This window comes from Oncorhynchus gorbuscha, unplaced genomic scaffold (assembly GCF_021184085.1).
Source record: "Oncorhynchus gorbuscha isolate QuinsamMale2020 ecotype Even-year unplaced genomic scaffold, OgorEven_v1.0 Un_scaffold_591, whole genome shotgun sequence".
Classification (NCBI taxonomy): domain Eukaryota; kingdom Metazoa; phylum Chordata; class Actinopteri; order Salmoniformes; family Salmonidae; genus Oncorhynchus; species Oncorhynchus gorbuscha.
In genome coordinates, this window is record NW_025745427.1 from 202,131 (window position 1) to 274,219 (window position 72,089).

Genomic DNA, 72,089 nt, shown 5'->3' on the forward strand with positions numbered 1-72,089 from the left:
GACGACTGTCTTCGAATGTCGAGGGCTCCCCAGAGCGACGTAAAACGACTTTGTTATTGTACACCATGAAATCTCCACACGGCTTCAATTTCATTTAACCAGCAGTGCAGCTTAAAAGTCATCTTTATCTTCGACCTGCGACAAGCCACTGATGTATCGTGGTGAGGATTAGCACGTCAGTCAGGCAGTTCTAGTTCTTGTTGTGTTACTGTGTGTGCGTCCCTATTGGCACGCTATTGCCTGGTCAAAAGTATTACACTATATAGGGAATAGGGTGCCTTTTGGGATGCCGCCTGTGAGTTACATCAAAACTAAACAGAACGTGTGATTGAATTCGGCCTGCAGCGCTTTGGTGGAAAAGGCGTGTTATTTCTGACACATTAATGGTGTGCAGCATTTAAAGGCAGGAGATACACACAACGGCAGCAGAGGAAACAAAGTCACTCTTATTCCGCGGGTGGATGTGAAACTGGAAAATACATCAGCAAGGCCTTCACTCCCATCTACATTTCAACCTGCCGTTTTGGTACAAGAAAGTCCCATGGAACATTCCAGCTATCGGCCCAGGCCTCGGACCTTTTCAAGCATTTGTGCTTTGCAATTGGACACTTCAAATGCTTAGCAGCAGCATGAAAAGGGCCCTCTTCAGCTTTGTGGGTTCTGAGAAACAATCTGTGTGGAGTTGACATCCTGTGCTGTGTGAGGATAGGATGAAGAGGTGGGTGGAGCCTCACATCCAGCCTGTGCTGTGTGAGGATAGGGTGAAGAGGTGGGTGGAGCCTCACATCAAGCCTGTGCTGTGTGAGGATAGGGTGAAGAGGTGGGTGGAGCCTCACATCAAGCCTGTGCTGTGTGAGGATAGGGTGAAGAGGTGGGTGGAGCCTCACATCCAGCCTGTGCTGTGTGAGGATAGGGTGAAGAGGTGGGTGGAGCCTCACATCAAGCCTGTGCTGTGTGAGGATAGGGTGAAGAGGTGGGTGGAGCCTCACATCCAGCCTGTGCTGTGTGAGGATAGGGTGAAGAGTTGGGTGGAGCCTCACATCAAGCATGTGCTGTGTGAGGGTAGGGTGAAGAGGTGGGTGGAGCCTCACATCAAGCCTGTGCTGTGTGAGGATAGGGTGATGAGGTGGGTGGAGCCTCACATCAAGCCTGTGTAGCGTTTCAGGATGGTCAGCTGAGCGGGACGGGGAGTCAGAAAGCCTCGTTATGAGTCACCCCACCCCTGTGCTCATCTATGGCAGTGTTTCCCAACCCTCTCCTGTCCTAAAGTACCCCCAGCCAGGTCCACTTATTTGATCCATTGCCAGTACAAGCACACCTTCCAGAACATTCTATCTTGGTGTCTGTCTGTACTGCCTCTGGCACGCTTGGCTTCTGGTGGACCTCCACGACTGGAGACTTGACCTCCTCCAGTCACTTGTGGTCCCAAAACCATCCAATACAGGACCTTAAAGTCTGTGGTCTGCCCCAGAAAAGGACAAGACCTTAAAGTCTGTGGTCTGCCCCGGAAAAAGACCTTAAAGTCTGTGGTCTGCCCTGGAAAAGGACCTTAAAGTCTGTGGTCTGCCCTGGAAAAGGACCTTAAAGTCTGTGGTCTGCCCCGGAAAAGGACAGGACCTTAAAGTCTGTGGTCTGCCCCGGAAAAGGACAGGACCTTAAAGTCTGTGGTCTGCCCCGGAAAAGGACAGGACCTTAAAGTCTGTGGTCTGCCCCGGAAAAGGACCTTAAAGTCTGTGGTCTGCCTCGGAAAAGGACAGGACCTTAAAGTCTGTGGTCTGCCCCGGAAAAGGACCTTAAAGTCTGTGGTCTGCCCCGGAAAATACAGGACCTTAAAGTCTGTGGTCTGCCCCGGAAAAGGACCTTAAAGTCTGTGGTCTGCCCCGGAAAAGGACAAGACCTTAAAGTCTGTGGTCTGCCCCGGAAAAGGACAACACCTTAAAGTCTGTGGTCTGCCCCGGAAAAGGACAAGACCTTAAAGTCTGTGGTCTGCCCCGGAAAAGGACAAGACCTTAAAGTCTGTGGTCTGCCCCGGAAAAGGACAGGACCTTAAAGTCTGTGGTCTGCCCCGGAAAAGGACAGGACCTTTACTCTGTGGTTTGCCCCGGAAAAGGACAGGACCTTAAATTCTGTGGTCTGCCCCGGAAAAGGACAGGACCTTTAAGCCTGTGGTCTGCCCCGGAAAAGGACAGGACCTTTAGTCTGTGGTCTGCCCCGGAAAAGGACAGGACCTTTACTCTGTGGTTTGCCCCGGAAAAGGACAGCACCTTAAAGTCTGTGGTCTGCCCCGGAAAAGGACAGGACCTTTAAGCCTGTGGTCTGCCCCGGAAAAGGACAGGACCTTTAGTCTGTGGTCTGCCCCGGAAAAGGACAGGACCTTTAAGCCTGTGGTCTGCCCCGGAAAAGGACAGGACCTTTAGTCTGTGGTCTGCCCCGGAAAAGGACAGGACCTTTAAGCCTGTGGTCTGCCCCGGAAAAGGACCTTAAAGTCTGTGGTCTGCCCTGGAAAAGGACAAGACCTTAAAGTCTGTGGTCTGCCCCGGAAAAGGACAATACCTTAAAGTATGTGGTCTGCCCCGGAAAAGGACAGGACCTTTAAGCCTGTGGTCTGCCCCAGAAAAGGACAGGACCTTTAGTCTGTGGTCTGCCCCGGAAAAGGACAGGACCTTAAAGGTCCTGTCCTGTGAAGGTGGGGGTGAAGGTGAAGGTGGAGGACTCTACTTCTGCAGGGTTCTCACTAGGCGGACTCTGGGGCTCCTCAAGACTCCTGGGCTCCTTTCCCCGACTCTGTGGCATCCTTTTGGGACCTATGGTCAATCCACAGTGCACTTGTATTGTTGTCCTCCTGTATTCCTTCCCACTGTGGCACAGTGCTGAGTAGAAGTGGGCATGTGACCTCATGTTGCCATAGCCCAGACATGCATGTCTTATCAGTAATAGCAGACACTCAAAGCTTTGGTTGTGGCAGATCAGGGGTTATATTCAGTGATGTGAAATATGAAGATAGACATTTAATGAATAGAGCTAACGCGATTCCTAATTCCACATGGCAGACAATCATACTGTATCTGTTCTACACGGTACTTTGCAGATTGTTTTGTAACGTTACACCTTACTGAACAGACCCAGACACAGGACAAAGGTCTACGGACATAGTTATTTCTCCTCCTCCAATGTGGCCAATTGTAACGGCGTTCGTCTGTTGAAAGAAGAGAGTCGGACCGAAATGCAGCGTGTTTGTTACTCATGATCTTTAATGAAGAAAACGAAACGATACATGAAATAACTAAATACAAAAACAACAAACGGAACGTGAAACCAATTACAGCCTATCTGGTGAAACTACACAAAGACAGGAACAATCACCCACCAAATACAAAGCGAAACCATGGCTCCCTAAATACGGTTCCCAATCAGAGACAACGATAAGCACCTGACTCTGATTGAGAATCGCCTCAGGCAGCCAAGCCTAACAACACCCCTAATCAGCCGCGATCCCAACTAATACAAACCCCAATACGAAAACAACATATAAACCCATGTCACACCCTGGCCTACCCAAACATATAACAAAAACACAAAATACAATGACCAAGGCGTGACACCAATGCGACAGTCTGGTTAAGTTTGAACACTTTGTCTAGAGGGAACCTGAGTAACAGGAACTTGGACAACTCTTTACTCAATATAAATCCCTTACTCATAGAATTACAAGACACCAAGGGAGAATACATTGTTGTGGTACCTTTAGTTGTGGTCTGCTCTCTCTCTCTCTCTCTCTCTCTCTCTCTCTCTCTCTCTCTCTCTCTCTCCCTCTCTCTCTCTCTCTCTCTCTCTCTCTCTCTCTCTCTCTCTCTCTCTCATCTCTCTCTCTCTCTCCTCTCTCTCTCTCTCTCTCTCACATATCTCTCTCTCTCTCTCTCCTCTCTCTCTCTCTCTCTCTCTCTCTCTCTCTCTCTCTCTCCCCTCTCCTCCTCTCTCTCTCTCTCTCTCTCCTCTCTTTCTCTCTCCCTCTCTTTCTCTCTCTCTCTCTCCCTCTGATCTCTCTCTCTCTCTCTCTCTCACTCTCTCTCTCTCTCTCTCTCTCTCTCTCTCTCTCTCTACACACACACACACACACACACACACACACACACACACACACACACACACACACACACACACACACACACACACACACACACACACACACACACACACACACACACACACACACACACACACACACACACACAGACATCTCTCTCTCTCTCTCTCTCCCTCTCTCTCTCTCTCTCTCTCTCTCTCTCTCTCTCTCTCTCTCTCTCTCTCTCTCCCTCTCTCTCTCTCTCTCTCTCTCTCTCCCTCTGTCTCTCATAGAATTACAGGACACCAAGGGAGAATACATTGTTGTGGTACCTTTAGTAGTGGTCTGCTCTCTCTCTCTCTCTCTCTCTCTCTCTCTCTCTCTCTCTCTCTCTCTCTCTCTCTGTCTCTCATAGAATTACAGGACACCAAGGGAGAATACATTGTTGTGGTACCTTTAGTAGTGGTCTGCTCTCTCTCTCTCTCTCTCTCTCTCTCTCTCTCTCTCTCTCTCTCTCTCTCTCTCTCTCTCTCTCTCTCTCTCTCTCTCTCTCTCTCTCTCTCTCTCTCTCTCTCTCTCTCTCTCTCACTCACACACTCTCACACTCACACACACACACACACACACACACACACACACACACACACACACACACACACACACACACACACACACACACACACACACACACACACACACATAAACACACTCCCACACAGACACACACACACACAATGCTACAGAGTTATACCAAAGAGTCTATTTGAACAGCAATGAAACCTGTCCACTTTGTGCCTATACCCAGTGAAAACACTCATTTGAGAGCGAGTGGGTTTGACCTAGCTCTTCTCTTGTAGAACAACACAAAGCAGAGTGTATTCTGACAGCTGTGGCCCAGGCACCCCGCGGAGAACAGAAGGAGAGCTTTGAAGAACTTGACCTTCTGGAACAATAAAACGCCATCATCAAACGTTCCCCTGAGACGGGCCCTGACCCGCAGATCAGAGTGTCCGCTGGAGATGATTCTTATTAAACTGTAGGGAAGCCAAGTGTGTTTCTCTCTCTCTCTGTGTTTGTATGTTAGACTCCTCTGAATGGAAAGGGGAGTGTGGAATTTACTCTGTAGATGAATCTGGATCCAATCAAACCAAGAACACAGATTCACAACACCAACCTACAGAGGCTGAATGTTTTAAAATGCTGAACATGTTTGGCCAACACAGACTTTCGATGTGAAGAATTTGACATTGTGGAGTACCAGTTCAGGATGCTGCCACTGGCTGGCATTATTTCAACGTTCCTCAACCCTGAATCCAACACACTACTCATCTCTGATTCAACCCATAAATGTTTTCATTCTTCATCACACAAATTCAGAGCTGACAGCAACATTCCAGAACACAGGGTCACACAGACATATCGATACAGTTATCCTGGGTCGCTAGACCAATGGCCTCAAGATGGAACACACGCACGCACGCACGAACGCACACACACACACACACACACACACACACACACACACACACACACACACACACACACACACACACACACACACACACACACACACACACACACACACACACACACACACACACACACACACACACACATCATATCCAGTTATCCTGGGTCGCTAGGGCCTCAAGATGGAACACACACACACACACACACACACACACACACACACACACACACACACACACACACACACACACACACACACACACACACACACACACACACACACACACAGACATATCCAGTTATCCTGGGTCGTTAGACCAATGGCCTCTAGATGGAACACACACAAACTGTTCTACACATACAATCATACAAAAATGAACCAAGGGAGAAAGATTAAGCCTCAGAACTGTTTTTGGAGGGGGTATTTGTAGGTTGGGTGTCTGTGGTGGTAAAACTGTGTTGATCTAATGGATCACAAATCTCCTGATTGACAGTATATTACAATAATATATTCTAATATAGTAATCATACAATCATACAAAAATGAACAATTATTCAAGGGAGAAAGGATTAAGCCTCAGAACTGTTTTGAGGGGGGGGGGGGTATTTGTAGGTTGGGTGTCTGTGGTGGTAACTGTGGTGTTAACTGTGTTGATCTAATGGATCACAGGGGGTGATGTAGTGATGTAGATAAGGGACATTTTGAGATTTACTTCACCTTTGGTTATAATGAATCAGTGGGATAGACCACGGTGCTATTGTCAACACCAGGGTTATGGGTTCGATTCCCACATACTAAATACAAGTGTTACTGTCAATGTCGACTGCTGAAGTCCTTATAAAAGTTAGTGGGGTTGGGGCCTCAGGGGCAATTCAGGTGGATGTTAGAGGGCCTTTTTACAGAACAATGTGTTTGTTTCACACCATTGTGTTTTGCTTTTCATGTATTGTGTTATTGATGTATATATAGATATGTATAGTGTTATTGATGTATATATAGATATGTATAGTGTTATTGATGTATATATAGATATGTATAGTGTTATTGATGTGTATATAGATATGTATAGTGTTATTGATGTATATATAGATATGTATAGTGTTATTGATGTGTATATAGATATGTATAGTGTTATTGATGTGTATATAGATATGTATAGTGTTATTGATGTGTATATAGATATGTATAGTGTTATTGATGTATATATAGATATGTATAGTGTTATTGATGTGTATATAATAATATATGCCATTTAGCAGACGCTTTTATCCAAAGCGACTTACAGTCATGTGTGCATACATTCTACGTATGGGTGGTCCCAGGAATCGAACCCACTACCCTGGTGTTACAAGCGCCATGCTCTACCAACTGAGCTACAGAAGGACCATTCTATATAGATATGTATAGTGTTATTGATGTATATATAGATATGTATAGTGTTATTGATGTGTATATAGATATGTATAGTGTTATTGATGTATATATAGATATGTATAGTGTTATTGATGTGTATATAGATATGTATAGTGTTATTGATGTGTATATAGATATGTATAGTGTTATTGATGTGTATATGCAGGGCTCCATATCACCTTACGCATCCTCTCCATCTCCCATCAGACAGACCAGAGGGGGACGAAGGGGGCTTGACGGTGCCAGATGGACTGTTTTCCTAAATGGAGGTACATACACACCCGTCTGCAATATTGAGCTCTCTCTCTCTCTCTCTCTCTCTCTCTCTCTCTCTCTCTCTCTCTCTCTCTCTCTCTCTCTCTCTCTCTCTCTCTCTCTCTCTCTCTCTCTCTCTCTCTCTCTCTCTCTCTCTCTCTCTCTCTCTCTGTGGCTCCAAGGTCAAGGCCAGACTGCAACCCCTCTCCCTTTGATTGCAGCTTTTCCCCACCTCCAGAAATGCACCAGGTGGAGGTTTTTAGTAAGGAGTAAAACATCACCCAGTGTCCGTCTGTAATGTCCACTTCACTCAGTTAAGTCAACGTCTACTGACCAAATTCTACATGCATTACAAATATACTGTGCAGTCATGACAAAATATCAAAACTGTTATTTTGACACAGGCTACTTATGTGAGGTACACAGACAGTAGTGGAGGTGATGAGATGTTTTCAAAAGCAGCCATGCCAGCTGGGTTTCCTCACTCATCCTAAGGGGGTCCGGCAGCCCCTTGTCTCCGTCTGTCCACATGTTCATCTTTACAGGGCACTCCAGGAAGTGGCGTTGACAAGGTCGGGAGGGGTGTGGAGGAAAGGTCAAGCCCTTCCTGCTGACATCAAAAGCACATCCAAGCACACCTTGCTCTTCGTATCTGTCGTCCACCCCTCGTCCGCCCCTCATTCACCCCTTGTCTGCCCCCCCCCCTCTCTGACCATCTGTACCTGCACAATCTGGGCCTCATCGGCCGGGGCCCCAACAGAAGCCAGGTGTTAATTACCTCTGAAGGTATAATGACTTCAGGGCCACGGCCAGACGATCTTCATCTGGGTTTCAAAGCCAGGAGGGCCAGGAACAGGTTACGCTTCAGACATGTTACAGTTGTCGCCTCTCTCTCTCTCTCTCTCTCTCTCTCTCTCTCTCTCTCTCTCTCTCTCTCTCTCTCTGTCTCTCTGTTTCTCTATCTCTGTCTCTCTGTGTCTCTCTCTCTCTGTCTCTGTCTATCTGTCTCTCTGTCTCTGTCTCTGTCTCTGTCTCTGTCTCTGTCTCTGTCTCTCTCTCTCTCTCTCTCTCTGTCTCTCTGTCTCTCTCTGTCTCTCTCTCTCTGTCTCTCTGTGTCTCTCTCCGTGTCAGTCTCTCTGTCTCAGTCTCTCTGTCTCTGTCTCTCTGTCTCTGTCTCTGTGTCTCTGTCTCTGTCTCTCTGTCTCTGTCTCTCTGACTCTCTCTCTCTGTTTCTCTCTGTTTCTCTCTGTCTCTCTGTCTCTCTGTCTCTCTCTCTCTCTCTCTCTCTCTCTCTCTCTCTCTCTCTCTCTCTCTCTCTCTCTCTCTCTCTCTCTCTCTCTCTCTCTCTCTCTCTCTCTCTCTCTCTGTCTCTCTGTCTCTCTGTCTCTCTGTCTCTCTGTCTCTCTGTCTCTCTGTCTCTCTGTCTCTGTCTCTCTGTCTCTGTCTGACTCTCTCTCTCTCTCTCTCTCTCTCTCTCTCTCTCTCTCTCTCTCTCTCTCTCTCTCTCTCTCTCTCTCTCTCTCTCTCTCTCTCTCTCTTTCCTTTATGCTGGCCTGGTCTGTTGGTTTGCTTTCATTTTAGAGGAATAACATTGCAGGACTTCCCTTTAAACTCAGACACTACCTCTATCAATCACAGAAGGACACAACTAATCAGATAAACTCTGTGTGCATAATTTACAAAGAGATATGAAAATACACCTGTATAACAGATACATATGGACTCTAGTCATAATAAACAACACAGAATTGGTCTCCAATGGAACCGAGCAGAATCGGGGTCAATTAGAATTAGAATTAAAAGGCAGTCAACTCAGGAACTAAACTGAAATTCCAATTCAACAACTGAAAATTGGGAATCTATTTTACATTACTTTTCAATAAACTGAAAAGTAGTATCAAACCGGTAATAAACTGAAAACAGACTCAAACCGGTAATAAACTGAAAACAGAATCAAACCGGTAATAAACTGAAAACAGACTCAAACCGGTAATAAACTGAAAACAGACTCAAACCGGTAATAAACTGAAAACAGACTCAAACCGGTAATAAACTGAAAACAGACTCAAACCGGTAATAAACTGAAAACAGACTCAAACCGGTAATAAACTGAAAACAGACTCAAACCGGTAATAAACTGAAAACAGACTCAAACCGGTAATAAACTGAAAACAGACTCAAACCGGTAATAAACTGAAAACAGACTCAAACCGGTAATAAACTGAAAACAGACTCAAACCGGTAATAAACTAGAATCAAACCGAATAAACTGAAAACAGACTCAAACCGGTAATAAACTGAAAACAGACTCAAACCGGTAATAAACTGAAAACAGACTCAAACCGGTAATAAACTGAAAACAGACTCAAACCGGTAATAAACTGAAAACAGACTCAAACCGGTAATAAACTGAAAACAGACTCAAACCGGTATTAAACTGAAAACAGACTCAAACTCGTATTGAATCTACAGTGGGGCAAAAAAGTATTTAGTCAGCCACCAATTGTGCAAGTTCTCCCACTTAAAAAGATGAGAGAGGCCTGTAATTTTCATCAAAGGTACACTTCAACTATGACAGACAAAATGAGAAAAAAAATCCAGAAAATCACATTGTAGGATAGATTTTTAATTTATTTATTTGCAAATGATGGTGGAAAATAAGTATTTGGTCAATAACAAAAGTTTATCTCAATACTTTGTTATATACCCTTTGTTTGGCAATGACAGAGGTCAAAAGTTTTCTGTAAGTCTTCACAAGGTTTTCACACACTGTTGCTGGTATTTTGGCCCATTCCTCCATGCAGATCTCCTCTAAAGCAGTGATGTTTTGGGGCTGTTGCTGGGCAACACGGACTTTCAACTCCCTCCAAAGATTTTCTATGGGGTTGATATCTGGAGACTGGCTAGGCCACTCCAGGACCTTGAAATGCTTCTTATGAAGCCACTCCTTCGTTTGCCCGGGCGGTGTATTTGGGATCATTGTCATGCTGAAAGACCCAGCCACGTTTCATCTTCAATGCCCTTGCTGATGGAAGGAGGTTTCACTCAAAATCTCACGATACATGGCCCCATTCATTCTTTCCTTTACACGGATCAGTCGTCATTGGTCCCTTTGCAGAAAAACAGCCCCAAAGCATGATGTTTCCACTCCCTATGCTTCACAGTAGGTATGGTGTTCTTTGGATGCAACTCAGCATTCTTTGTCCTCCAAACACGATTTGCAGTATTTGAGTCCCTGGCGGCGTAGTGTGTTACTGATGGTAGGCTTTGTTACTTTGGTCCCAGCTCTCTGCAGGTCATTCACTAGGTCCCCCCGTGTGGTTCTGGGATTTTTGCTCATCCTTCTTGTGATCATTTTGACCCCGTGGGGTGAGATCTTGCGTGGAGGCCCAGATTGAGGGAGATTATCAGTGGTCTTGTATGTCTTCCATTTCCTAATAATTGCTCCCACAGTTGATTTCTTCAAACCAAGCTGCTTACCTATTGCAGATTCAGTCTTCCCAGCCTGGTACAGGTCTACAATTTTGTTTCTGGTGTCCTTTGACAGCTCTTTGGTCTTGGCCATAGTGGAGTTTGGAGAATGAAGGTTTGAGGTTGTGGATAGGTGTCTTTTATACTGATAACAAGTTCAAACAGGTGCCACTAATACAGGTAATGGGTGGAGGACAGAGGAGCCTCTTAAAGAAGAAGTAACAGGTCTATGAAAGCCAGAAATCTTGTTTGTTTGTAGGTGACCAAATACTTACTTTCCACCATAATTTGCAAATAAATTAATTAAAAATCCTACAATGTGGTTTTCTGGATTTTGTTGGCTCATTTTGTCCGTCATAGTTGAAGTGTACCTATGAGGAACATTTACAGGCCTCTCTCATCTTTTTAAGTGGGAGAACTTGCACAATTGGTGGCTGACTAAATGACTAAATTACTTTTTTGCCCCACTGTATGTGATCATGGTGTTAATTTCTATATTTTACAGTAAATATCATCCTCACTTTAACCCTACTGTAAGTGGGACCTGTTTGTCTGGATAAGTTCCAAAGAGAACCCCTATTTCCTTTTCCAGGTGCTCTCACTGATCTCCGATCAGATTAAAGCCAGATATTGAAGATGTGAAGAGATTCCTTCCGCAATCTGTCTATTAGTCACCTCAAAGCAAATGGATGTGGTCTGACATTGGCTACTCTTATGAGTAAAGCCTGAGTAACACTCTTCTTCCCGCAAATAACCCTCCTCTTCCTGCCACAGGGGAAAAGGGAAGTGGGTGCTGTTGTATATACAAAAATATATATGATCTTGTTTTGAATAAATGTTTCCTTTAGGTAACCACAGGTGGCCTTAAGAGCAGAGGTAAGATGTTTTCAGGAAGGCACAAAACCCACAAGAATTTAGGAGACTTTACTCATGCAGAAAGCAGTGCAGAAGCATGTAGTTCTGCCTTTTTGTGACAGTGTAAGATGTCGTATGCCTCCTGTAGCATGCCAGAGTTATTCTATTCTGTTCTATTGTATTGTAAACTAGAGTCTGTGCGTTCCAGAGGTGGTTCAGTAACCATTTTCCTGACCAGTATCCTTACCCCTCCTAATCTCATGCTTATTTAAAAAAATAAAATCCCATGAGGCTGAGAGAAAATGTTGCTGTTTTAATACAAATGTCCTGCAATTCTACACCTATTATCATGGGGCAGAGAGAAAAATTAGTAGTTGTATAGCTAATCTCATGCTCTTCTACACATTTTGTCATGTGGCAGAGAAAAACATTGGCAGTTTTATAGCTAATCTCATGCTCTTCTACACATTTTGTCATGGGGCAGAGAAAAACATTGGCAGTTTTATAGCTAATCTCATGCTTTTCTACTCATTTTGCAATGAGGCAGAGATAAACATTGGCAGTTTTATAGCTAATCTCATGCTCTTCTACTCATTTTGCAATGAGGCAGAGATAAACATTGGCAGTTTTATAGCTAATCTCATGCTCTTCTACTCATTTTGCAATGAGGCTGAGACAAACATTGGCAGTTTTATAGCTAATCTCATGCTCTTCTACTCATTTTGCAATGAGGCTGAGATAAACATTGGCAGTTTTATAGCTAATCTCATGCTCTTCTACACATTTTGCAATGAGGCTGAGATAAAACATTGGCAGTTTTATAGCTAATCTCATGCTCTTCTACTCATTTTGCAATGAGGCTGAGATAAACATTCTTCACATTTTTGCCATGGCTTATATACACCAGTACAGTCCACACTACAATACTACTACTTCACATAGGTGAAGACAGACAGGCCAGTCAGGCCTGTGAGGAAGCTGGACACTGAGGGAACATGGCATGCCTGGCCTGGCCTGGCCTGATTTGACCTGGCCTGGCCTGGCCTGGCCTGACTTGACCTGGCCTGGCCTGGCCTGGCCTGGCCTGACTTGACCTGGCCTGACCTGACCTGACTTGACCTGACCTGACCTGGCCTGACCTGACCTGACTTGACTTGACCTGACTTGACCTGGCCTGACCTGATTTGACCTGACCTGGCGTGGCCTGACCTGACTTGACCTGACCTGACCTGGCGTTGCCTGACCTGACCAAGAACACCAACTGAGGATATAAATATCCACCACATGCAGCAATTTCCTCTGAAAGAAAACATTTCAGGTTCTTACCTTGTAATTTATCACAGCCGGCTCCGTGGTGCACAAGAGGAAATTTAGTAGAAATTTGACTGACTTAAATCTGATTGAAGTTTCTAATGTTCCCTTTGTGCCCGCTCCCATACCCAATAATTCTGTATTTTCTTTGTGACTGTAACTTGTATACAGGTAGACCTGAGAAGCCACATCCCTGAATAGAAGCACCTGCTGCTCATGGTTTGCTGACCTGTGTTCCAAACAAATGCTGTTTTGAAAACAAACGATTTGTACCTACATACTTAAGGCTGCAAAGCCAAAACGCTATCTCTGATGCAGTGGAAAGAATACAAGTCATTGAAAGATGAAGTAAGCTTTATGCAACATCTTTTTGACTGTCAGACCCATCACACCATTTTCTTTATCTGAATTCACGGGTTTTACGCACCGACCAAACTTCTGGGAGAGCGGCGATGGACCCTTTTTCATTTCTAGACACACTGAAACTTCTGGGAGAGAGGCGATGGTCCCTTTTTGATTTCTAGACACACTGAAACTTCTGGGAGAGAGGCGATGGTCCCTTTTTCATTTCTAGACACACTGAAACTTCTGGGAGAGGCGATGGTCCCTTTTTTAATTTCTAGACACACTGAAACTTCTGGGAGAGAGGCGATGGTCCCTTTTTGATTTCTAGACACACTGAAACTTCTGGGAGAGCGGCGATGGTCCCTTTTTCATTTCTAGACACACTGAAACTTCTGGGAGAAAGGCGATGGTCCCTTTTTCATTTCTAGACACACTGAAACTTCTGGGAGAGAGGCGATGGTCCCTTTTTGATTTCTAGACACACTGAAACTTCTGGGAGAGAGGCGATGGTCCCTTTTTGATTTCTAGACACACAGAACCTTCTGGGAGAGAGGCGATGGTCCCTTTTTGATTTATAGACGCACTGAAACTTCTGGGTGTAACGTCGTTTGTCTGTTGTAAAGAGAGAGTCAGACCGAAATGCAGTGTGTAGGTTACTCATGACTTTAATGAAAGTATCGCGGTACATGAAATAACTGATATAAGAAAACAACAAACGAAACGTGAAACTAATTACAGCCTATCTGGTGACTACTACACAGAGACAGGTACAAACACCCACAAAATACAACGCGAACTCAGGCTACCTAAATACGGTTCCCAATCCGAGACAACGAGAATCACCTGACTCCAATTGAGAATCGCCTCAGGCAGCCAAGCCTAACTAGACACACCCCTAATCATACACAATCCCAATTAATACAAACCCCAATACGAAAAACAACATATAAACCCATGTCACACCCTGGCCTACCCAAACATATACCAAAAACACAAAATACAATGACAAAGGCGTGACACTGGGAGAGAGGCGATGGTCCCTTTTTCCTTTTTCATTTCTAGACACACTGAAACTTCTGGGAGAGAGGCGATGGCCCTTTTTCATTTCTAGACACACTGAAACTTCTGGGAGAGCTGGTCCCTTTTTTTCACTAGAGACAGGAACTGAAACTTCTGGGAGAGACGATGGTCCCTTTTTCATTTCTAGACACAAACTGAAACTTTTTCAGGGAAATTCTGGGAGAGGCGATGGTCCCTTTTTCCTTTCTAGACACACTGAAACTGAGTCTGGTGGTCCCTTTTTCATTTCTAGACACACTGAAACTCTGGGAGAGAGGCGATGGTCCCTTTTTCATTTCTAGACACACTGAAACTTCTGGGAGATGAGACACACTGCGATGGTCCCTTTTTCATTTCTAGACACACTGAAACTTCTGGGAGAGCGGCGATGGTCCCTTTTTCATTTCTAGACACACTGAAACTTCTGGGAGGAGGCGATGGTCCCTTTTTCATTTCTAGACACACTTTCTAGACACACTGAAACTGAATCTTCTGGGAGAGAGGCATGGTCCCTTTTTCATTTCTAGACACACTGAAACTTCTGGGAGAGAGGCGATGGTCCCTTTTTCATTTCTAGACACACTGAAACTTCTGGGAGAGAGGCATGGTCCCTTTTTCATTTCTAGACACACTGAAACTTCTGGGAGAGAGGCGATGGTCCCTTTTTCATTTCTAGACACACTGAAACTTCTGGGAGAGAGGCGATGGTCCCTTTTTTTCTATGAAACTTCTGGGAGACATGGTCCCTTTTTCATTTCTAGAAAAACTTCTGGGAGAGAGGCGATGGTCCCTTTTTCATTTCTAGACACACTGAAACTTCTGGGAGAGAGGCGATGGTCCCTTTTTCATTTCTAGACACACTGAAACTTCTGGGAGAGAGGCGATGGTCCCTTTTTCATTTCTAGACACACTGAAACTTCTGGGAGAGAGGCGATGGTCCCTTTTTCATTTCTAGACACACTGAAACTTCTGGGAGAGAGGCGATGGTCCCTTTTTCATTTCTAGACACACTGAAACTTCTGGGAGAGAGGCGATGGTCCCTTTTTCATTTCTAGACACACTGAAACTTCTGGGAGAGAGGCGATGGTCCCTTTTTCATTTCTAGACACACTGAAACTTCTGGGAGAGAGGCCCTTTTTCATGGTCCCTTTTTTTCATTTCTAGACACACTGAAACTTCTGGGAGAGAGGCGATGGTCCCTTTTTCATTTCTAGACACACTGAAACTTCTGGGAGAGAGGCTGGGACACACTGAAACTTCTGGGAGAGCGATGGTCCCTTTTTCATTTCTAGACACACTGAAACTTCTGGGAAACTTCTGGGAGAGAGGCGATGGTCCCTTTTTCATTTCTAGACACACTGAAACTTCTGGGAGAGAGGCGATGGTCCCTTTTTCATTTCTAGACACACTGAAACTTCTAGGAGAGAGGCGATGGTCCCTTTTTCATTTCTAGACACACTGAAACTTCTGGGAGAGAGGCGATGGTCCCTTTTTCATTTCTAGACACACTGAAACTTCTGGGAGAGAGGCGATGGTCCCTTTTTCATTTCTAGACACACTGAAACTTCTGGGAGAGAGGCGATGGTCCCTTTTTCATTTCTAGACACACTGAAACTTCTGGGAGACACTCCCTTTTTCATTTCTAGACACACTGAAACTTCTGGGAGAGAGGCGATGGTCCCTTTTTCATTTCTAGACACACTGAAACTTCTGGGAGAGAGGCGATGGTCCCTTTTTCATTTCTAGACACACTGAAACTTCTGGGAGAGAGGCGATGGTCCCTTTTTCATTTCTAGACACACTGAAACTTCTGGGAGAGAGGCGATGGTCCCTTTTCATTTCTAGACACACTGAAACTTCTGGGAGAGAGGCGATGGTCCCTTTTTCATTTCTAGACACACTGAAACTTCTGGGAGAGAGGCGATGGTCCCTTTTTCATTTCTAGACACACTGAAACTTCTGGGAGAGCGATGGTCCCTTTTTCATGGTCCCTTTTTTCATTTCTAGACACACTGAAACTTCTGGGAGAGAGGCGATGGTCCCTTTTTCATTTCTAGACACACTGAAACTTCTGGGAGAGAGGCGATGGTCCCTTTTTCATTTCTAGACACACTGAAACTTCTGGGAGAGTGGCGATGGTCCCTTTTTCATTTCTAGACACACTGAAACTTCTGGGAGAGCGGCGATGGTCCCTTTTTCATTTCTAGACACACTGAAACTTCTAGGAGAGAGCGATGGTCCCTTTTTCATTTCTAGACACACTGAAACTTCTGGGAGAGCGGCGATGGTCCCTTTTTCATTTCTAGACACACTGAAACTTCTGGGAGAGAGGCGATGGTCCCTTTTTCATTTCTAGACACACTGAAACTTCTAGGAGAGAGGCGATGGTCCCTTTTTCATTTCTAGACACACTGAATCTTCTGGGAGAGAGGCGATGGTCCCTTTTTCATTTCTAGACACACTGAAACTTCTGGGAGAGCGGCTATGGTCCCTTTTTCATTTCTAGACACACTGAAACTTCTGGGAGAGAGGCGATGGTCCCTTTTTCATTTCTAGACACACTGAAACTTCTGGGAGAGAGGCGATGGTCCCTTTTTCATTTCTAGACACACTGAAACTTCTGGGACAGTGGCGATGATCCCTTTTTCATTTCTAGACACACTGAAACTTCTGGGAGAGCGGCGATGGTCCCTTTTTCATTTCTAGACACACTGAAACTTCTAGGAGAGAGGCGATGGTCCCTTTTTAATTTCTAGACACACTGAATCTTCTGGGAGAGAGGCGATGGTCCCTTTTTCATTTCTAGACACACTGAAACTTCTGGGAGAGTGGCGATGATCCCTTTTTCATTTCTAGACACACTGAAACTTCTGGGAGAGAGGCGATGGTCCCTTTTTCATTTCTAGACACACTGAAACTTCTGGGAGAGAGGCGATGGTCCCTTTTTCATTTCTAGACACACTGAAAGGGAAGAGGGAGAGATAGCCAGGGATGATCATTCCAGATTCCTGGGAGAAAACTCCCAGACCTGGATGCATCTGTGGAAAGTAATCAAGTAGCCCAGTGATGTCATCCTGATAAAAGGCTTGCTGTCAGACAGTTGGCTGGGATGGGTGTGCTCTGGCACAGGATGCTGCGGAGTCCACCGCTGCACCACAGTAACATGCCAGGGTATGGAGAAGAGGCTGTCAGTGCTTATTGTCTCCTTTCATTATTGGATCCTTCTTCATCCTCGGACTGAAGAAAGAAAAAATACTTGGTCGGTGTAAAGTGGTTGGAATGGGGGGCTGATTGTGCCAACCAACTGTTCAGTGTACTGTAACAGAGTTCTGTTCTGACCCGAGCGGGGCTCGAACTTATAACCTTCTGCACAACACATGCCACTCAAGAAACACTGTCCATTCCAAAGCATTTCCTGGGTTCGGCGACAGCACTTTGGGTTGACGTCACTCATGTACTATAGCCAACATGCTACAGGCAAGATTGACATCCACTACACTATGCTCGTATTGACTCCATTTTGTACCTGGGTGTGGGACGTTCTGTTGAATGCATACAGATGTAGGATCTTATTTTGACCTATATTGTCAAAGCAAAAGAATCATGCTGTTGCTTGATGGTGGTTAAGATATTATCTGGCCAAAAGTAGCCTACATGAAAGTGCAATACATGAATGTTACATGCAATTTATGTAAACCATAAAGCTTATCTGCATTTCCTATGGCGCAGGAAAATTCTCAGCAACAAAAAAGTGATCAAATTAAGATCCTACATCTGTAGGACTAAACTGTAGTCTGATATGAAATCATCTTAACCTTCTGCAATGCTACAACTTTAAATGATTTGGTCTTTTCATGGGGGGGGGTGAACTGTACGAGTTGAAACACAGGGATATTATTAATAATCTCTTATGTGGCTACTGTCATCCTGACCTGTAATTATAACGTGTAATAGGGGTCTTTTCCATGTCCGCAGAAGCTCTAACATCACGGTACAAACCTGCCTTTCCAAAACAAAGAGACCTGATTATCCCTCCATCTCTATGGAGATTTCTGCATCCCAAGTGGCACCCTGTTCCCTCTATAGTGACCTAGTCAAAAGTAGTGCACTATACAGGTAATAGGGTGCCATTTGGGACATGGAGGGGAAGGTAGAGGGGAAGGAGGGCAGCCTCCTGTCAGATAATAACAGCATGTCGTGGATGATAATTGGTTTCCACTCCCTCCCCTATCCCCACCTACTGTAAGAGAGGGCATCCCAGGGGCTTCCGGTGATTCAGGCACCAGGCATGTAGTGTAGTGGAAACTCCTGAAGGAGGAGGAGAAGGGGGGGGCTCCAGGACTCACGCAATTGGTGTCTCTGAGCTATCTTTAACACACAAGCACACACACATGGCATGCATACTTGCAGCTTGCAAACACACACATGAAATCTGAAAACAAAATTATTGCAGGAAAAAACACTGGAAAAGAAGGCAACCAAATCTACAGAGACACTGATCCATTCAGAATAGCCAGAGAATCTAGGAGTGAGACTTCATAAAAAGTACACCTGCTAAAACATGGCCATTACATCATATTGATGCTGAGAAAGGGACAAGAACCCTCCAACCCCACTTGCAAAATCAATGCTATGCAAAACCTGTTAATGTGACTACTGGGTCACCCCTTGGTAACCAAGGAGACCCAGCAGACCACTAATGGACACTGTCCTATCTTGAAATACTTTGTTTTTATCTAACAGGCCTGAGATCATCTGAAACCAATATAAGGTCTCCTCTTACGAAATAGGAGCCTGTTGGACAGATGTCTCCAGCCTCTCCTCTTACTCTCCATTGAAGTCCACATCTTAGATGGCACCTCTTGACTCAAGTCAGGATCAAGGTTGTTGACTAATTCTCGGGGTAATATAGAGAACATGTGGTGAAGGGGTACATGAAAGGCACAGTGTTTAACACCCAAAACTCTCTACATGTTTTCTTTCTTTCTTTCTTTTTTATATGTTATTTCTTAACAGTGGTTCAAATGTAAAATGGACTTTAAAGGAACCGGATTGCAGAAATGTCCTGAGTTGAGAGAACGTGTTGGATGGAGCTACAATGTTTTGGAAGATTCCGGGAATCAGGAGGGAATAAGCAGGAATCCGGAATCACGCAACCAGGATTTCTGGAAAACCAGGGAATTTGCAACCCTAATTACAGATGCTTCTTTCTCACTAACACTACAGCGTCTCAATTTCATTCAGTGTCACAGAAATGATAAAACGTATGGTAATTTCAAAGATAAAGATTTTGCAAACATTAATTCTAAATGTTTCCCTTACACGACCATAATAGCAATAGATTCTAACGATTTTAAAAAAAATGCATTTTGAGCAAACAATCCTAACAAGATCATGAGTTACAGTTTATGACAGTATGACAACAGGAACGTGTTCCTCTTTTGGAAGTGCAATGACTTTCAAAAGAAGAGCTCTGAAATGTGAGCCAGCCGGGAAATGAAGTGTCAATTATCATATTATCCATAAAGTCTATGAATGTTTCAACAACTTTACAACTAATTCATAACACCTGAATCGTATTAATCAGATTTCCGTTTTTCTTTTAGTTCCAAGAGTTTTATCAGATTTCCACACTTTAACACTCTGTGGTGTAATACCACTGAATCACAGGTTAGAAGTGTGACTGTGACCTCCAGAGGGTTTTAGTAGGGAGGCTAAACTCGAAACGTCCAAACCTGATATCAGAGAAACGGCCTTAAGCTTGTACCTACTGTAACAGCTCGTGAACTATGTGGAGAGAAAAAAGTGAGGGGTGCCACATTAAAGGAATTTCAAGCAACTATTGTGTGAAATACAAAGGTTTTATAGATGGTGATCTCTCCTTTGTTCTTGGAAGGAGGACCTCCACCTGTTTCTGATGATGTGAGCCCCAGCCTGTCCCTTTCAAGAGCCTGATCCCTCCTGATCTCTTTGATGTAACCTGACCTAACAGCTCCAACTAGCAGGATTTGATGATCACGGATATGATGCCGGACAACAGCATGTGAAAATCAAGACTAACAGTCGTGGATGGGGAGGGGAGAAGGAGGGGGGGTAGAGGAGCAGGTGGAGGAGGGGAGGGGTTGATGTGGAAAGAGGAGGAGGAGAAGGAGCAGGTGGAGGAGCAGGTGGAGGAGGGGAGGGGAGGGGGGGGGGTTGATGTGTAAAGAAGAGGAGCAGATGGAGGAGGAGAGGGGGTTGATGTGTAAAGAAGAGGAGGAGGAGGAGGAGGAGGAGCAGGTGGAGGAGGGGAGGGGAGGTGGAGGGGGGGGTTGGGGAGCAGGTGGAGGAGGGGAGGGGGTTGATGTGGAAAGAGGAGGAGGAGGAGGAGCAGGTGGAGGAGGGGAGGGGAGGGGGAGGGGGGGTAGAGGAGCAGGTGGAGGAGGGGAGGGAGTTGATGTGTAAAGAAGAGGAGGAGGAGGAGCAGGTGGAGGAGGGGAGGGGAAGAGGGGGGGGGTTGGGGAGCAGGTGGAGGAGGGGGGGGGTTGATGTGGAAAGAGGAGGAGGAGGAGGAGGAGGAGGAGGAGGAGGAGGAGGAGGAGGAGGAGGAGGAGGAGGAGGAGGAGGAGCAGGTGGAGGAGGGGAGGGGAGGGGAGGAGGAGGGGGTAGAGGAGCAGGTGGAGGAGGGGAGGGGGTTGATGTGTAAAGAAGAGGAGGAGGAGGAGGAGGAGGAGGAGGAGGAGGAGGAGGAGGAGGAGGAGGAGGAGGGAGGAGGAGGAGGAGGAGGAGGGGAGGGGAGGTGGAGGGGGGGAGGGGGTTGATGTGTGAGGAGGAGGAGGAGGAGTGTTAGCGCAGACTAAGTGCGCTCATATTGTTGTGATGTGTTTTAACTCTGAACCAAACGGACAGACAGACAGGCAGATAGACAGACAGGCAGATAGATAGACAGACAGACAGATAGATAGACAGACAGGCATACAGGCAAACAGGCAGACGTTCAGATCACATGATGGGCCCTGCCAGCCTAGAATTAAACAGTAAAACCTGTGGATCTGTGGAGGGCACATGCAACTGATCGCAGATAAAAGACAGGGCTTTGACTTTCATAGGAGGGCTGGAGCCGGAAGGGGGGTTGAGGCTGGGGCTAATGGGGCTACGGGGGCACTTCTGAGGGACTGGCTGCCATCGGAACAGCTGGGTCAGTTGAATGTCCTAATTCTGGGATTACAGTTTTTTTTTTACAATCACTAGGACCCATTTCTCAATACGTAGCTCACTTTTTCAAAACGTTTCACACAGTGAGCACAACAGCAGTCTATGTGGACTTACAGTTTTTCTCAATTGCTTAAACACTAAAACCCCATTGGCTGAACAAAGTTCTCAGTTGCCTGGACTCATTTAGCTAATTATTCAGTCTGTTGTCAATACCTTAAACCATTTCACATGGTAAAACAACAATTGCAGATCTCACTTAGACTTTTCAGCAAAACTCTAAACACATTCTCATTCTCAAAACACATTCTGCACTCTAATGCACATGTCATCCATACTGGTAAACACAAGTGGCAACAATCAAATACAAATAGAGAAGACATGTCATTGATTGAACACAACCACTCAAAATTGATTTAACCTGTTTCAAATGATGCGACACAACCAATATAAGCCAGTTCAGAGAGCAAACAGGTTGTTGAAGGTGGGAAGGAGAAAGTCTGAGAATGGATAGAAGAAACAATGTGAGAGGACGAGGACGAGTGAGTATGCGAGGTTGGCGACGAGGAGGATGAAGAGGAAGACAAAGAGTGGAAATATCTGATGAAATTTGAGCAACAGTTATAGACCATGTTCTTGTCCATGGACTGACAATGAGGGAAGCAGGACTTAAGAGTGCAACCCAATTTGAGCCGATTTTCTGTGTCCACCATAGTAAGGACATTCAGAGAAGAGAACAGGTACAGTATACTACTGTATTTTTGTCATTGCAAATTTAATGTACTACACTATATGCAGCTGTTTCAAAAGACATTTGTAAAGTTAATCACTGTATGTATTGTACTACATGAATATGTTTTATAACTGCACAACTACTTTTTGTAGAATTGCAAGGCTGCCACATGCAGGTGGAAGGACAGCTATATTCACTCGGGAGCAAGAGGCCATTATAGTTGGCATGGTCCTTCAAGATTATTTTATTTTTTATTTTTTATTTAACCTTTATTTAACCAGGTAGGCTAGTTGAGAACGAGTTCTCATTTACAACTGCGACCTGGCCAAAATAAAGCATGGCAGTGTGAACAGACAACACAGAGTTACACATGGAGTAAACAATTAACAAGTCAATAACACAGTAGAAAAAAAAGAGAGTCTATATACATTGTGTGCAAAAGGCATGAGGAGGTAGGCGAATAATTACAATTTTGCAGATTAACACTGGAGTGATGAATGATCAGATGGTCATGTACAGGTAGAGATACTGGTGTGCAAAAGAGCAGAAAAGTAAATAAATATAAACAGTATGGAGATTAGGTAGATAAATTGGGTGGGCTATTTACCGATAGACTATGTACAGCTGCAGCGATCGGTTAGCTGCTCAGATAGCAGATGTTTGAAGTTGGTGAGGGAGATAAAAGAGATAAAAGATTTTTGCAATTCGTTCCAGTCACAGGCAGCAGAAAACTGGAACGAAAGGCGGCCAAATGAGGTGTTGGCTTTAGGGATGATCAGTGAGATACACCTGCTGGAGCTCGTGCTACGGGTGGGTGTTGCCATCGTGACCAGTGAACTGAGATAAGGCGGAGCTTTACCTAGCATGGACTTGTAGATGACCTGGAGCCAGTGGGTCTGGCGACGAATATGTAGCGAGGGCCAGCCGACTAGAGCATACAGGTCGCAGTGGTGGGTGGTATAAGGTGCTTTGTAACAAAATGGATGGCACTGTGATAAACTGCATCCAGTTTGCTGAGTAGAGTATTGGAAGCTATTTTGTAGATGACATCACCGAAGTCGAGGATCGGTACCATAGTCAGTTTTACTAGGGTAAGTTTGGCAGCGTGAGTGAAGGAGGCTTTGTTGCGGAATAGAAAGCAGACTCTAGATTTGATTTTAGATTGGAGATGTTTGATATGAGTCTGGAAGGAGAGTTTACAGTCTAGCCAGACACCTAGGTACTTATAGATGTCTACATATTCTAGGTCGGAACCATCCAGGGTGGTGATGCTAGTCGGGCGTGCGGGTGCAGGCAGCGAACGGTTGAAAAGCATGCATTTGGTTTTACTAGCGTTTAAGAGCATTTGGAGGCCACGGAAGGAGTGTTGTATGGCATTGAAGCTCGTTTGGAGGTTAGATAGCACAGTGTCCAAGGAAGGGCCGGAAGTATGCAGAATGGTGTCGTCTGCGTAGAGGTGGATCAGGGAATCGCCTGCAGCAAGAGCAACATCATTGATATATACAGAGAAAAGAGTCGGCCCGAGAATTGAACCCTGTGGCACCCCTATAGAGACTACCAGAGGACTGGACAACATGCCAACATGCCCTCCGATTTGACACACGCAATACGACTCAGAGAAATCCAGGAACGAGTGATACAAGACAACACACACTTCCAGGGAATCGACAGTGGAGCATTTCCACAATTGACCGTGTCCTCCATCGTAACAGCATGCGAATGAAACAAGTATACAGAGTACCTTTGAGCGCAACTCACCAAGGGTGAAAGAACTGCAAGCTCAGTATGTGCAAGTAAGTGTACATTCAGAAACATTTACTGTAATCCAGATTGTCTACAGTACTAACACATACTATGTGAATGACATTACTCTTCAGGACATACATTGTATGTGAATCAGAAGCCTAATTGTATTCTACAGTATAGCACTGTCTCTGTACGACTTACAAAATCCTACATACAGTATATTGTATTTCTACAGACAATATTTGACTTGGAATCGTTGGATAGACCTCATGAGTTCATCTTTGTCGATGAAGCAGGCTTCAATCTAACAAAGAGGAGAAGGAGAGGCCGAAACATGATTGGACAGCGGGCCATTGTTGAAGTCCCTGGTCAACGAGGTGGTAATGTCACAATCTGTGCTACTATCAGCAACCATGGTGTTCTACATCACCATGTTACACTCGGGCCATATAACACCCAGCACCTTCTAAGATGTATTGCCAATCTAAGATATATTTTATTTGAGCAGCAGGTTCAAGAGCAGCAGGGTCAAGAGCTAAATGAGAATCCCATTCCCACCTACAGTGGGGCAAAAAAGTATTTAGTCAGCCACCAATTGTGCAAGTTCTCCCACTTAAAAAGATGAGAGAGGCCTGTAATTTTCATCATAGGTACACTTCAACCATGACATACAAAATGAGGGAAAAAAATCCAGAAATCACATTGTAGGATTTTTAATGAATTTATTTGCAAATTATGGTGGAAAATAAGTATTTGGTCAATAACAAAAGTTTATCTCAATACTTTGTTATATACCCTTTGTTGGCAATGACAGAGGTCAAACGTTTTCTGTAAGTCTTCACAAGGTTTTCACACACTTTTGCTGGTATTTTGGCCCATTCCTCCATGCAGATCTCCTCTAGAGCAGTGATGTTTTGGGGCTGTTGCTGGGCAACACAGACTTTCAACTCCCTCCAAAGATTTTCTATGGGGTTGAGATCTGGAGACTGGCTGGGCCACACCAGGACCTTGAAATGCTTCTTACGAAGCCACTCCTTCGTTGCCCGGGCGGTGTGTTTGGGATCATTGTCATGCTGAAAGACCCAGCCACGTTTCATCTTCAATGCCCTTGGTGATTGTAGGCTTTGTTACTTTGGTCCCAGCTCTCTGCCGGTCATTCACTAGGTCCCCCCATGTGGTTCTGGGATTTTTGCTTGTGATCATTTTGACCCCACGGGGTGAGATCTTGCGTGGAGCCCCAGATCGAGGGAGATTATCAGTGGTCTTGTATGTCTTCCATTTCCTAATAATTGCTCCCACAGTTGATTTCTTCAAACCAAGCTGCTTACCTATTGCAGATTCAGTCTTCCCAGCCTGGTACAGGTCTACAATTTTGTTTCTGGTGTCCTTTGACAGCTCTTTGGTCTTGGCCATAGTGGAGTTTGGAGTGTGTCTGTTTGAGGTTGTGGACAGGTGTCTTTTATACTGATAACAAGTTCAAACAGGTGCCATTAATACAGGTAACGAGTGGAGGACAGAGGAGCCTCTTAAAGAAGAAGTTACAGGTCTGTGAGAGCCAGAAATCTTGCTTGTTTGTAGGTGACCAAATACTTATTTTCCACCATAATTTGCAAATAAATTCATTAAGAATCCTACAAGGTGATTTTCTGGATTTTTTTTCTCATTTTGTCTGTCATAGTTGAAGTGTACCTATGATGAAAATTACAGGCCTCTCTCATCTTTTTAAGTGGGAGAACTTGCACAATTGGTGGCTGAAATAGGGGTCTCAAAAGAGCACAGGGGGTTTAAAAGGTGTGTGTGTGTGTGTGTGTGTGTGTGTGTGTGCGTGTGCGTGTGCGTGTGTGTGTGTGTGTGTGTGTGTGTGTGTGTGTGTGTGTGTGTGTGTGTGTGTGTGTGTGTGTGTGTGTGTGTGTGTGTGTGTGTGTGTGTGTGTGTGTGTGTGTGTGTGTGTGTGTGAGAGAGAGAGAGAGAGATTCTGGAGCAGTGCCTGAAACAGCGTTTTCAAAACAACACACCAAATGATGGAATTTCTCGTAGTAGAACAAAGAACGAGGGACTACCTGGGCTTGTCTAATACGAAACACTCATTTTGGCAACGTTTTCAGTTTCATGCCCAGTTTTTGCAGTACGACACAACAGTAAAAACAACATATAACAGTAAGCCCACAGACGTGTTAGTTCAACCAGCTTGTCATGAGGACATTTGAAGCTCCAACTAAGCACCTCTCTTCTCTGGAGTGTGTCAGAGGGGCCATGGTCCATCTGTGAGTGACTTAAGGGTTACATTTCCAGGGATGACATTGAATAACATTTTGGGAGGTATGGGTCAAAGTGACTAGATTCAATCTGTGTCAGATCCTCTCCTTTCTATAGGCCCTAGCAGCACATGTTCTAATCTAAGTTTCCCAATGAATATCAGTCCTGCTGGTGAGTGTGATTTCATATCCAGGTTACTTGGCCGCCTACTCCAAGCTAACGTCCCAAACAGAGCCCATAGGGCTGTGGTCAAAAGTAGTGCACTGCATAGGGAATAGGTTGTCATTTGGGACTGCCAATCACTTTAGCAGTAGCACATGGATATGGGTCTGTCAGTCCTTGTTGCATGGACCCGTATGTTTGTTTTGTTGTCTGCTTTGTGATGATGTCCTTTCTCCCCTATGGGACAGTTTCCATTCTCTGCTGGTTATTCTGTATCTGTCTAGAATGTCAGATACCTCCACATTTCCTGGTCTATGCTTTGCTGTTCACCTTTGTACACACTTTGGAGGTTAATAAAGATGTCCACATGCCTCCCATCCGGAACACTTTGTACATATATTATGTTAGCAATGTACATATATATATTTATCTCCACAACCATTTACAAACATTCACTGGTTTTATGCCTATTCACGCACACAACCATTTTTCTCGAGGCAAGCCTAAATTCGAAGTCGAAGTCTATACCCTTCGTCTGTGATTGGTCAACAGTGGAGATTCTTCGAATATGTGTTTGTTGTCATCTCACTTGAGAAATTTTGCACCAAACATCCTAATTTGATGTCAAATTGCGCGACTAAGATCTCCTCGACAAAAACGTCAAAATGAATGGCAGATTTATTGAGAAATCTTAGATGAATTATGACTATTTTGAGGAAGTGTATTCATGCTATGGCGTCTCAATATGGACAAACTACCTACTCCCACTTTTTTTTTCTGATTTTTCAAACAAAGGTCTTTTCTAGCGAAGGTCGAAGGTATGCGAGCACACTCGTTCGGTTCTCCTAGCTGAATTAAGCTAGGCGCCAGAATGCTTCAACCGAAGCATGCAGAATCCTTAACTCACTTTTCTTTCCAGGTTGGGAGACATTTTTGAAAAAGGGAAACGCATATTAAGTATTTATCAACTTTAATGACTCACCTGTTTCCCCAATAGCAATACAGAACGTCATTGTTCTGATGGACCTGTGATTGAGTTTAGAAATGACATTGAGTAAACATTACCAGCTTGAATACTGTTGTATGGTGTTGTCTCAATTGCTGCTTCACTGTCACCGCAGGTCCTGTGGTCTGTTGATCTGTTTACAGAAAATATATGAACCTGTAGTACAAAAGCAATAGCAGAACATAAGTAGGCTACCGCAAAGAACACCGTGAGTATGGTAGTTTCCCTAACGCCTTTTCTTGGCACCTCCAAGGCATCAACAGACACATATGATGCTCGTGGAGCTCAAAGGATGCTATGAATTGACACGGAGGTCCGTGAAGGATCTCCTGTGAATCTGTAGCCTATCTCTGTCTGAAAAAGCGGACGATCCATGAGCATGTTCCACTAGTAGCCCTGTTTGCATTCCAATATAAGGAGAATCTCTTAAAAAATGTTTTTATAATAATAAGTAAGGGACATCTCTTGGTGTGTCAATCATTGTATCACTGTCACAAGCAAGCGAGTTCCCTAGTTACGCGGATGGGGCGGTAGTTAGGCGCAACAGGGAGGGTTCTGCAGAGTTAAGTGTCCCAGCCCATCGGCTCTCTAGTCTCGCCGCCCCTAAAGATGATAAAGCTCTCCAGCCGAGGATCCCACAGAGTCCATAAAACACTAATATCTTTATGTGTTTATTGCGCGTGACGGTTAATTAAGACATCATACCCCCCCAAGCATAGCGGGAATAATCAATTACCATATCAATTATCCTGAGAAAGTGTCGGGTTCCCTAAATAGGACTGTCTTTTTACATAACTTTGAATGCAAATGAGGTGTTTATTGATCGTTTTATTTAGGCTAATGTCGAGCCCTACTGATGTATACAGCCTAATGTCGAGCCCTACTGATGTATACAGCCTAATGTCGAGCCCTACTGATGTATACAGCCTAATGTCGAGCCCTACTGATGTATACAGCCTAATGTCGAGCCCTACTGATGTATATAGCCTAATTACGCGAAGTTACATTTCTGATATGATATTATATTGTTTATTCCATCATTTGTTGGAACATCCGTTGACAGAAATAAAGGGACAGATAACCTACAGCAGGTAGACAGGGATACACTTTAAAGTAGGCTATTTTAGTGCATAGTCTACAAGCCTACTGCCAACATTTTGTATAATGACTTTTATGCAGTCTAATAGCAATTTTAAAAGGAGTTTGAAAAGTAACAAATGTGACGCATTTCAATTTGGCGATTGGGTTAAAAAGGACAGGGGCGTTTTGCCAAATTCTTCCTGTTATGTTATGTGATTGCCGTGCCTAACCTACAGACGATGTTAAAGAGTACATACGTCAAGGCAAATAAATAAGCATCCCCTATTGCCTCGTGTTGACGACATGGCATGGCACGCATTGTATTTATCCAAGGCAAGCCGCTTGCGGACTGGATCAGATTAAGGATTTGTTCCACAGACACAGAGAGGGACCAACCTTTTAAAAAAATATTTCAACCGCAACCGTGCATTCCAGCGTTAAGGTGAGGGCTTCCCTTCAGGATGCTCAACTTGACTTCAAATATACAGTCGAGCAAGGGTTCTGACAGGGCTGCGAAGGGAGGAAAAGAAGGAGGGATAGAGGGGAGAGAAAGAGAGTGATGGCTGCTTTGATCTTTAGGGGGCTTTTGTAGATTAAAAAAAGGGTCCGCGTCCACTCTCGCAGATAAACACAACATGCTTAGAGTTGCCCTAAAGCCAACATATTGAAAGTGTCGTTCATTAGGAATAAAGGCTCGCGCACACCTGTTTAATTATTTTGAAATCTAATCGAAATAAGCATTTATAAACAACACATGTAAAAGCTGAAGATGTTAAACGATAGATAGCTTGAGCAAGGATATTTAGTCGTCAAAATGAAATCATGCCACACATTCTTAGAATAATAGAATAATAGCCTTTTCTAAAATGATATCATGACATGACAGTTATTATAGCTAAATAGGAGCAATTGAAGTAATGAAAACGTATTCTGCGTTCAATTGATAGCGAAGAAGGCTATGACATATGAAGTCGTTTAGGAGTAAACTGTGACTAGCGTGAGATTTTGTGTCACTTCATCATTCACATCAATGGCAACTCATATAGTTTCTGCGCTAGTCTACTTTACGCACTGCCTGCGCTCTAGGGGTGTCCGCGCGCGCCACAATACATCACAGGAAGGCTTTCAACTCGCAACATGAAACACCTGTGGGCACCCTTTCAGTATATTAAAAATGAATTAAGAGGAAGTCGGTATATGGCAATCTGTAAAAGATATCCACCACAGTAATAACCTTTGAGGAAATTAAAGAATGCGTGAAGTTAGTATTGCTTTCAGAGAAAAGGTATGTGAGATCAAAGACCGTATCCGTGCATTCATTCATAATAAATGTACAGGGCTATTCAATAATTCAATAAGATACATGGTAAAAACGATTATTAATAATAATAATACTAATTATAGACGAATAATATCTATTTCATTTGAATCAAAGTGTAAAACATGTTACATCTATGTCTAACATAATAGTTTGCTACTGGGTTGTTAATCTCCGGCCAGAGTTAGATTTTGTGTTGTGTATTTTTCCCCTCTTGAGTTTTAGGCTAGTGTGTAACAAGGGGCTTATTCTTACTCTATATATGTGTGTGGAATGGGAAACAGGCATTTCAAAGTCAATAAAAAAACACCACATCAAATGAAACATCGCGGATCAAAAGAGCCAAAGCACGGACATTTTTTCCCCCTCAATAAATTAAAAGGGGGGAAGTCTGCTACGCTTGATCATGCCCAGCCCAGAATCCTGCCCTCCTCTCTGATTGGATGACGGGTGAGAGAAGGGGGGAAAGTTTGAATAAAATTCCAGAGCATGTGATGAGTATTGTCATTTAACTCAAACCCTAAACTTGGTTCAATAGCAGTGACAGTGCGGTAGTGGTTTGAGAACAGAACAGTTTTACGGATTCGATTAAGATCATCTAGGAAACTATTGCTTCTATTTTAGACATTGTTCATATCGACCCATAGAAGCAACTGAATTGTTTTTAATAAATGCATTTAAAAACTATTTTCCTTGATCATCTGATACAAAACAGTTAGCCTAGGTCGGAGGATAGCAGCGCAACAGTTCGAACCGTGCGTAATTCTCTGCTTCTTTTCCCAATCCAATCTCCAAACAGCAAGAATTCTTCCGAAGGAAAACCTTAAACTCGGAAACCATCAAAGGAAGACCTAAACTGCAGGTGGCTCGCGGAAAAGATGACGGCAATGAGATTGATTTCCTGGCTTTTGCTGCTGGTGTTTATGCAGTCCGGAGTTTTTGCCGCAAGAAGATTCCGAGGTGGTCGCAACCCGCAACCACGACGGACACCGCCTTCTCCTACATACCGGGACCGGGGTGACACCACGGAGAGTTTCCCTCTGGATTTCACCGCCGTCGAAGAGAACATGGACAACTTCATGACGCAGGTGAAGAACCTGGCGCAGTCCCTCTACCCGTGTTCGGCACAGAAGCTCGACTATGATATGAAGCTGCACTTTTTGGAAAATACTTCAGTCACGTGCAACGATGGAACTCCAGCAGGGTATTGTATTCTCTTCTCATCTGATCCGTGACTTTTTGTCTTTCGTACAGTCGAGGTTTCCAGAAATCTAGCATGTTGAAAGCACAGTCCAAACATGCCCATTGGATTTAGCTTATCCTTCAGTTGAAATCTAGGTTTTATTGTGATTGAGATATCTACTTTAGATTATAGGATCACAAAAAGGAACATGAACACGTGTGTTATACAGATGTCCAAGACAGCTGCTGTGAGTCATGGCAGCTTTTCAGCGAATATTTGCGGCCAGGCCTGGCACGTGCATAATGAGCATAGTGCTTGATTCCTGTGGGCATCTTAATCTCATGATGCAGAAGTGATCAAGATTGATATATTTTCCACATTTGGGATCCTTCTACAATCAATGCAAATCGAATTGGTCCATTATTTTTACGTGTGCGCGACGCACCAAAATGAGTATAGAGATTTTTTTTATGTACATTGTATTTTTTAAATGAAGATAATATTGGAAAACATACCTATTCATATAAATTCAATCCCAATTTTAATGGAAAATATTATATTGATATGTATATTGTTTTTATGTTCATCCAAACTAATGTCAAAATTACACATTTTTCCATGAAGGAATATAGGCTAACATTTATAAACTGTCACCAATAATATGGTTGTGAGATTGACACCTATTTTCTGCATAGATAAGCACAGCCATTGTGTTGTGTAACAGAATAACTTTACGTCCGTCCCCTCGCCCATACCCGGGCGCGAACCAGGGACCCTCTGCACACATCGACAACAGTCACCCTCGAAGCATCGTTACCCATCGCTCCACAAAAGCCGTGGCCCTTGCAGAGCAAGTGACGTAACCGATTGAAACGCTATTTAGCGCACACCGCTAACTAAGCTAGCCGTTTCACATCGTTACAGTTGCTCATTAGCCTCAGTATGGTAGCATTTCTAAAATATAATTCTAAAATATATATTATATCTCTGTCTCTGCCTCTGTCTGTGTCTCTGCTGCCTCTCTGTCTCTGTCTCTCTGTCTCTGTCTCTGTCTCTCTCTCTCTCTCATGTTTGTTTTCCATTAATGAGGGATAAGCAGGGGAACTAAAAGCATTTGGATATAACTGTGTCTGTTACTACAACAAAGACAACCAGAGGGCATAGACATGGTTAAGCCAAATGCTGAACTCCATGGCACAGTCCATGCAGAGACACTACTCAACAGGTTGCATTGGGTTAGAGCCTCCTTAGCAAAGGTAACTGCTTTTATGTTGGATTGTGTGGCCTGTGTTGTTTAATATACTATACACATGTTTGAAGGCAAATATATATATTTTGCCAGACAGATCCAGTGTAATTGGTTAATATGGTATAGTATACATCTAGTCATAGATTAATATGGTATAGTATACATCTAGTCATTGATTAATATGGTATAGTATACATCTAGTCATTGGTTAATATGGTATAGTATACATCTAGTCATTGATTAATATGGTATAGTATACATCTAGTCATTGGTTAATATGGTATAGTATACATCTAGTCATTGGTTAATATGGTATAGTATACATCTAGTCATTGGTTAATATGGTATAGTATACATCTAGTCATTGGTTAATATGGTATAGTATACATCTAGTCATTGGTTAATATGGTATAGTATACATCTAGTCATTGGTTAATATGGTATAGTATACATCTAGTCATTGGTTAATATGGTATAGTGTACATCTAGTCATTGGTTAATATGGTATAGTATACATCTAGTCATTGGTTAATATGGTATAGTATACATCTAGTCATTGGTTAATATGGTATAGTGTACATCTAGTCATTGGTTAATATGGTATAGTATACATCTAGTCATTGGTTAATATGGTATAGTGTACATCTAGTCATTGGTTAATATGGTATAGTATACATCTAGTCATTGGTTAATATGGTATAGTATACATCTATTCATTGGTTAATATGGTATAGTGTACATCTAGTCATTGGTTAATATGGTATAGTATACATCTAGTCATTGGTTAATATGGTATAGTATACATCTATTCATTGGTTAATATGGTATAGTGTACATCTAGTCATTGGTTAATATGGTATAGTGTAATATACATCAAGTCATTGAAAGGTTAATACATACAGTATCTATTGAATACTATATATCTGTTTGTTTTTACTGTCAATGTTCCATATTATACATTCTAATCCCCGTATTCTTGATGTTCCATACCCTACATTCTAATCCCTGTACTCTCGATGTTCCATACCCTACATTCTAATCCCTGTACTCTCGATGTTCCATACCCTACATTCTATTCCCCGTATGTTTGATGTTCCATATTATACATTCTAATCCCTGTACTCTCGATGTTCCATACCCTACATTCTATTCCCCGTATGTTTGATGTTCCATACCCTACATTCTAATCCCTGTACTCTCGATGTTCCATACCCTACATTCTAATCCCTGTACTCTCGATGTTCCATACCCTACATTCTAATCCCTGTACTCTCGATGTTCCATACCCTACATTCTAATCCCTGTACTCTCGATGTTCCATACCCTACATTCTAATCCCTGTACTCTCGATGTTCCATACCCTACATTCTAATCCCTGTACTCTCGATGTTCCATACCCTACATGATGAGGGATCCATGTAATAAAGTCAGAGTGTAATACACTGCTATGGAGCACTAGCATGATGCAAGTCTGCATGTCCAGTACAGTATGTATCGTAATATCAGATTGTTGTGCTTATACCCAACAGACAAAACACATGAACTGTGTTATGATTTAGACATATCGCTGGGCAGTAGGCTACAGTACAGTGTTTATACACGGGTCTTTAATGTCAGTGTGTGACTGGATGGAGGATGTAGATGTCTCTCACTGGATTTAGCATCCTGTATAAATCCATCGAAATAATTCAACCTGAGTGTCTCATATCCTCCATCCCAAATGGCATCCTATTCCATATATGTCCCCTATTCCCAATGGCCCCTCATCAACAGTAGTGCACCACATAGGGAATAGGGTTCCATTTGGGACAGGCACATGGAGAGTGGCCCATCCAGCCCGTAAAGCTCTTAGCTTTTTAGGATCGCAGTGTGAGTGAGGACACAGAGGCTTTTAGATCTGGCCAGTAGGCCAGAGGTTGGCAGATGTCGTCTCTGTAATAGTCACCTTTGTGTCTATAAATAACCGGATTCTAACACTAATTCCTCCCAGCCAGTTCCTGTCCCTCCCTGGTTCACCCTGCCCCTCCCTGGTTCACCCTGCCCCTCCCTGGTTCACCCTGCCCCTCTCTGGTTCACCCTGTCCCTCCCTGGTTCACCCTGTCCCTCCCTGGTTCACCCTGTCCCTCCCTGGTTCACCCTGCCCCTCTCTGGTTCACCCTGCCCCTCTCTGGTTCACCCTGTCCCTCTCTGGTTCACCCTTTCCCTCCCTGGTTCACCCTGTCCCTCCCTGGTTCACCCTGTCCCTCCCTGGTTCACCCTGTCCCTCCCTGGTTCACCCTGCCCCTCTCTGGTTCACCCTGCCCCTCTCTGGTTCACCCTGTCCCTCTGTGGTTCACCCTGTCCCTCCCTGGTTCACCCTGTCCCTCCCTGGTTCACCCTGTCCCTCCCTGGTTCACCCTGTCCCTCCCTGGTTCACCCTGTCCCTCTGGTTCACCCTGTCCCTCCCTGGTTCACCCTGCCCCTCCCTGGTTCACCCTGCCCCTCTCTGGTTCACCCTGCCCCTCTCTGGTTCACCCTGTAACTCCCTGGTTCACCCTGTCCCTCCCTGGTTCACCCTGCCCCTCCCTGGTTCACCCTGCCCCTCCCTGGTTCACCCTGTACCTCCTTGGTTCACCCTGTACCTCCCTGGTTCACCCTGTCCCTCCCTGGTTCACCCTGTCCCTCCCTGGTTCACCCTGTCCCTCCCTGGTTCACCCTGTCCCTCTCTGGTTCACCCTGTCCCTTGTTTGTTCACTCTTCCCCTCCCTGGTTCACCCTGTCCCTCCCTGGTTCACCCTGTCCCTCTCTGGTTCACCCTGTCCCTCTCTGGTTCACTTTTCCCCTCCCTGGTTCACCCTGTCCCTCCCTGGTTCACCCTGTCCCTCCCTGGTTCACCCTGTCCCTCTCTGGTTCACCCTGTCCCTCTCTGGTTCACCCTGTCCCTCTCTGGTTCACCCTGTCCCTCCCTGGTTCACCCTGTCCCTCTCTGGTTCACTTTTCCCCTCCCTGGTTCACCCTACCATTCCCTGGTTCACCCTGTCCCTCCCTGGTTCACCCTGTCCCTCTCTGGTTCACCCTACCATTCCCTGGTTCACCCTGTCCCTCCCTGGTTCACCCTGTCCCTCCCTGGTTTACCCTGTCCCTCCCTGGTTCCCTCTGTCCCTCCCTAGTTTATAGTTATAGTGATAGTTTAGGTAGCTGTATAGTGATAGATCTGTCGTTTATAGTTACAGTGATAGTTTAGGTTGTTGTATAGCAGTGGAGGCTGCTGAGGGGAGGACGGCTCATAATAATTGCAGGAACGGAGCAAATGGAATGGCATCAAACCCATGGAAACCATGGAAACCATGTGTTTGATGTATTTGATACTATTCCACAAATTCTGCTCCAGCCATTACCATGAGTCCGTCCTCCCCAATTAAGGTGCCACCAACCTCCTGTGTTGTATAGTGATAACTCTGTAGTTTATAGTTACTGTGATACATCTCTCGAGCCTCAGGAAATATTTTCTCCAACATAATAAAGAGACTTATAGTGATGGAGTGGTGTGTCTGTCCTGGTAGATGGTAGTTAGTGGTGTGTCTGTCCTGGTAGATGGTAGTTAGTGGTGTGTCTGTCCTGGTAGATGGTAGTTAGTGGTGTCTGTCCTGGTAGATGGTAGTTAGTGGTGTGTCTGTCCTGGTAGATGGTAGTTAGTGGTGTGTCTGTCCTGGTAGATGGTAGTTAGTGGTGTGTCTGTCCTGGTAGATGGTAGTTAGTGGTGTGTCTGTCCTGGTAGATGGTAGTTAGTTAGTGGTGTGTCTGTCCTGGTGGATGGTAGTTAGTGGTGTGTCTGTCCTGGTAGATGGTAGTTAGTGGTGTGTCTGTCCTGGTAGATGATAGTTAGTGGTGTTTCTGTCCTGGTAGATGGTAGTTAGTGGTGTGTCTGTCCTGGTAGATGTTAGTTAGTGGTGTTTCTGTCCTGGTAGATGGTAGTTAGTGGTGTTTCTGTCCTGGTAGATGGTAGTTAGTGGTGTGTCTGTCCTGGTAGATGGTAGTTAGTGGTGTTTCTGTCAAGGTAGATGATAGTTAGTGGTGTGTCTGTCCTGGTAGATGGTAGTTAGTGGTGTCTGTCCTGGTAGATGATAGTTAGTGGTGTGTCTGTCCTGGTAGATGGTAGTTAGTGGTGTGTCTGTCCTGGTAGATGTTAGTTAGTGGTGTGTCTGTCCTGGTAGATGGTAGTTAGTGGTGTGTCTGTCCTGGTAGATGATAGTTACTGGTGTTTCTGTCCTGGTAGATGGTAGTTAGTTAGTTAATGGTGTGTCTGTCCTGGTAGATGATAGTTAGTTGTGTGTCTGTCCTGGTAGATGTTAGTTAGTGGTGTGTCTGTCCTGGTAGATGTTAGTTAGTGGTGTGTCTGTCCTGGTAGATGATAGTTAGTGGTGTGTCTGTCCTGGTAGATGGTAGTTAGTGGTGTGTCTGTCCTGGTAGATGATAGTTAGTGGTGTGTCTGTCCTGGTAGATGTTAGTTAGTGGTGTGTCTGTCCTGGTAGATGATAGTTAGTGGTGTGTCTGTCCTGGTAGATGATAGTTAGTGGTGATTCTGTCCTGGTAGATGATAGTTACTGGTGTTTCTGTCCTGGTAGATGGTAGTTAGTGGTGTTTCTGTCCTGGTAGATGGTAGTTAGTGGTGTTTCTGTCCTGGTAGATGGTAGTTAGTGGTGTGTCTGTCCTGGTAGATGTTAGTTAGTGGTGTGTCTGTCCTGGTAGATGGTAGTTAGTGGTGTTTCTGTCCTGGTAGATGGTAGTTAGTGGTGTTTCTGTCCTGGTAGATGGTAGTTAGTGGTGTGTCTGTCCTGGTAGATGGTAGTTAGTGGTGTGTCTGTCCTGGTAGATGGTAGTTAGTGGTGTGTCTGTCCTGGTAGATGGTAGTTAGTGGTGTGTCTGTCCTGGTAGATGATAGTTACTGGTGTTTCTGTCCTGGTAGATGGTAGTTAGTTAGTTAATGGTGTGTCTGTCCTGGTAGATGATAGTTAGTGGTGTTTCTGTCCTGGTAGATGGAAGTTAGTGGTGTGTCTGTCCTGGTAGATGTTAGTTAGTGGTGTTTCTGTCCTGGTAGATGGTAGTTAGTGGTGTGTCTGTCCTGGTAGATGTTACGGTGCAACGTACTACTGGTCACTTCCATAGATGTTGCAGTGGTAGTGTGGTCTGCCTCGTGCTACTGGTCACCTCCATAGATGTTGCAGTGATAGTGTGATCTGCCCCGTGCTACTGGTCACCTCCATAGATGTTGCAGTGATAGTGTGGTCTGCCTCATGCTACTGGTCACCTCCACAGATGTTGCAGTGATAGTGTGGTCAGCCCCGTGCTACTGGTCACCTCCATAGATGTTGCAGTGATAGTGTGGTCTGCCTCATGCTACTGGTCACCTCCACAGATGTTGCAGTGATAGTGTGGTCAGCCCCGTGCTACTGGTCACCTCCACAGATGTTGCAGTGATAGTGTGGTCAGCCCCGTACTACTGGTCACCTCCATAGATGTTGCAGTGATAGTGTGGTCTGCCTCATGCTACTGGTCACCTCCACAGATGTTGCAGTGATAGTGTGGTCAGCCCCGTGCTACTGGTCACCTCCATAGATGTTGCAGTGATAGTGTGGTCTGCCCCGTACTACTGGTCACCTCCATAGATGTTGCAGTGGTAGTGTGGTCTTCCCCATACTACTGGTCACCTCCATAGATGTTGCAGTGGTAGTGTGGTCTTCCCCGTACTACTGGTCACCTCCATAGATGTTGTAGTGATAGTGTGGTCTGCCCCGTGCTACTGGTCACCTCCATAGATATTGCAGTGATAGTGTGGTCTGCCCCGTGCTTCTGGTCACCTCCATAGATGTTGCAGTGCTAGTGTGGTCTGCTCCATGCTACTGGTACCCTCCAAATGTAGCGTAAAATTGGGTATTCTAAGCTTAATCTTAGTTTATTATGTCATGAGTTGAACATGTCATGAAAGATTATCCCTGAGGACAAGAGTGTGAGTCAGTGTCTTGGCAAACACCACACCACTTAGCCTGCTCAACACCACACCACTCAGCCTGCTCTAGCAGTCCTCCCTGTGATTTTATTTGTTATTTTTATGTGATTTAACTAGGCAAAGCAGTTAAGAAGAAATTATTATTTACAATGACGGCCTACCCCAACCAAACCCTTACCCGAACGATGCTGGGCCAATTGTGTGCCGCCCTATGGGACTCCCGATCACGGCCGGTTGTGATACAGCCTGGAACCAAACCAGGGTCTGTAGTGACGCCTCCAGCCCTGAGATGCAGTGCCTTAGACCGCCGTGCCACTCGGGAGCCCCAATGATGAGATATGCCTGGCAGCCGCCAGAGTTTCCGGTCCGAGAAGCCGTCTGTCTCGGCTGCAGCCGCATCATTGTCGGTAAAGAGTAGCGTTCAGATACCGCTGTTCCCTCTAGCTGCCTGACAAAGCTCCTTTAGAAGTTAGTCTTTAGCTCAGCAGGCTAAGACGTCTGTTGCTGAAATAACAGTCTCTGAACATCGCAGAAGCAAATGGGGAATAGAATAGCATCATGTCTGCTTGTATGGGCGACTGGGTTTGATTCCAGGCCTCCTGGGTGCTACAAGTCTGTGTTAGCCCTCTGAGCTAAAGCCTAGCCATCTCAGAAACATTGTGAGAATCATGCCTGCTTCTAATGGTCTTTTGTAGTGTCTGCTAGTCTGATCCTGTGAAATGGTAGAAATGTTGTTGGGTGACAGAAAGTTAAAGGGATACTTTGGAATTTTGGCAATGAGGCCCTTTATCTACTTCCCCAGAGTCAGATGAAATATTGTTGATGTCTCTGTTTCCAGTATGAAGGAAGTTAAGAGGTAGATTTGCACACCAAGGCTAACTAACGTTAGCACTATGACTGGAAGTCCATGGGTATCTGTTAGCATGCTGTTGCATTGTATTAAAATGCCTTGACAGAACTGTAGACCTATACAATTGCAGTGAATTGATGATTCGGCACTTCACGGTTGTGAGACTATGGGGATTAATTCTAGCATTGCCCTCTTGTGGTCAGAGGATGAACAGGTCTCCTGAAGTGAATGACTCATGCATCCAGATTGAAAAACTCTTCAGAGTGAATATTTCCTACACTACTGAGCTAAGTTCAGCCAAACCCACCGTAGTTGCTGGACCTGTGCTGAAAAGGACGACCTGAAATGAATATATGTGACCCAGTTTTGATCACATTCAGATCCATAGAATTGAATAGGAAAACATTTACATTTCAGCTACATTTACATTTGAGCAACATTTACATTTGAGCAACATTTACATTTCAGCTACATTTACATTTCAGCTATATTTACATTTCAGCCACATTTACATTTCAGCTATATTTACATTTCAGCCACATTTACATTTCAGCTATATTTACATTTACATTTCAGCAACATTTAACATTTCAGCCACATTTACATTTCAGCCACATTTACATTTCAGCCACATTTACATTTCAGCCACATTTACACTTCAGCCACATTTACGTTTCAGCTACATTTACGTTTCAGCTACATTTACATTTCAGCTACATTTACATTTCAGCCACATTTACATTTCAGCTATATTTACATTTCAGCTACATTTACATTTCAGCTACATTTACATTTGAGCAACATTTACATTTCAGCTACATTTACATTTCAGCTATATTTACATTTCAGCCACATTTACATTTCAGCTATATTTAAATTTCAGCCACATTTACATTTCAGCTATATTTACATTTCAGCCACATTTACATTTCAGCCACATTTACATTTCAGCCACATTTACACTTCAGCCACATTTACGTTTCAGCTACATTTACGTTTCAGCTACATTTACATTTCAGCTACATTTACATTTCAGCTACGTTTACATTTCAGCCACATTTACATTTCAGCTATATTTACATTTCAGCTACATTTACATTTCAGCTACATTTACGTTTCAGCTACATTTACGTTTCAGCTATATTTACGTTTCAGCTACATTTACATTTCAGCTACATTTACATTTCAGCCACATTTACATTTCAGCCACATTTACATTTCAGCCACATTTACACTTCAGCCACATTTACATTTCAGCTACATTTACATTTCAGCTACATTTACACTTCAGCCACATTTACATTTCAGCTACATTTACATTTCAGCTACATTTACATTTCAGCCACATTTACATTTCAGCTACATTTACACTTCAGTCATTTAGCAGACGCTCTTATGCAGAGCGACTTACAGTAAGTTCTTTCATCTTGAGATGGTGAAACAACCTCCTATCACAGTAATAATAAGAACAACTTTTCCCCTATAAAGCAGCTATTAGCAGGATCAGTGCTGGTGAGAAGAGACAGTGGGAGTGTCAGTACCAAGAAAGACAAGGGTATTAGTTGTTTGAATTGTTTTGGTTCAGACATTGATCTCTGTGTTTGATCTCTGTTCAGATGGTGGTTCAGGTCGTGCTGTATAATCCACTGTAGAATAGTGTTGTAGGCTCTGACTTTCTGTGACGCATCAAAGGGAGCATTCCTCTGGGTGGATGTAGTGAATATGGGTCCTGGGCAACAGAGATGTGTCTGTCTGTGTGTGTGTGTGTGTGTGTGTGTGTTTTTGCACAGACCTCACCATGGTTTTCATCCCTGGCTGCTGCAGGCTGCAGGCAGCACGTCATCTCCTCTCTGTTTTTCATTTCTGCACGGCCGGCACTGAGGGTAGTGGAGATTTTATCCAGCCTGAGATGGAGGGCCTATGTATGAGACCACTGTTAAAGAACGGTGACTTCAGCAGAGTAGTAACAGGGAATATGATGGTACTGCACTTCATTATCACTGTTGCCAGCCACGGGCCTTTAGGGCACTGGTAACACCTAGAGTGCTTCCAAAATGTCATCTAATATCCTATATAGTGGACCACAGGGCTCTGACAGGCCAAAAGTAGTGCATTATAAAGGGAATAGGGCTCCATTTGGGAAGCACACTAGTCTTCTCTTTCTCAATACTGAGGGTGGAGGAACCTGGACGAGCTCCTATCTTTTGTTTTATCACACGGTGTGTGTGTGTGTGTGTGTGTGTGTGTGTGTGTGTGTGTGTGTGTGTGTGTGTGTGTGTGTGTGTGTGTGTGTGTGTGTGTGTGTGTGTGTGTGTGTGTGTGTGTGTGTGTGTGTGTGTGTGTGTGTGTGTGTGTGTGTGTGTGTGTGTGTGTGTGTGTGTGTGTGTGTGTGTGTCCACATCATGGCTCTGTGTAACCAGCACTCAAACATTGTTTAGGTGAGTTCAAATCTGGGGGAAGTAGTTTTAGCTTATTTTTGTTAACAGAGATAAAGGTCTTTGTTTACATAATATGTACATGAGGTCAGGTTTTATTCCGTTTGGCACAGTCACTGATGCCAGGAGACGGTGAGGGCAACTTGAGTGTTTGGTGTGATGATGGTTTGTGAGTTTGTGTTTATATCATGTTTTTCTTTCCGTTCCAGGTACTACATGAAAGAGTCCAGAGGGAGCAGACGGTGGTTGATATTCTTGGAGGGCGGCTGGTACTGCTTCAACAAAGACAACTGTGACAGCCGATACGACACCATGAGGAGACTGATGAGCTCGTCCAAGTGGCCTCAAACCAAAACAGGTCAGAATCTCTGCCTACATTACCCGCCTGTGTCTGTCTGGCTGTTACTGTTCACCAACCCCCCAAATGAAGCCTTGTCCTGAACTGAACTTTGTTATTGCGTATCGTTAATGTTGTCTTTATGTTATTGCGTATCGTTAATGTCGTCTTTATGTTATTACGTATCGTTAATGTCGTCTTTATGTTATTGCGTATCGTTAATGTCATCTTTATGTTATTACGTATCGTTAATGTCATCTTTATGTTATTACGTATCGTTAATGTCGTCTTTATGTTATTACGTATCGTTAATGTCGTCTTTATGTTATTACGTATCGTTAATGTCGTCTTTATGTTATTACGTATCGTTAATGTCGTCTTTATGTTATTACGTATCGTTAATGTCGTCTTTATGTTATTACGTATCGTTAATACGTATCGTCGTCTTTATGTTATTACGTATCGTTAATGTCGTCTTTATGTTATTACGTATCGTTAATGTCGTCTTTATGTTATTACGTATCGTTAATGTCGTCTTTATGTTATTACGTATCGTTAATGTCGTCTTTATGTTATTACGTATCGTTAATGTCGTCTTTATGTTATTACGTATCGTTAATGTCGTCTTTATGTTATTACGTATCGTTAATGTCGTCTTTATGTTATTACGTATCGTTAATGTCGTCTTTATGTTATTACGTATCGTTAATGTCGTCTTTATGTTATTACGTATCGTTAATGTCGTCTTTATGTTATTATGTATCGTTAATGTTGTCTTTATGTTATTACGTATCGTTAATGTCGTCTTTTTGTTATTACGTATCGTTAATGTCGTCTTTATGTTATTACGTATCGTTAATGTCGTCTTTGGTGTGCTTCTCAATGCACAAGCACCTTGTTCCCCACTCCTATCAATAAAACAATTGTATTAAGTCATACAAAAGTGTTACTGTGCGTGAAGTTTAAAATGCATTTTGTCATTACTAAATGTGTAATGTGATATATTTTCAAATTTAAAAAATGTAAAACAAAAAAACATTTGATTAATAAAATATTTCATCAGTTGTCTTCCTCAAATGAAGTGGATGATGACGCAACCTTTGCGAGAGGGAGGGAATCTGATTTAATCAGTCCTCAACTCGTGGCTCAGTCATTGGGCAGGGCGGCAGGGTGGCAGGGTAGCCTAGTGGATAGAGCGTTGGACTAGTAACCGAAAGGTTGCAAGATTGAATCCCCGAGCTGACAAGATAAAAATCTGCCGTTCTGCCCCTGAACAAGGTAGTTAACCCACTGTTTCTAGGCCGTTGTTGAATATAACAATTTGTTCTTAACTGACATGTTAAGAACAAATTATAAAAATTTCAGTCAGTGTGAGTTATCCTGCCATGGCGCAGGTTATTTCTGAAGGATTGGGTGCCATAGAAATGTACCTGGCTAAAAGGTGAGCCACATTTGTACGACCAGTTAAACCAAGTTTAACTCAGAGTTGACCAAAGGTACCTTCTCTAACTCCTCAAACCTGCTTCGTAGTATACCCCTCTGGACTAAGAGGCATTATCAATAGAGATTCTCCTTTGAAAATGATTTGGAGTCTGGGCCTAATGTTACAGAAAATATCAAACACTTATCTAAAGCAACCTCCTGTATGGTAAGTGCACTCTTTTGTTGCTAGTGCCATGCTCTGACCAACTGAGCCCCACCACATGTTATAGACCGAAAATGGATATGGGCTGTAGTGCTGTCTGTTCTGGCTCTGCACCCACACATAGAACAACGTACAGACCAGGGCCGTATCCACACATAGAACAACATACAGACCAGGGCCGTAACCACACAATGAACAACGCACAGACCAGGGCCGTATCCACACATAGAACAACATACAGACCAGGGCCGTAACCACACAATGAACAACGTACAGACCAGGGCCGTATCCACACAATGAACAACGTACAGACCAGGGCCGTATCCACACAATGAACAACGTACAGACCAGGGCCGTATCCACACAGTGAACAACGTACAGACCAGGGCCGTAACCACACAATGAACAACGTAAAGACCAGGGCCGTATCCACACAATGAACAACGTACAGACCAGGGCCGTATCCACACAATGAACAACGTACAGACCAGGGCCGTATCCACACAATGAACAACGTACAGACCAGGGCCGTAACCACACAATGAACAACGTACAGACCAGGGCCATATCCACACAATGAACAACGTACAGACCAGGGCCGTATCCACACAATGAACAACGTACAGACCAGGGCCGTAACCACACAATGAACAACGTACAGACCAGGGCCGTAACCACACAATGAACAACGTACAGACCAGGGCCGTATCCACACAATGAACAACATACAGACCAGGGCCGTATCCACACAATGAACAACGTACAGACCAGGGCCGCAACCACACAATGAACAACGTACAGACCAGGGCCGTAACCACACAATGAACAACGTACAGACCAGGGCCGTAACCACACAATGAACAACGTACAGACCAGGGCCGTATCCACACAATGAACAACGTACAGACCAGGGCCGTATCCACACAATGAACAACGTACAGACCAGGGCCGTATCTACACAATGAACAACGTACAGACCAGGGCCGCAACCACACAATGAACAACGTACAGACCAGGGCCGTATCCACACAATGAACAACGTACAGACCAGGGCCGTATCCACACAATGAACAACGTACAGACCAGGGCCGTATCCACACAATGAAAAACGTACAGACCAGGGCCGTATCCACACAATGAACAACGTACAGACCAGGGCCGTATCCACACAATGAACAACGTACAGACCAGGGCCGTATCCACACAATGAACAACGTACAGACCAGGGCCGTATCCACACAATGAACAAACTGACAAGCTGTTGGATGTCAGTTATAAAATGCACAGGAATATATTTATCTGTGGTAATGACCAGTGTTATTGAGACAGTCATCTATATAGTAATGACCAGTGTTATTGAGACGGTCATCTATGTAGTAATGACCAGTGTTATTGAGACAGACATCTATGGTAGTAATGACCAGTGTTATTGAGACAGACATCTATGGTAGTAATGACCAGTGTTATTGAGACGGTCATCTATATAGTAATGACCAGTGTTATTGAGACGGTCATCTATATAGTAATGACCAGTGTTATTGAGACGGTCATCTATGTAGTAATGACCAGTGTTATTGAGACAGACATCTATGGTAGTAATAGCCAGTGTTATTGAGTCGCTCTGGATAAGAGCGTCTGCTAAATGACTTAAATGTAAATGTAAATTGAGACAGACATCTATATAGTAATGACCAGTGTTATTGAGACAGACATCTATGGTAGTAATAACCAGTGTTATTGAGACAGTCATCTATGGTAGTAATGACCAGTGTTATTGAGACAGTCATCTATGGTAGTAATGACCAGTGTTATTGAGACAGTCATCTATGGTAGTAATGACCAGTGTTATTGAGACAGACATCTATATAGTAATGACCAGTGTTATTGAGACGGTCATCTATATAGTAATGACCAGTGTTATTGAGACAGTCATCTATATAGTAATGACCAGTGTTATTGAGACAGTCATCTATATAGTAATGACCAGTGTTATTGAGACAGTCATCTATATAGTAATGACCAGTGTTATTGAGACAGTCATCTATATAGTAATGACCAGTGTTATTGAGACAGTCATCTATATAGTAATGACCAGTGTTATTGAGACAGTCATCTATATAGTAATGACCAGTGTTATTGAGACAGTCATCTATGTAGTAATGACCAGTGTTATTGAAACAGTCATCTATATAGTAATGACCAGTGTTATTGAGACAGTCATCTATATAGTAATGACCAGTGTTATTGAGACAGTCATCTATATAGTAATGACCAGTGTTATTGAGACGGTCATCTATATAGTAATGACCAGTGTTATTGAGACAGTCATCTATATAGTAATGACCAGTGTATATAGTAAATGACCAGTGTTATTGAGACAGTCATCTATATAGTAATGACCAGTGTTATTGAGACAGTCATCTATATAGTAATGACCAGTGTTATTGAGACAGTCATCTATATAGTAATGACCAGTGTTATTGAGACAGTCATCTATATAGTAATGACCAGTGTTATTGAGACAGTCATCTATATAGTAATGACCAGTGTTATTGAGACAGTCATCTATATAGTAATGACCAGTGTTATTGAGACGGTCATCTATATAGTAATGACCAGTGTTATTGAGACAGTCATCTATATAGTAATGACCAGTGTTATTGAGACGGTCATCTATATAGTAATGACCAGTGTTATTGAGACGGTCATCTATATAGTAATGATCAGTGTTATTGAGACAGTCATCTATATAGTAATGACCAGTGTTATTGAGACAGTCATCTATATAGTAATGACCAGTGTTATTGAGACAGTCATCTATATAGTAATGACATCTATATAGTAATGACCAGTGTTATTGAGACAGTCATCTATATAGTAATGACCAGTGTTATTGAGACAGTCATCTATATAGTAATGACCAGTGTTATTGAGACGGTCATCTATATAGTAATGACCAGTGTTATTGAGACGGTCATCTATATAGTAATGACCAGTGTTATTGAGACAGTCATCTATATAGTAATGACCAGTGTTATTGAGACAGTCATCTATATAGTAATGACCAGTGTTATTGAGACGGTCATCTATATAGTAATGACCAGTGTTATTGAGACGGTCATCTATATAGTAATGACCAGTGTTATTGAGACAGACATCTATATAGTAATGACCAGTGTTATTGAGACAGACATCTATATAGTAATGATCAGTGTTATTGAGACAGACATCTATATAGTAATGACCAGTGTTATTGAGACAGACATCTATATAGTAATGATCAGTGTTATTGAGACGGTCATCTATATAGTAATGACCAGTGTTATTGAGACGGTCATCTATATAGTAATGACCAGTGTTATTGAGACAGACATCTATATAGTAATGACCAGTGTTATTGAGACAGTCATCTATATAGTAATGATCAGTGTTATTGAGACGGTCTGCCTGATACTGTCAGAGGGGAAGTGCCTCTCTCTCTCAATGTGCTGTCAGGACCATCATTCATGCAGTGATTATGAGGAAGATGGTGATGTTTCTGGGAGTGGCATGATGGTTAATGTAATCTGTTCTCTATTGCCGTGTCGTTCCTCTCTGTAGGCACAGGGATCCTGTCTCCACTCCCAGAGGAAAACCCTCACTGGTGGAACGCCAACATGGTGTAAGTTCCAGGATTTGGTGTGTCTGTGTGTCTGTGTCCAGTCGATCTTTATAAAGGTGTAAGAAGACCTGACACGGATGTTGTGTTTCCTCTCCAGGTTCATCCCCTACTGCTCTAGTGATGTGTGGAGTGGTGCCTCAGCCAAGACGGACCACAGTAAGACATCACTATTAGCCATACTAATGTGTGTTTGCATTTTCTAATGGAGGTCAATCAACCAAACACCCAATCAATAAATCAACCAAACACCCAATCAATAAATCAACCAAACACCCAATCAATAAATCAACCAAACACCCAATCAATAAATCAACCAAACACCCAATCAATAAATCAACCAAACACCCAATCAATAAATCAACCAAACACCCAATCAATAAATCAACCAAACACCCAATCAATAAATCAACCAAACAATAAATCAACCAATCAACCAATACATCAATCAAACAATCAACTAATCAGCCAACCAACTAAGAAATTAATCGATCATTCAATCAATTAACTTAAAACATATTTTCCTAGAGGGAAATTGGTTATTTCATTGAGTCATCCATGATAGACATAGGATAGGTAGGTATGTTGTGTGCATTGTGTTGGTCACTCTGCACTCAATGTATTGTGTTGGTGACTGACTGTCTGTCTGTGTGCAGGTGGCTACGCATTCATGGGGTCTCTGATCATTCAGGAGGTGGTGAAGGATCTGCTGACCAAGGGGCTTGACAACGCCAAGGTTCTACTACTGGCTGGTAGCAGGTGGGTGGGGCCACAAGTTGGTGTGGGTGTGTCTGTGTGTTAACGTAATGTAAATATGTTTAATGAACTGGAACTATGTGTCACTAGAGATTAGATTAAGTGAGTGTGTGTGTCTGTTTGTACCTGTGTGTGTTTGTATCGATTCGTGTGTGTGTGTGTGTGTGTGTGTGTGTGTGTGTGTGTGTGTGTGTGTGTGTGTGTGTGTGTGTGTGTGTGTGTGTGTGTGTGTGTGTGTGTGTGTGTGTGTGTGTGTGTGTGTGTGTGTGTGCGCGTGCGTGTGCGTGTGCGTGCGCGTGCGTGTGCGTGTGCGTGTTTGTGTGTCCATGCCTGTGTGTGTATCTATGCCTGTGTGGGTGTGTGTATCCATGCCTGTGGGTGTTATCGGTGTGTCTCTTCTCTACCCCACAGTGCGGGGGGGACGGGGGTCCTGCTGAACGTGGACCCTGTGGCTGAGCTGCTGGAGGGGCTGGGGCACCCTGGGATCCAGGTGAGGGGTCTGGCTGACTCGGGCTGGTTCCTGGATAACAAGCAGTACCGATCTACTGACTGTCACGACACCATCAGCTGTGCCCCCACGGAGGCCATCAAGAGAGGCATCAAGTAAGAGAGCACTCCACCACTATAGCTGCAGTCTCTGGGACCATATTCACAATCTCAAATCTCAGATTAGGGGTGCTGATATATGATCAGTTTTCCGACTTTTAGATCATATTCAATAAGATCATATGGATAGGGAGGGCTGATCCTAGATCAGCACTCCTATTCTGAACTGCTTTCTGAGTGGTTAGGGTCAGAGTGTTTCTCACGGCCCAGTGGCCTGACCAGGATAAGCTATTGGCCCTAGTTGTACTGTACTGTGTCGCTTCATTGTTAAATGGATTGAACATATTGAACCCCCTCGCCTAAGGCTGCATTTATAGACAGCTCAATAATTGGCAAAAGATCTGATCTGATTGGGATGTTTGTGTAAACACAGCCTTAGAGATCTGATCTGATTGGGATGCTTGTGTAAACGCAGCCTTAGAGATCTGATCTGATTGGGATGCTTGTGTAAACACAGCCTTAGAGATCTGATCTGATTGGGATGCTTGTGTAAACGCAGCCTTAGAGATCTGATCTGATCAGGATGTTTGTGTAAACACAGAGATCTGATCTGATTGGGATGCTTGTGTAAACGCAGCCTTAGAGATCTGATCTGATCAGGATTGTTTGTGTAAACACAGCCTTAGAGATCTGATCTGATTGGAATGCTTGTGTAAACGCAGCCTTAGATCTGATCTGATCAGGATTGTTTGTGTAAACACAGCCTTAGAGATCTGATCTGATTGGGATGCTTGTGTAAACACAGCCTTAGAGATTTGATCTGATTGGGCTTCTTGTGTAGACGCATGCTTAGGAGCCTTTTTCTTCGGGTCCTATATGAACTGACACTGTAAGATGTTGACCTCTGACCTCTTGTCACCAGGTACTGGGGCAGCGTTGTGCCAGAGAGGTGTAGACAGGTCCACCTGGGGGAGGAGTGGAACTGTTTCTTTGGCTACAGAGTGTTCCCCTCCATAAAGAGTGAGTGCTAGCAAAGGTTAATGAATTCATTTGTGAATTTGCACAGATATCTGTGTATATCTCTGTGTGTCAGTGTGTTCATTATGAACAGCCTGTGCATGCGTTTGTGTGTGTGTTCACTTGTGCATACATTACAACCTCCCTCCACACAGGTCCAGTGTTCGTGGTCCAGTGGTTGTTTGACGAGGCCCAGCTGACCGTGGACAACATCCATCTGACCGGTCAGCCCGTCCAGGAGGGGCAGTGGCGGTACATCCAGAACCTAGGCATCGAGCTGAGGAACACGCTCAAAGACGTCCCGTAAGCACCTGCAAACTTACAGTAACTCTTACAGCAAATTTAGAGTTACTCCTACAACAAACTTACAGTAACTCATACAGCAAACTTACAGTAACTCATACAGCAAACTTACAGTAATCTTACATCAAACTTACAGTAACTCTTACAACAAACTTACAGTAACTCATACAGCAAACTTACAGTAACTCATACAGCAAACTTACAGTAACTCATACAGCAAACTTACAGTAATCTTACATCAAACTTACAGTAACTCTTACAACAAACTTACAGTAACTCATACAGCAAACTTACAGTAACTCATACAGCAAACTTACAGTAATCTTACATCAAACTTACAGTAACTCTTACATCAAACTTACAGTAACTCATACAGCAAACTTACAGTAACTCTTACTTCTTACGTCAAACTTACAGTAACTCTTACGTCAAACTTACAGTAACTCATACAGCAAACTTACAGTAACTCTTACAACAAACTTACAGTAACTCTTACAACAAACTTACAGTAACTCTTACAGCAAACTTACAGTAACTCTTACAACAAACTTACAGTAACTCTTACAACAAACTTACAGTAACTCTTACAGCAAAAGATTGACAGACAGACAGTGTGTCAAGGTTATGCTGCCAACTGTGTTCAACAAGTCTCATGTATTTGCATACATTTTCAGGGCCATGTTTGCTCCAGCTTGCCTCTCACATGAAGTCATCACAAGGAAGTAAGTATCAATCTCTCTGTCTTTCATCTTCCACCTGGGTCATGTTCAGTTGGGCACATCGTATATAAAGGCTTTACAACAGAAAACTGAAAATTGTGTTGTAATTGGACACATTTATCACTTGGTTTTTAAACTTTCTTCAAACCTGGGTTGCGTTCAGTAGGGAACACCATATACGAAAAACATTTTGGAACAAAAAAATGGAAATCTGTGTTGTTATTGGACAAATCTAAATAGTACCTCCACCTTTCACTGCTTTTTCCCTACTGAACACCATTCTAATGAGAGAGAGATAATTCTGTGTCAGCTAGCTGTTTATTGTGACTCGCCGTGATCTAACAGTGCCCTCTTGTGGCTGGTCTGTTACAGTTACTGGATCGACGTTCAGGTCAAAGGCACCTCCCTTCCCCGAGCCCTGCACTGCTGGGACCGCAGTCTCCAAGACAACAGCCGGAACAACAAGGCCCCGCCCAAGGGCTGCCCCGTCCATTTGATTGACAGCTGCCCCTGGCCACACTGCAACCCCACCTGCCCCACCATCCGGGACCAGTTCACGGGCCAGGAGATGAACGTGATCCAGTTCCTCATGCACATGGGCTTTGACGTGCAGAAGATGGCCCAGCAGCAGGGCATGGACCCCAGCAAGCTACTGGGGATGCTGAGCAGTGGGAGCTAAGGAGACAGGAGTAAAGTCTTAGTACAGTAGACTAAACCAGGGGGCTATGGGGCCAAATCCTAACTTTGAGATCCCAGAAAAAAAAAAGTTTAAAAAAATACTTGTTTTAATCTCCCGTTGACATCAATGTTTGATTTAAAGGGATAGTTCACTTTTGGGGGGGTGGGGGGGTTTAGCTTATTTTTAACTTGAAGTGTCCTTTTAAGCAAAAGACTTGAGTTTTGTGTGGATCTCAAGGTTGGATTCGACACCAAGTCTGATCCCCACATCTGATACCTCCAGCTCTGCTCCCCATGTTCCCTGTCCCCATCCCATTCACCTCAGCCCTAACCTCAGTCACACCTAAGGGCTACAGTCTGACCCCTAACCCACCCGACAGAGCCTCTCACAACCCAGTACTGTTAGGAGTACTTGGGAAAACACTCCACATAGACAAGGCACACCTCTCTGCTACTCTCCTTAAATTATCTTTTGGTTGGAAAAGAAAAAGAATAATCACGAATGTAATCCAGTTTTAAGGATGCTCATTGTTTAGTTGCTATTTGCTCTGTTTTTTTTTTGTTTTTTTTTACCTTAACTTTTATCCTGTGTCGGTTGTTTTGAATTGTGTCATTGTTAAAAAAGGCAGCAATGACTTAAGGAAGTGTTTTAAAGGAGTCTATGTAAAGTATATGAAGTAAACACAATGTTTAAGTCTGTCTAACTGTGGGTCTCTTCTACCATAGCATTTTCTCCTCAAGTCAAGAACAGGCGCATACACACATTAAAGGTGTGGAAAGCACTGGACAAGTAGTCCTTCTCTAAGGAGGCAGTGACTGCTTCCCAAATGCCACCCTATTCCCTATATAGTGCACTACTTTTGACCAGGCACTAGGGTGCCACCAGGCACTAGGGTGCCATTTGGGATGCAACAATAACATGGAAACAACTGTGGATTATTCAGTGAGGTGAAACGTTCAGAATGTTACAGATAGAAATGGAACGAATAGATCAGACACGATTCCCAATAGGAACTTGCCAGATATCACATCTACACAACACATATCTATCTGAACGTTCTGTAACCCTTGCACCCTGCTGAACATGCAGCAACCCAGCTCTCACCCCAGATCGTCACCACAGCACACTGTAACAACAACAGCATCAGACTGTTCTTAATGTGATGCTAGGCAACACATGAAACAAATCACCAGCTGGCTGACAGTTTGTTACTCTATGGCTTGATGCGGTATCATAAAGGCATAACATCACGGCTGCAACCCGGAATTGACCAATCAGATTGCGAGACCGGAATAAACCTTTATATAATGAGCAATACACGTTCAGGTTCATTTGAAAACCGCAGGAATTGTATGAGGACCACTGAGAACTTTGACACAACCACCAAAGCTAGTGATTGGGTGTCACCTATTGGCAATTGGAGGAACATCATAAAAGTTGAAACAAAGGTTTCTCATGGGGCTTCCAACTAAAGAAATGATGATTCAGATGGTTGTGGTAGAGAAGAGTCCATTATACCGGTAACTACATTCCTTACCTTGACACAGGTAGACATGGTTCAGATCCTAAAGCTATTGAACACAAACAGAATTCTAGAGGAATTCTGATTCTATGATTGACCATAAAGTAGGATCTCATTTCCACACCGTGCCAGTCTAGAGTTCTACGGTGCTCTCCCTGATTTGTGGTGCTCAGATGGGTCTCAGTGCTGGTGGGCCTTGATTTAGCATGTCTGGCACAATGGAAACAATAGAATAGTCCCAAAAGTGCAAGCCACTCACCCTCCCCAGCTAGCACTCCTCCACGCAGGCTCAATCAAACACTCAAAGTATCTGAAAATGAAACAAAAACTGCATGAATCCAGGTTCTGTAGGTCACTCACACAGGCCCACTAATAGTTCATCTATACCACAGTGCCAATTTATGGAGTCCTCTTTACCTCTCAACAGAATCATCAGCTATACTCCTTTTTAGTCAGCCATGACAGTTTCCATGCATACAGTATATCATCACATCAGAAGGTGAACTACACATTAGATGGGCTTTGTTGAACAACAAACTGTAGAATCAATGCAATTTCCATTGAAATGGAGAAGAACATCACATACTGGATTCTTTTAGTCTGAGTGTATAGGTTACTTTTAAGTGTTCACTATTGTAACTCCTTTTCTTTATATTTTTGAATAGAAAATCACTTTTTAATATAATGATAATGTTGTATGTACTGTAATGCTCAATGTTAAGTCGTATAAACTATGTTTTAAAGGACCTCTTTCAGCACCAGAGAAGGAAAGGTATTACTCATTGTCATTTTGTTCTGTAACATATTTTTTAACAGAGAACTCAAGCTACATTGGTAATTTACATATTTATTTTGTTATGTAAATCATATTTATAAGTGCTATATTCACAGAGAAGTGATTCTTTGTAAATTGTAAATATATTGCTGTTTTTCTTCTCTTTGTGTTGGTTGCAAGTCTTTGTATCAGACTTTAAGGAAAGGACACATTACAATTATTTCAAAAGAAACGGTTTCTTGTTGTCTCTTTGATGTCTTCACCATTCTGCCTCAATCTACAGTACCAATAGTGGACTCCTTGACTCACACAGTACATGCACATATGTATTAGGGTAGAAACTGATAGTGTAGATGGCGTCTATTTTGAAGGTTTTACTTTCCCAACCTACCTTATTGTAAATGCACTTACATAGCTCTGGCTAAGTGTCTGCTAAGTGGTTCAAATGTAGAAACTCAACATCGTATCAGGCTTTCATTTGATTTACAAATGAATTTCAATTAGTTACTATACCTTGACTGTCACATGAAACTCAATCTCAAAACTCAGCTCAAAGCTGGTAGCTACTAGTATCTCATGTATAATCATCCTTAGGACCTGTATATAACTGCTGGCCCAAATGGCCGTCTTGGGCTCTTTCCCCTGTCATTACGTTGGGGATAAATGCCAGGCAGTCTCCCAGTGAGAGACTGAGCATGATAGAGAGAGACAGAAAAAGAGCGAGAGAGAATGAGAAAGAGAGAGTCTGACTCTAAGTAAGTTCCCTCTGTCCCAGAAACACGACTCTCCACGCTGGTGCCTGATGGGGGCGGACCTGGACATGTGGGCTCCCACCCCATTCCTCTGTGGAATATAGTCCCCTATTTATAGACCCGGCCTGGCCCATAACCCTGAGCTGGGCAGAGCAGTCATTTAAATAACTTTCCCTGGCAGCCTACTGTCATGTAGGAGAGAGAGGGTGTGTGTGTGTATATTTGAGAGAGAGAGAGAACACATCAGGAGAAAGAGGGTGACAGGCAGTGGGAGAGAGAGAAAGAGGGAGGGAGAGTGAGAAATAGCGTGTGAGAGAGAGACAGAGAAGAAGAGAGGGAGAAAGAGGGACACGAGACAGAGATCAGACAGTGAGGGGGACTTTTCCAGGGAGCTTAGGTCCTGGCAGTGGAAGGATTACAAGGACAGAGCTGATCAGTATTGGACCTTGACAAGCCTAGTACAGCTGCCCGCATGGGACACAGGACTACAACCAGAACAACAACCTAACCCCCCCGTTCTATAATGGGTTATTATCGGAGCACTCCCCATGTTCATGTAACTGTACTGCGTTTGAATGAGCCTGTTGATGGATTGTTGGGCTCTGGATCTCTGGAGTGACGTGTTGGGAGCTTGTTGCGCTTCCATAACCTGAAGGAGAAGTGAATGACAAGACCCTTTGTGACTGAGTTGGACTTTTCAGTTAAAACACAAGGGTAATGTTATATCTGGCCACCGTCAAGCTCGATCTGTGACTTTATCTCGACATGTGATTATTGATACAAGCATCTGTAAGAAACTAGACAGATCACTTGGGTCAACATTCAATTGTTACCGTTAGAGAAGCAAAGAAGTTACAAGATTTGATGTTATTTGAGAATCCAAAATTGCTAAACTGTTGACAGGGAAGATGAAATCACCACTGCTCAAGGCTCTGACTGCGTTGTAAGTTGAACACCATTGTGGTCGACTGTAACCTGATCTCCAACACACTGCAGTAATTACAAGGTGCATGCAGGGAAACATAAAGAGAGATTTGTAATTAGACCTGTCTATAAAAAGAGCCAGGCAAAGGGCGAGGTCCCCACACAGAGAGAGAGAAAGGGGGAGAGTCAGGCCAAGGACACCCAACTTGAAGGGAGGGAGCGGGGCTGTCTGGAGGCATAGGAAGGAGACTGCCTGGGGGCAAAGGAAGGAGGCTGCCTGGGGGCAAAGGAAGGAGGCTGTCTGGGGGCATAGGAAGGAGGCTGCCTGGGGGCATAGGAAGGAGGCTGCCTGGGGGCAAAGGAAGGAGGCTGTCTGGAGGCATAGGAAGGAGGCTGCCTGGGGGCAAAGGAAGGAGGCTGTCTGGAGGCATAGGAAGGAGACCAACTGGAGGCATAGGAAGGAGGCTGCCTGGGGGCAACGGAAGGAGGCTGTCTGGAGGCATAGGAAGGAGGCTGCTTGGGGGCAAAGGAAAGAGGGTGCCTGGGGGCATTTTTGATTGCAAGTGACACCCAGACCCCCAAGGCGGGGGGCAACGACACCTAACCTGAAGGGAAGGAGGCTGCCTGGAGTCACCATTGGGAAGAAGATACACCCAGACAGCTTTTGGCAATTAGGGGACAGGAGGTGTGACCATGGACCCCCAAGGTGGACACTACCTGAACAAGGCGGCGGTGCTGTCTCCTCTAGGAGTGGCCCGTATGCTCCAGCTCCTCCTGGGCTGCACCATCATAGCCCTGGTGGCCCACAGCGCCGGATACAACCACGCCTATGGTATCTACTGCATGTTTGTGTGGTGCTTCTGCTTCGCCATGACCCTGCTGGTGTTCACCATGGATGTGACACGCCTCCCCTGCTGCATGCCCATTTCCTGGGACAACCTCACTGTGGCGTTTGCCATGCTCGCCACACTCATGTATGTCGCCGCCTCCGTCGTCTACCCCGTCTACTTCCTGCGCTCTCAGTGCTCCAAGTCGGACGGGGGCTGCGAGGTGCGCAACTACCGCATCGCTGTCACCGTGTGCTCCAGTTTCTGCTGCTTCGCCTATGCGGCTGAGGTGTTCCTAACCCGAGCCAAACCCGGCCATGTGGTGGGCTACATGGCCACTATGTCAGGCCTGCTCAAGGTGGTCCAAGCCTTCGTGGCCTGCATTATATTCGGGGCCCTGGCCAACGGCAGCGAGTACAACCGCCACATCCCCACTCATTACTGCGTGGTGGTCTACAGCCTGTGCTTCTCCATCACCGTGGTCGTGATCGCTGTGACCGTGTCGGGAAAAGCCTCGGCTCTGCCCCTGCGTTTCCCCTTCGACCGCTTCGTGATCATCTACACGTTCCTGGCGACGCTGCTGTACCTGAGCGCCGCCCTGGTGTGGCCCATCTTTAGCTTCGACAGGAAGTATGGCACGCCGGGTCGCCCCGACGGCTGTCCCTGGGAGAACTGTCCCTGGGACAGTAAGCTGGTGGTGGCGGTGTTCACCCATGTCAACATGGTGCTGTACTTCAGCGACCTAATCTACTCCCAGAGGATCCGATTTGTCTCCCACTCTGCTGCCTGAGGACCCCTCCACCCTCCTCACTCCACTCTGCTGCCTGAGGACCCCTCCACCCTCCTCACTCCACTCTGCTGCCTGAGGACCCCTCCACCCTCCTCACTCCACTCTGCTGCCTGAGGACCCCTCCACCCTCCACTCTGCTGCCTGAGGACCACTCCACCCTCCTCACTCCACTCTGCTGCCTGAGGACCCCTCCACCCTCCACTCTGCTGCCTGAGGACCCCTCCACCCTCCACTCTGCTGCTTGAGGACCCCTCCACCCTCCACTCTGCTGCTTGAGGACCCCTCCACCCTCCACTCTGCTGTCTGAGGACCCCTCCACCCTCCTCACTCCACTCTGCTGCCTGAGGACCCCTCCACCCTCCTCACTCCACTCCGCTACTTGAGGACCCCTCCACCCTCCTCACTCCACTCCGCTACTTGAGGACCCCTCCACCCTCCACTCTGCTGCCTGAGGACCCCTCCACCCTCCTCACTCCACTCCGCTACTTGAGGACCCCTCCACCCTCCACTCTGCTGCCTGAGGACCCCTCCACCCTCCTCACTCCACAGCTGCCTGAGGACTGCTGCCTGAGGACCCCTCCACCCTCCTCACTCCACTCCGCTACTTGAGGACCCCTCCACCCTCCACTCTGCTGCCTGAGGACCCCTCCAACCTCCTCACTCCACTCCGCTACTTGAGGACCCCTCCACCCTCCAGTCTGCTGCCTGAGGACCCCTCCACCCTCCTCACTCCACTCTGCTGCCTGAGGACCCGTCCACCCTCCTCACTCCACTCTGCTGCCTGAGGACCCCTCCACCCTCCTCACTCCACTCCGCTACTTGAGGACCCCTCCACCCTCCACTCTGCTGCCTGAGGACCCCTCCACCCTCCTCACTCAACTCTGCTACTTGAGGACCCCTCCACCCTCCACTCTGCTGCCTGAGGACCCCTCCACCCTCCTCACTCCACGCTGATGCCTGAGGACCCCTCATCACTCCTGGGGACCCCTCTATCCTCCTCAGTCCTGGGGACCCCTCTACCCTCCTCACTCCTGGGGTGAATCTCAAAAGTATTTTCCTCGATTCCTCATTGGACACGGTGTATGAGGTAAGGGAGGAGAGCATTGGAGAAGACAAGAGGAGACACGATATTTGAATGGACTTCTGCCTCGCTCTGCCGTTGTGAGGAGGCGTGGAGAGGGGATACGAGGAACAGAGGGTATAGACTGTTTGAGTTGCACCCCTGGCCCTCAGAGACAGACATAGACCACACTGGAAATGACACACCGCATCTCCACTCAAGTGCCTCTGAATGCCCCATGCCTACTACAGATTACATATCGCCTCAATGATGTTATGGCTTTGTGCCTTGATGTGTCTTTCTTAACATCAGTGTTGTCTTTCTTAACATCAGTGTTGTCATTCTTAACATCAGTGTTGTGTCTTTCTTAACATCAGTGTGTCTTTCTTAACATCAGTGTTGTGTCATTCTTAACATCAGTGTTGTCTTTCTTAACATCAGTGTTGTCATTCTTAACATCAGTGTTGTGTCTTTCTTAACATCAGTGGTGTCTTTCTTAACATCAGTGTTGTGTCATTCTTAACATCAGTGTTGTCTTTCTTAACATCAGTGCTGTCTTTCTTAACATCAGTGTTGTCTTTCTTAACATCAGTGTTACATCTTTCTTAACATCAGTGTGTCATGCCCTGACCTTAGAGAGACGTTTTATTTGGTTAGGTCAGGGTGTGATGTGGGGTGGGCATTCTATTTTTTGTTTTCTATGTTTCTTTATTTCTATGTTTTAGCCGCGTATGGTTCTCAATCAGGAACAGCTTTCTATCTTTGACTCTGATTGGGAATCATACTTAGGTAGCCCTTCTTCCCTCCTTTCAGTGTGGGTAGTTAACTTTGTTTGTGGCACTTAGCCCTGTAAGCTTCACGGTTGTGTCTTTAGTTTGTTGTTTTGTTAGCGGCATTTTAAAATAAAAGGAAAATGTACGCTTATCACGCTGCAATTTGGTCCACTTCGTTTGACGGCAGTGACACAGTGTTATGTCTTTCTTAATATCAGTATTGTGTCTTAACATCAGTGTTGTGTCTTAACATCAGTGTTGTGTCTTTCTGAACATCAGTGCTGTGTCTTTCTGAACATCAGTGCTGTGTCTTTCTGAACATCTGTGCTGTGTCTTTCTGAACATCGGTGCTGTGTCTTTCTGAACATCAGTGCTGTGTCTTTCTGAACATCAGTGCTGTGTCTTTCTGAACATCAGTGTTGTCTCTTTCCGAACATCCGTGCTGTGTCTTTCTGAACATCGGTGCTGTGTCTTTCTGAACATCGGTGCTGTGTCTTTCTGAACATCAGTGCTGTGTCTTTCTGAACATCAGTGCTGTGTCTTTCTGAACATCAGTGTTGTGTCTTAACATCAGTGTTGTGTCTTTACATCAGTGTTGTGTCTTAACATCAGTGTTGTGTCTTAACATTAGGGTTATGTCTTAACATCAGTGTTGTGTCTTAACATCAGTGTTGTGTCTTAACATCAGTGTAGTGTCTTAACATTAGGGTTATGTCTTAATATCAGTGTTGTGTCTTAACATCAGTGTATTCCTTAACATTATTATCAGTAGTATCAGTATTATAATCTCTAAGAGAAACCTGAGACAAGGGCCAGCACTGTTGTAGGCACTCTGTCTAATGGCGCAGTTCATTGGTTTAATTCAGAGCTTTGAACGTGTTGGGCGCCATTTTCGTAGTGCAAAAGCGATGTGCTAAATGAGAAATAACTCTGTAAACCTCATAGTCTGGCAGTGTGATTTAAACTGAAACTTTTCCTCTACAGTCTGTGTTATAAAGAAGCTATTATTTATAAGGTTTAGTAAACCAAGCAATCAATAAAATGTAGTCGCCTTCTAATAATGCACATTGCTGAAAAACATTTTCAAGATTATAACGAGGTTCATGGTCATTTCTGTACTTTGCTTTTGTTCTATGAACTTGTCGGCCATTTTGTATTGAAGGACGTTGTAAATCATCACTGGGTTGTTTTCATGTCTTGAAATAGTCTGTTTAATTTATTGTGTTTCAAGAAACTTTTATCTTAACTAAGATGTTTTTTAAAATAATGACAATAATATATAAAAAATGTAATGTGTTGTGTGTTGAATTGGCTTTCCATCATTGAGTACTTTTGGTGTTTATACTAACACCCAACTGCATGTTTCAACTTCAGCTCCTCTTGTTTTAGTCCAAGTTCAGCCAGTGTGTAGATTCATTATGAGCTGAATGTTCAGTGTATCAACTGTCTATACGAAATTGGTAATATATAGTATGTGTGAGTGTTTGTGTGCGTGTGTGTGTGTGTGTGTGCGTGTGTGTGTAAGGGGGGGAGGTTATGGAATTGACTGCATAGGTACAGCTAACACTATTTGATATGTGATGTCTGCACTGCAAAACATCCCTGAACACTGTATTGTAATGACAACCATGCAATGTACTCAATGATTTAAACCGATAGAAAAGTTCTGAAACTTGTGAACATTCAAAATGTAATTAAAATGAACAGATTGTTTAGTCTGTGCAACTGTTCATCTCTCTCCCCTTGTCTCCACCTTCATGAACAGTGGGCTGCAGACTAGCTGGTAATAGGCATAAACATTACTGATGCATCTAGTCAATCAGATATATTAGGTTTTCTTTCTGACACAAAATGCTGCTCTGCCAGGGGATCTGTGATCTTACATTTGTATAGCATTATAGCCTGTGATGTATGGACTGGTTTACTGGACTAAAATGTCCTTTATTAAATGAAGAATGGATTAGGATTAATGGGGGCCAAGAAACCATAATGGCTCTGTTCAAACTGTTCTGTCCTCACCTGTCCCAATTTGTAAGTCGCTCTGGATAAGAGCGTCTGCTAAATGACTTAAATGTAAATGTCCTCAACTGACACCCAAAACAATGCTGGTTCTAGTCTACCGTTTAAATGGTGAAAACACCATCTAAACATTATATTTCCCTAATGTATGAGTGAATTATAATAGGCCTCTCTGCCTTTTAGGATTAGTATCCTGAAATAGAGAGGCAAATACCTTGATAGTATATCTTATCACTAACACGTCGATGTGTTAAGGCAGTAAATAAAAGGACGGCGCTTTTATACTTAGGTAATGAATGCTCTTCCGGATTCAGCCACTAGAAGGGCATGATCTGGAACGTAACCTAGAGGTTTCTTCTCCACGCCCACTGTACTTGCAAGGCTGATGCAACTGGCTGTACACAGCTTACAGAACCCACCCATAACTGTACAATAAATGAATGCTGCCACCGTCATTGGTTAGACGTTTAGCGACTCTCTCAGTCTTATTGGTCACTTCGCATGTCATTATCATAGTCGGTTTTTGGTGTGGAAATCATGTTAACGCTGTTACAACTGTAACTCTGTTGAACTATATGTTTGGCGGCGACATTGGAAAAGGAAACCATTTATACATTCGTCGCAACACCCGTAAGTTTGATTCGTCTGTCAAATATTTAGGCTACTTCGTTGCAGGAAGCTGTCGCCATTGCTTCAACTGTGTCATAACGGCATGTATTGTGATTCCATTTGTTATCAGGAAGTAACTACTGTTTACTGTAAATTATACATATTCTTTGTTGTTTACACAGGGCGGGTGTATTTGCGTATAGATTTGTCTCTTGATATTACCAGTGTCCTTTTTTCTTCACAGCAACAACAGAAACTTCAGAATGAGCGTGGGGTTCATCGGAGCGGGTCAGTTGGCCCATGCCTTGGTGAAGGGATTCAGCGCTGCAGGTAACCATCTAAGCATTGTTTTTAATAGTTGGCAGATCCGACCCGCTTGTTTACAGCTGCACTAGGGTCGGACAGCATTCATGTGTATATTAAGACACTGCAGAGCTGGAGCGAGATATGGCTCGGAAAACATACCTCAATCCAGAAACACGTTTTTACTCTGAATGTTCCAATTATCCCAACTCGTACACAGAGAATATTGAACGACTGCTCGTTGTTAGCAGTCATTCAATCTTCTCTTTATAACAGGACAATTTGGAGTACAGCACATTTCTCATCCTTGAATTGAGGTACTATCTCAAGCTGGCTCCACCACATCTTAATATACACAGGAATGCTGTCCAGTCATGTGTGCATACATTCTATTGGGTGGTCTGTAACCCACTACCCTGCAGGTCATATCTGCTGGCTATGCTTTGAGGAGCATGAGCCATTTCATATTGTCAAATATGAAGTTTGAACCTCCAAATGTTTAGCTGGTCTGATGCTGGTTAAGCTAGTCTAGCTGGTTATGCTTGTTTACCAGCATGGTCTGGAGATGGTTTTACTGGTGACCAGCCTTCGCTGTGTTTTGGACACTGGTGACCAGCCTTCGCTGTGTTTTGGACACTGGTGACCAGCCTTCGCTGTTATAGTTTTTTTTTTTACTATGACCAGCCTTATTTCTTTTAGGACACTTTTGACCAGCCTTCAGTTTGTGTTTTGGTCACTGGTGACCAGCCTTTTATTTTGTTTTTTTGGACACTGGTGACCAGCCTTTGGACACTGGTGACCAGCCTGGCTGTGTTTTGGACACTGGTGACCAGCCTTGGCGCTGTGTTTTGGACACTGGTGACCAGCCTGGCCACCAGTGTTTTGGCAACCAGGGTTTCCCAGTTGATTTTTCCCCTCTCCCATCCCTGCAGGTGTCATTGCCACACAGAGGATCACTGCCAGCTCCCCAGACACAGATCTTCCCACAGTGTCTGGACTGCGGGTGAGTAGAATGGATCAGTCATTGGGGTGCGCTGGATGTTTGTGGGAATAGGTTTCCTCAGTTACAGCATATCTATTACCATCTCACATCGGCTGCACTCAAATGAAATCCCACACACACAAGCGAGATACAGAGAGAAAGAAAGACGGAGCGAGAAAAAGGCACATAATACATTTGTTCATTTAAGTTATATTTAAGAAACGCTGTCATACTGAGGGGTAACGATCAACACTGTCTGTGCTCTTCTACACAGAAAATGGGTGTCAATCTCACGACCAGCAACAAGGAGGTGGTGAACAAGAGTGACGTTCTGTTTCTGGCTGTCAAACCACACATCATCCCCTTCGTGTTGGATGAGATCGGACCGGACATTGAGGACCGCCACCTCATTGTGTCCTGTGCAGCTGGTGTCACCATCAGCTCCATTGAGAAGGTCAGTTTGGAGTCCAGTGGAAGTTGACTTTAGCTAGAGCTTTCTCTCTCTACTTATTTACAGATCTTTAGACATGTTTTGCAACAGAAAACGGAAGATTGACAAAAATACAAAATCAAGATGGATTCAAACTGTGAAATCCAATTAAAGTTGACTTTAGCTAGTGCTTTGTCTCTAGCTTTCTCTCTCCTCAGTACTGAACTACGGATCTGGGTCGTGTTCATTAGAGCACAGAACAGAACGTTTTGCAACAGAACTGAAATGTATATTTCTTATTGAACTCACTGGTTTTCTTACGATTGGTGCCTATTGAACAAGCCCCTGATATGATTGGATAGGTGAAAGCATTCTGGTGGAATCCTGCTTTGAAATAACTTGTTCCATCCTGTCAGATCAATGATGCTACAGCCCTCTGTTATAGCCTAACCTGAGGCTTCCAGTAAATTGCATTTCCTTGATTCCTCGTGTTCTCTCTCATCGTCCTCAAAACCCATTGGATGAGGTCAGAAGTCCCTCTCCTCTCCCTGGGAGAATCTCAATTGAAGGAGGTGAGAGGACGCAAGAAATCAATGAAATGCCATTGAGACTACCGTGCTCTGGTCTCACATAGCCCTAGGACATAGCAACTTCCGGCTGCTACAACATGAATCGCCCTTCCATTCTGTTCCCACTGAAAATACCTCAGCCCTCTGTCCTGATACTGGGAAAGCTGCCACACACTGCAATCTGATGAACAGTCATGCGCTCTCACAAGACACGGACAAATAGAGAATCAGGATAGATTCATACTGTGATATTTGAGAGAACCAGACCACAAAACAGCGAAATCAAGCTTTTTGTAATGCCGGAAAGGTCTTGGTTTAAAACGTTGCACAATAAAACTGGGGAAGCGTTCAACTGGTTGTGGGTATCTTATCTTTCTATATTGTCTTTTACTTTTGTACGCTGCACCTGCAAGTTACTGGATGTGCCGAATACACTACTTCTAAACTCAAATCTACCTTCCATACTGTAGTTCCGTAGCTCAGTGGTATTTGTCGTTAACTTAACCCTTGTCGTAGTGACATTTACATGACATTTTAGTCCGTTAGCAGACACTCTTATCCAGAGCAGTTTCCAGTCAGTGTGCGAGTGGTATGTTCAAAACAACCGTAAGCTGTAATTCTGCAGTAGTAGGTTGACATTGAAAAGGTAAAAGAGGAGACTAGACTTCTAGGATCTGGTGGAAGTAAATGTTTTAATACAGAGCTTTGTGTTACAAGTGGTCATGTGAAAAAGGCCAATAGCAAGGTGGCTGAAAAGGCATGGCTCAAAGGCAAATGATTCTTCTGAGTGTCAGCATTATATAGTCATTCTGAATGCTGTATACATGTGCATGCATCATTAGACTTTGGTTGATATGAACCTGATACAACTTTCATTTGAACATGGTAACAGTGAGACATCTGCTACTTTCGGTACATAGAGAGAGTTTCAGCAGTTTGAGACTGTTCAAGGTTGGATTGTCACGAGATGAGGCCTCTGAGAATTCTGTGTCCTGTGTAATCTGGGGCACAGAGAATGATGGAAAACACTTGCCTACTTTTAGAGCATGTTGAAGTTGTGAGTCATTAGGTAGGTTATTTCTGATATGATTGTAAGCAAAGATGAGTAAGGATATACACTACATGTCCAAATGTATGTGGGCACCTGCTTGTCGAACATCGCATTCCAAAATCACCAGTATTAATATGGAGTTGATTTTCCCCCACAGATTTGTCCATCGGACTGCCAGATGGTGAAGCGTGATGTATCACTCCAGAGAACGCGTCTCCACTGCTCCAGAGTCCAATGGCGGCGAGCTTTAAACCACACTAGTCGACACTTGGCATTGTGCATGGTGATCTTAGGCTTGTGTGCGTGCGGCTGCTCGGCTATGGAAACGCATTTCATGACACTCCCGTCGAACAGTTCTTGTGCTGACGTTTCTTCCAGAGGCAGTTTGGAACTCGTTAGTGAGTGTTGCAACCGAGGACAGAGGATTTTTACACGCTACTCGTTTCAGCACTCGGTGGTCCCGTTCTATGAGCTTGTGTGGCCTACCACTTTGCGGTTGAGCCGTTGTTGCTCCTAGACATTTCCACTTCATAATAACAGCACTTGCAGTTGACCGGGGCAACACTAGCAGGGCAGAAATGTGACGAACTGACTTGTTGGAAAGGACTGAGCTATCCGGTACGCGCCATTCTACTGCCAATGTTTCTCTGTGGTGCTTGTATGGCTGTGTGCTCGACTTTATACACCTGTCAGCAACGGGTGTGGCTGAAATAGCTGAATCCACTCATTTGAAGGGGTGTCCACATACTTGTATCTGGGTTGGCCCCCACACAACTACATATCCAAGTCATTGCAAGTAAAAAATAAAAAAATAAAAACGTATTCCGGCCCCCCGTGTGGCGCAGTGGTCTAAGGCACTGCATCGTAGTGCGCGCTGACCAGGTCGCTAGGTGTGCGGTGTTTCCTCCGACACATTGGTGCGGCTGGCTTCCGGGTTGGATGTGCGCTGTGTTAAGAAGCAGAGCAGTTGGGTTGTGTTTCGGAGGACGCATGGCTCTCGACCTTCGCCTCTCCCGAGCCCGTACGGGAGTTGTAGCGATGAGACAAGACAGTAACTACTAACAAGTGGATACCACGAAATTGGGGAGAAAAAGTGGGTAAAAAAAGGAAGTTTCACTGCAGATTCCGTTTTCATGAAGCGTTCCCTCATGTTTCTATCAAGTAAGCTTAACTTCATTGTTATTCTCCCCCTGCCCTTTGCAGAAGCTGCTCCAGTACCGCCCGTTCCCCAAGGTGATGCGATGCATGACCAACACCCCGGTGGTGGTTCGGGAGGGAGCCACGGTCTACGCCACGGGTACCCACGCCGAGCTAGAGGACGGGAGGCTGCTGGAGCAGCTGATGGCCAGTGTGGGCTACTGCACGGAGGTGGAGGAGGACCTGATCGATGCCGTCACCGGACTCAGTGGCAGTGGACCTGCCTATGTGAGTGGTTATGTTATTGTAGTTTCTATTTTACATTTACTATCAAAAAAGCTCTGAAGGCCAAGAGGCCGACATGCTTTAATAAACTGATTAAAAGGGATACAGTACGAGCGGGAGTAGTGTGAAGGTTTCTCCTTTCTTTTAAGATACCACATTATACCCACGCACCTGCAACAAGATAATTGTGCGTTGCATGTCTGCCACTGTAACTGAGGTGGTTCAGTAAACCCCACTTGTGGGATGACTGACCTCTCCTGACACCAGAAGACTAGCTCCCCAAGCTAATGCCTAGGTTAGCCCAGTGGGTTACAACCATACCTTTGGGTTGTAAAGCTATTTTAGCTCATTATTTTCATGATCGACCATGCAAGTAATTGGTTTTAAGAACTGGACCGTGCCTAGCTCCTAGGAGAACACCTACTATGCCCGCTTAAACTACTGGCTGGCTAGTCATTTCTGTTAACTCTTTTCTCTATTGTATAATCTCTAGAGCCCATTTTGAACTGTGTTTTTATACATGTGATGTGTGTGCATATGATAAGTGTGTGTTCGTCTTTGTCTCCCTATAGGCATTTACAGCTGTGGAAGCGCTTGCTGACGGGGGGGTGAAAATGGGTCTGCCCAGGAGACTGGCTATACGGCTTGGAGCACAGGCCCTGCTGGTGAGAACATCATCTACATGCATTCTCTATGAACGTCTAGTCCTGAATAAGTCTTGGTCCCAGTCTCTGTAACATTATACTCCTTGTACACATTGTCATTTGCCAAAGAGACTGTTCATATTTGAAGAAAGACCATTCAGTCATTAATGAGCTTGAGGAGATCAGAGGATCTGATCCTGATTCCATAACTCCCACAGATATCTTTGGCAAATGACACCGAGTACAATGAGGGGAATGTAAATGCTGAACAGAGACTAACAATCAGGCAAGCCCTGAATATAATCTCAGTCAGAAATCTCCTTTGAGGACTGCTTGTGAATGTTTTCTTTTTTTATTATACATCAGATTTTGATCTGGAAACATCTTGACAGAAATCTATTGCATCAATGTGGAGAGTTCTTCTCTTGAGTTTGACATCATATAACCATGAGCCTTGTAAATGTTTGCTTGACTGTAGAGTGTAGCGTATTGAAGCAACCTTGGTATACCTAGCAACCTTGGTATACCTAGCAACCTTTGTATACCTAGCAACCTTGGTATACCTAGCAACCTTGGTATACCTAGCAACCTTGGTATACCTAGCAACCTCGTCAATGGGTTTGGATCTCTGTGTAACAGTTAAGATGTGTTACTGTCGCTCACAGGGACCCGGGTTCCAGTTCCCCGGTCGAGGCTACGCCCAAATTCACCACAGTATGATCATGTCTCTATTTTGTCTTTCCCGTAGGGAGCAGCCAAAATGCTGTTGGACTCGGAGCAGCACCCTGGCCAGCTGAAGGACAACGTTTGCTCCCCAGGGGGCGCCACCATTCACGCCCTGCACGTCATGGAGAGTGGGGGCTTCCGCGCCCTGCTCATCAACGCTGTGGAGGCCTCCTGCATTAGGACCAGGTAGGCTGGGCACCACTCTACAGACGGACAGTTTCCTGGACTAAAAAGCACTTCCAAATGGGAAAATCTCCATAGAAAATGCTTTTTAGTCCAGGACTAGGCTAAGTCTGTGTCCTGGAAATCAAACCGGAATGTGCAGATAGAAATCTGCGTGGTAGAGTAGACATGATCCCCTGTCGTGAAGAATAAAGAACTATGTCAAGTCTGTGTTACATTTCTATCTGCAACATTCAATATGTTGGATCTTGGTGGATAAGCCCTGGCTGGTGGTATGGTGAGGCCAGTAAGGTCTCTGGACACAGCATTTAACAAAATGTGGCTTTTCGATATAACCACATAAGACTGATGTAGCACTATGTCAGCTAGGCTATGGGTCGGGTTTCCCGAACCCAGATTCAACCAACCTACAGGCACTTTTATTTTTAGATTCTCCATTGAGTGTGCTTTTAGTCCCGGACTGGTCTAAATCTGGGTTCAGGGAACCAGACATATGTTTTGTGTAAAAATAATAATCATTTGAATGTTTGTGTTTAATGTCTGTGTCATAATGCTCTGTTGTATGGCTGGATGCTATAGTTTAGACAGCAGAGGGTGCTAGATGCATATGTCTGAACTATTTGTAACTAACAGATAGTAGACACACTCCATGAGCAAAGTCCCATCTCTTTTAAATTATGTGGCTCAAACGGGAGTGTCAGTGTGTGAATATTTGACTTGAGGTCACTCGGGATCTGTTAAGAGTAAAAGGTAGTGTACATTTATTTTGTTTCTTTCAATCAGGGAGCTCCAGTTCTTGGCTGACCAGGAGAAGATCTCTCCTGCGGCCATCAAGAAGACTACGCTGGACAAGGTTCTGCAGCAGCCAGGGGTGGGAACAGGGGTGGGCGTCCGGACGGGATCTGGGATCAGCCTGTTCAACAGCAGCAACCCCAGGCATAAGAAGTAATTGAACTGAGTGGCTCTGATCACAGAACAGGGGTGAATTCATTAGTGCATTGCAGACCATATCAAAACATTTTGCAACAAAAACAAGTTTCTTAGCGGACAAGTTCAGGTAGTTCCTCCCTGTTTCGGTCTTTTTGCTTCCTAGTGATACGCCCCAGGTAGAGACCCTCAAAAGAATGAAATGCTGCTGAACATATTATTTCAACCCTAAAACATTTGTTATGGTTATAACATGCCAGCTGAGAGGAGGGGCATAAATGACATCTTCATAAATGTGAGGATAAACTTAAAGCAGCAATAGAGGATGTAGGGTGAAGGGACACTCCTCCTGCTCTCCTTCCATGTTCACTGACTAGAAACATCTGGACAGGTAAAAGCAAGTTCCTAATAGATATTATGGCTTCCACCTGTCCAGTGTTGTCATACCAGTGCAGATGAAGGAGAAAAGCGGAAGGAGGTGACTGGGGGAAGAAGACTAACATAGACAGTTAAGATGGACCAACATGGTGATGAGCAACAGGTCACAATTCCTTTACATTTTAGCCATTTAGCAGATGCTCTTATCCAGAGCAACTTACAGGTGCAATTATGGTCAAGTACCTTGCTCAAGGGCACGTGAACAGATTTTTCACCTAGTCGGCTCTGGACTCGAACCAGGTATCTATCGTTTACTGTTGGAACGTACTTAACCTCTAGGTTACCTGCCGCCCACTCCCTTTCAGTAGAAACACAGAGACAGATGTGGAGTTGGATGTCTTATGTGCTTAGCTATCTATAGCTTCTGTTTCATAGACTGTGTGCCTATATGTTCCGTTAGACAGATTGTTAGGTCATACATTATGTACAGTGTTACTGGAACTATTTTGGTCTGTTGCTAAACAGCAAAGGTCCCTGTTTTCTATTGTTGTTTATCTCTTCATTTTCTGGCTATTTTCTTTGCTTGATTGCGAGATGATATTACAGCTTTAGTATGTTAATCATTTTAGCCTGACTGAGGGTGTTGTAGAAGGAGCAACACTGTTTAGACACCACAACAAAATGGGAAATCTATTTAACTTTTCTTTATCCAGATTTGTCTTGTTGATGTATATCTTCTTTATAATAGACTTGTTCAGGATGGTAGGAGTCATTAATGTTACACACACATAGATATCTATCTACACTGAACAAAAATATAAACGGAACATGCAACAATGTCAACGATTTTAGCGTTACAGTTCATATGAGGAAATCATTCAATTAAAATCGATTTATTAGGCCCTAATCTATGGATTTTAAATGACTGAGAATACAGATATGCATCTGTTTGACAAAGATGCCTGAATAAAAATGGGCCTTAATAAAAATGGGCCTTAATAAAAAAAAATGGGCCTTAATAAAAATGGGCCTCAGGATCTCATGGTATTTTTGTTTGTTCAAATTGCCATCGATAAAATGCAAATGTCTTTGTTGTTCGTAGTTTATGCCTACCCATACCATAACCAGGGTCGCCACCATGGGGCACTGTTCACAATGATGACATCAGCAAGCCACTCGCCCACATGACGCCATACACATGGTCTGCAGTTGTGAGGCAGGTTGGATGTACTGCCAAATTCTCTAAAACGACAGTAGAGAAATGAACATTAAATTCTCTGGCAACAGCTCTGGTGCAGATTCCTGCAGTCAGCATACCAATTTGCAGCTCTCTCAAACTTAACCTCTGGCATTGTGTTATGTGACAACTACATGGCCTTTTGTCCCCAGCACAAGGTACACCTGTATAAGGATCATGCTGTTTAATCAGCTTCTTGATATGTCACACCTGTCAGGTGGAGGGATTATCTTGGCAAAGGAGAAATGCTCACTAACAGTGATGTAAACAAATTTTTGCACAACGTTTGAGAGAAATAAGCATTTGTGCATATGGAGCATTTCTGTGATTTTTTTTTTCAGTTCATGGAACACTTTACATGCTGCTTTTATATTTCTGTTCAGTGTAGATGAATCTCCTTTGCAAGATAGACTTGCTACACACAACACATGTGAGAGACTTGTTCAAGATGGTAGCAATCATTGTTACACATACACAGTAGGTAGACTACAGTATTTTACATAAGACATTTTACGTTCAGCCCTTTTACATATTTGACTGGCATATCACTGTTTACAAGGTGGAAGTGGTACTATTAGGCCAATACAAAGTGAAATACATGAATATGCTGAATGTGTAAGAGTTTATATATTTTGTTCACAAAATATGTAAAGTCTAGCTAGATCTGTTTTATTAAACATTATTTCCAAAACTTTCATGATTAATTAAATTATTTAAACTATTTTTCTGTAGCCTGTGTGCATATATGGGTGATTTTGCAAATACTGGCCTTTTTGTGTCTCAGGGTTAGATTAAGATAAAATGTTAATTTAGATTATTTTCTTTTCACATTGAGACTATAACCTAAACTTTTTCTTTCAGCTTTCAATATTCTTTTTTATTTTATAAAGCATTTCATGTCTGGACTTCATTGTTTTACACTGTTTTTGTCCAGTCTCACACCCAGGCTTTTGACATTCTACTATGCATTACACTTACAAAGTCTTGATAATTAGAAAATATTTAATGCACCGGTTTAAAAAAAGAGTTAAATGAATGGAAACTATATACAGTGCCTTCAGAAAGTATTCTGACCCCTTTTTCCACATTTTGTTCCACATTTTGTTACGTTACAGCCTTCTATAATGGATTTTTTTGATTTCTTATCTCAGCAATCTACACACAATACCCCACAATGATAAAGCGAAAAACAGTTTTTAGACATTTTTGCAAATAAATAAAATACAGAAATACCTTATTTATGTAGGTATTCAGACCCTTTGCTATGAGACTTGAAAGTGAGCTCAGGTGCATCCTGTTTCCATTGATTATCCTTGAGACGGTCCTACAACTTGATTGGAGTCCACCTGTGGTCAATTCAATTGATTGGACATGATTTGGAAAGGTACACACGTGTGTCTATATCCCACAGTTGACAGTGCAAGTCAGAGCAAAAACCAAGCCGTGAGGTTGAAGGAATTGTCTGTCGAGTGCTGAGACAGATTTGTGTTGAGGCACAGATCTGGGGAAGGGTACCAAAACAATTCTGCATCATTGACGGTCCCCAAGAATACAGTAGCCTCCATCATTCTTAAAAGGAAAAGGTTTGGAACCACCAAGACTCTTTCTAGTGCTGGCTGCCCGGGGAAAAGGGCCTTGGTCAAGGAGGTTGCCAAGAACCCGATTGGTCACTGTGACAGAGCTCTAAAGTTCCTCTGTGGAGATGGTAGAACCTTCCAGAAGGACAACCATCTCTGCAGCCACTCTTCAGTAAAAGGCACATGACAACCCGCTTGGAGTTTGCCAAAAGGCACCTAAAGACTCCCAGACCATGAGAAACAAGATTCTCTGGTCTGATGAAACCAAGATTTAACTCTTTGGCCTGAGGGCCAAGTGTCACATCTGGAGGAAACCTGGCACCATCCCTACGGCGAAGCATGGTGGTGACGGCATCATGCTGCGGGGATTTGGGAATTTCAGCAACACCCGTTGCTAAAAGGTATATAAAATTGAACACAGCCATGCAATCTCCATAGACAAACATTGGCAGTGGAATGGCCCGTACTGAGGAGCTCAGTGACCTTCAACTTAGCACTGTCATAGGGTGCC

At 44.1% G+C, this 72,089-nt stretch overlaps 3 protein-coding genes across 4 annotated transcripts; all 3 read left to right on the top strand.

The window, feature by feature from the left end:
• The first annotated feature begins 30,260 nt into the window (after positions 1–30,260).
• Positions 30,261–53,617, top strand: notum1a (notum, palmitoleoyl-protein carboxylesterase a). The gene is made up of 10 exons (XM_046334282.1): positions 30,261–30,939; positions 41,648–41,796; positions 47,021–47,081; positions 47,179–47,237; positions 47,735–47,837; positions 48,246–48,437; positions 49,303–49,400; positions 49,553–49,700; positions 50,375–50,422; positions 50,792–53,617. Exons 1-10 carry the CDS (start codon positions 30,614–30,616, stop codon positions 51,096–51,098), a joined length of 1,491 nt encoding a protein of 496 aa, XP_046190238.1. The 5' UTR covers positions 30,261–30,613; the 3' UTR covers positions 51,099–53,617.
• An 803-nt stretch (positions 53,618–54,420) lies between these two features.
• Positions 54,421–57,215, top strand: LOC124018955 (myeloid-associated differentiation marker-like protein 2). Its single transcript, XM_046334285.1, has one exon. The coding sequence runs from the start codon at positions 55,765–55,767 to the stop codon at positions 56,686–56,688; it is 924 nt and encodes a 307-aa protein (XP_046190241.1). The 5' UTR covers positions 54,421–55,764; the 3' UTR covers positions 56,689–57,215.
• A 3,794-nt stretch (positions 57,216–61,009) lies between these two features.
• Positions 61,010–70,724, top strand: LOC124018947 (pyrroline-5-carboxylate reductase 1, mitochondrial-like). Of its 2 annotated transcripts, none has more exons than XM_046334275.1 (8): positions 61,010–61,170; positions 61,394–61,479; positions 62,385–62,455; positions 62,709–62,888; positions 65,688–65,909; positions 66,479–66,571; positions 67,299–67,462; positions 68,243–70,724. In XM_046334275.1, exons 2-8 carry the CDS (start codon positions 61,413–61,415, stop codon positions 68,406–68,408), a joined length of 963 nt encoding a protein of 320 aa, XP_046190231.1. In that variant the 5' UTR covers positions 61,010–61,170; positions 61,394–61,412; the 3' UTR covers positions 68,409–70,724. The 2 variants fall into 2 exon arrangements, with proteins under 2 accessions (XP_046190231.1, XP_046190232.1); XM_046334276.1 differs by lacking the exon at positions 61,010–61,170 and adding an exon at positions 61,264–61,282.
• The last annotated feature ends 1,365 nt before the right edge of the window (positions 70,725–72,089 follow it).

Bases quoted from the DNA above. Each gene is read 5' to 3' on its own strand.
- notum1a (XM_046334282.1), top strand. From the start codon at position 30,614: ATGACGGCAATGAGATTGATTTCCTGGCTTTTGCTGCTGGTGTTTATG. The intron at 30,940-41,647 runs GTATTGTATTCT...TTTCCGTTCCAG, and splicing joins AACGATGGAACTCCAGCAGG to GTACTACATGAAAGAGTCCA. The intron at 47,838-48,245 runs GTGGGTGGGGCC...TCTACCCCACAG, and splicing joins CTACTACTGGCTGGTAGCAG to TGCGGGGGGGACGGGGGTCC.
- LOC124018955 (XM_046334285.1), top strand. From the start codon at position 55,765: ATGGACCCCCAAGGTGGACACTACCTGAACAAGGCGGCGGTGCTGTCT.
- LOC124018947 (XM_046334275.1), top strand. From the start codon at position 61,413: ATGAGCGTGGGGTTCATCGGAGCGGGTCAGTTGGCCCATGCCTTGGTG. The intron at 66,572-67,298 runs GTGAGAACATCA...TCTTTCCCGTAG, and splicing joins TTGGAGCACAGGCCCTGCTG to GGAGCAGCCAAAATGCTGTT. The intron at 67,463-68,242 runs GTAGGCTGGGCA...TCTTTCAATCAG, and splicing joins GCCTCCTGCATTAGGACCAG to GGAGCTCCAGTTCTTGGCTG.